This window comes from Dufourea novaeangliae, unplaced genomic scaffold, assembly GCF_001272555.1.
Source record: "Dufourea novaeangliae isolate 0120121106 unplaced genomic scaffold, ASM127255v1 scaffold118, whole genome shotgun sequence".
In the NCBI taxonomy this organism is placed as follows: domain Eukaryota; kingdom Metazoa; phylum Arthropoda; class Insecta; order Hymenoptera; family Halictidae; genus Dufourea; species Dufourea novaeangliae.
This window is the reverse complement of record NW_015374006.1, coordinates 2,862,519-2,934,607: the sequence shown is the minus strand read 5'-3', so window position 1 is coordinate 2,934,607 and position 72,089 is coordinate 2,862,519. Positions and strand designations below refer to the sequence as shown.

The window sequence follows — 72,089 nt, the reverse complement described above, 5'->3', positions numbered from 1 at the left end:
ATGACACTAGTTGCTGCTACTTCCGCAAAGTTCCCCCCGTTTGTCCATTAATTCTCGAATAAAGTATAAAACACTTTTATGCAACAAGCATTTATAATCTATGAAAAATAAATCGAAATATGCACGTGAAACTAGAGATAGAGAAAATTGTGCCCAAATATGTATAAAACATAATAACGAAAACACAGGTAATTGAATAAAGAGGACAGAAAGTGACAGAAACTACCAACGTAATAATTACAATAAAACCTTTAGCCTAGGCTTACGTTGTAAAACAACTTTTTGGTAAATGAAAGTGTTACATTGCTAAGTGTACTACATTTTCAGAACCTACACTTCTATCCATTAAGAGAACATATAATATACGGATAATAAAAGAAAAGAACTTTTTTTATGTAATAAAATAAACCGAAAGTATCTAGTAAAAGATTTGCATATAAAGATTCACTTTCGAAATGAAATCAAATTGGAAAATTCATCGAACACGCACGGCAGCTGAATACGTCTGGCTACTATGTCTGTCTATTACTCACCGTTTCTACTTGCTATAAACGTATGGTACGGCAGTACCCATTAACTTTCTTCCATCGATCTTATTATTTTCTATCTACCAATATACGTCAAATTACATAGAAAAATAGATAGTACAAGACCACTGTTAGCGTTCATAAACATTGACACAAGTAGAAATAGTCAGTAATCCACAGACACGTGAGCTAAATGGTACTCAAGTGCACACGTGCAAAGACTAATTCTTATTCATTCAATTATTTAGAAAGCTAAGAACCACAGAAAAAAAGTATATTGTCTAGGAGGACAGAGAGTACTTTTGACTTGTTTTTCTACGTCGAACCATCTCCATTATCTCGAGTATAATAGTCATTAAGGACTATGCATAGAATATTATACTAATCATATAATGCAAATTCTAGGGTATATATAGAGCATCTTTCCGGCCGGAGGTCGTCTTATCGACTTGAGATATCAGACCGATTAAAAGCCGATCGAACCATTCGACACACCTGGAATTACTGTACATATGTGGATCCCCAGAACGTAACTTCTGGTCTACCGTGAATGGCTAGTCGAAATCTGCTAGCGTTTCTATAATTATCGCCACTCGAGCTGGCAACGAACGAAACAAACTGAAAGCAATTATCAAGGTTACTGATACACGATACAGCGTTGTTGGTACGCTGACGAGAACGACCGCTTCCACCATGTGACAGTGTGCATAGACGCTGGAGATAATTAATGACACGACACGGTTTCCACGAGACGAAGGTACGTTCCGTCAACGACGCACAAAACGTTGCAAGGCGTTGCTAAAAATGGTACACCGAGTTTGGATGAAACTTTTCTTTTTTTTCGTGAAACTAATAACGACACTGTCTACGTGGATTTTGATATTTTACAGGAAATGAAATCGAGTTGAAAAATGTTCACCCTGTCGAGACTTCTATACAGGTACAAGCAAAATAAAGTTTTCACCAAACTAGGCATTTCTACCAGGTAGACAGACAATGTATGTTATAAATGTGTCTTATCTGCACTCTGATGATAATTAAATGTACCAGTGACATGAAAGTAAGTTCTGTTAAAAATCTAGGAAAATTATGTGTAACGCGTTTTTTTTTTCTTTTAATACTAATAAAGCGATATTGGAACTGTTGTGGTCAGCCTCAATGATGATTCGAATACCTAACCTCACTTTTACGAAGTACGCGCCTTAATTTGACCGCTTTCTTGTATTAGGAATTTGTTATAAATATTTATTATTCTAAAAGAAAAGACGTGTGGAAGAATAAGTCAACACCACAATTAGTCTCAATTGCGTTTCAGTGGAAAAAGTATTTTTCCAATCTGCACCATCGGTCTGACAATATATCTCCTCGTTAATTGACTCAACCGACAATGCGTTCATCGCATGCACACTGCTCCGAAAATATCTTAGAAAAAAAAAAACAAGGAAATTCCTCAAATTTAAACGAGTTCACGTGTACCTAATTAAAACATAACGCACAGAATTCGTTACAATCGATCACTGACTGACAATCGATTCTTAAAAATAACCGAACCACTCGATTCAATTTCCGGAAACCTATTTCTCGAGAATATAAATTTCAATCGATCTCAGAAAAAAAACTGTTTCACGAGGATTTACAAAAAAAACCTAATCTCCGGTTCGCACCAAACATTTCCGCCCACCCTGTACATCACTCCGACTATTAGCCAAGAATTTCGCTCGTGGATCGTCGGGAAGAATACCTGGCCAGTGTGTGCACCACGTCTCCGCGTCTTCGAGCAATTAGTATACAAACGGAATGAACTTTCAGCCGGTTACACGCACAACTGAAACGTGGAGCACAACGACGACAATCGACGCATAATAAACTCGCGTTGGCGGCGCGCGAAACTGTTACATTACCGTAGATAGGTTAAGCTGTCAGTAGAAATAATACCTGGTCCGTTGCTGTTCTCGCGTCTCACGGGGATGCGTCTTTAATCCACGTTTATTTGGGCACTGCGCGATAAAATGAACCGAACACAAAAACCCGATCTCGCACTATTCACAAAACACTATTTTCATTCCCCTTTCGTTTTACAATAGAGGTTCTGATGGACGAAGGAGAGAAACGCGTGCACGGTCACACATATACGTAATATACATTCGAACGGTACGAGGTAACGCAGTCGGATCGCGCGGTGAAGTGGATGACGGGAAACGTGTGAACGCCGCTTGCCGCTGCGGCGAACACCAATGAGCGGCCACCAACACCATCCACCGCGGCGACGACACCGACACACCAATAAGAGGACACGAATGTACACAGGGACCCCGGAGTCGTCGGTCTCGTTCTATCGTATCGCCCTCTGTCCTCCTTCGACTCGTTTCTCAATTCGTCGAGTCAAGGGCGTCGACCGACAGGGGCGATTTCGTTGTGTTTCCTTATATCACGGGGAAACCAATAATGGTTAATTCCGTAATGTTTATGAAGTTACAAGTCCTACCCCTCTTCCCCCCTCAGCTCACCGCCACACCGATGAAAGATACGTATCGATCGGAGAATTCGTCTTAACCTAGGTGCCCTCCCACGAGAAACGACTCGACGCGGTTTCCTATCGGAAATTTTAATGGCTATTTAACTTAGCAACGCCGTGCTGTCAATGTCCACCCCCCCCCCCTTCCACCCGCGCTTTTGCCCAACTTTTTAATGAAGTCTGGTCACGAGTTTCTTTCTACTTACGCTAAGGAATGAAAACAACGCCGAGAATTTATATATTCCAAATGAAATACCGTCAGGGGGGAAGGTTAATTTGATTTCATCTCGCCTGTCAATGGCGCAAACGTACTTGCGTTCCAAAGAATACGTCGATGATCTTTACGGCACTAACTCTAATTAACACTCGAGTTATAGCGACAATAGGGGATACAAGTTCTGTGTTTAAAAAGAAAAGAAAGAAAGAAATCTTTATCGACACCCCTGCGTTCGGTTGTTCCTCACAGTCGCCTCCTAACATCCTCCCACTTGCTGTCTTCTTCACGCTCGTGCGGGTAGATGCGACATATCACGCGATCTTTCTCCCGCCATAGCATTTCTTGATCTTCCGCCTCGTCTCATCGTTCGTCTCTCTTCTCCCTTCCACACCTTGGCGCTCCGACTTCGTCTTACAGGTGCACAGCATCATCGCCTATCGTTGTTTCGCTCTCGCTCATTCTCTGTCGTGCATATGTCCTCTCGTTCTCCGTCTCTATCCGTCTTCTTCAACCCTCTCCCACGGGCTCTATCTTTCTCCCTCTCTCTCTCTCTCTGAACCGCCTATCCTACGATACTCTCGTCTGCGTCTTTCTTAGGACGAACGAGCAACGAAGACAACCCTCTGTGCCATCTCCTTTTTGCACTCGTGTAGCAACGAGGCACAAGAGGAGGAGTATACCGGAACCAAGTGCCCCGAGCGTTGCTTGTGTGTCGCGTGCATGGGAGCGCGTGGTGTGTCGGTGCGTGGGGGAGAAAGAGGGAACGAGTCAAAGTGCTAGAGCCGGACAACACGAGTCAACCGGCAATGTAAGAAGAGAGAGAGCCCCCTCCCTTGCGTGGGTGCACCCCTAGCGATGGTGTTAGTGATATTCCAGGGGTGTTGAGCGCGCGCTCGCGTGCGTGCTTGTGTTCATCATATTACACACTGCTCATACATCGTGTCTGCCGCGCTTTGAGGGCGCTAGAAGATGAATCCTCGATTCGGTTAAACGCCCACCGACTGGGGTTAGAGGGGAGGGGGAAGAGATGCTCTAAATCAGACTGTCTATCCGCGACGTGGCTTTCTGAAATTCCAATATACACGCGTATTTCTCCGTGCACGCCAGGGAAAATACAAAACGGATTGCAAGGCAAACCGTACAATCACTCGAATTATCCGAATTAACGAAACACGAAGGGGTAGAGAGTTGGGAGGGGCGATGTTCAAAGCAAGGTAACACATTTTTATTACTCCGGCCAGGTGGGGGGAGCGGGCGTAATGATAACGCATCAATGACAATATGGAAATACATTTAGCGAGCCTCTGTAGCGTTATTCTGTTTATTGACACGTCAATTTTCAAGAACGCAATAAGCGTAAAACATTTAGCGTCGGTAATACCCACCGGATAAATGAAATATCGCGTGATTAAACGCCGAACGGGGAATTGCTGTTACTTCGCCCTTTTGAAATCTGCTGCGTTTATTGTTGTATCGATTCTCTGGGCCACTTCGAGCAGGAAAATTATGTTATATCCATCGGATAGAAGTTATAAACCGGCGCGAACGAGTGCCGGGAAAGGGGTCGGCGGTACCGGAGGGAGTGAGTAAACAACCGAAGAAAAGTTTGTGGGCGGATTAGCATGGTAGGTGTCGGTGGGATATCATAAAACTAGTTTGTAAAGTAGAGGGGGGACGCACCTTCGCCCGTTGTACCGAAGGATTTCATTCTAGTCCACATCGGAACGCGGCCGGCCAGCAGTTCCGAACGGAAGTCTGACAAAGCGGTCTGAAAGGATGGATTAAGGGAAAGAAAAGTTTCGCGTCACTTCGATTTTCTTTTATCCGACTTCGTTCGCCCGTGGCTCCGGCGGGGCTGAAACTTATTCAATTAAAATCGATAAACGATTATTATTTGGACCGGGCCGTTTGATCACTCGGAATCCACGGGGGCAGCACGTAATAAAGCATCCTAACGTTCCACCTGACTCGGTTTTGCAATTCTATTTCGCTTCCTTTAACGTTTAAACCGCGGTTACCATATTCTCATTGACTTCTGGTGAAACGACTCGTAATCACATCGCACCGTTGCTACAAACGTGACACAGCTCGAAAACATGGAAAAGGAGTGCCACAAATCACAGTTTCACTTTGACCAGTAAAAGTAACATAACTCCACTCTGCCAGTTAATTTACGAAGCTAAAAGATTACACTTTTGATAACTGGTCGAACAGTGTTTCTGCAACCTTCTCACAGTGATAGCTCGAGAAACACGTTTTTCCAGTTCTGTCACGTTTGTCACAAGAATGCGATATCTGAAGATAAACGTATTATTAACTGGAATTCATTTAGAATGATATTGTCACGATAACTTGCGAAGGAACAACGTATCATGTTCACGCATCACTCGAACCAAATGAATCCTTAAATTAAATACAAAAAAAAAAAAAAATGTTGAACCCAATAAGACACTTAAGAGGAAAACTAAATTCCTACACTTGCTCCTGTCTTTAGAAATTACTTTAGAAAATTTGATTTCGCATAAAAATCCGCAGTCTACTCATTACACATAAATTATACTCTGCCTTAAAAGTCCTACAAAAGAACCAACTGTATCAACACTAGAACAACCGACGATAATCGTGAAAAACTTTTGAAAATTTTGAAATTGCTTAATTTCTTCACTTTCCTATCGTAATAAAAGGTGCACAAGATCTCAGAAAATTTATCGTCATAACATTTTAATCGACGTCGCGAGAGTGTATCGACAAGTCATTTTGACTTATTTGGTAGTTCTAGTACGAATTCGCGCGCTGTTCAGTACACTGCCATCTGCCCGTTTCACCCGTGGAACTTGCTGAACAATCCACGCACGAAGTCAACACGATGTACGCTCATTTACTTATTCCTATTCGACCGTCGGTGTCGTCGCCGTCGCAGAAATATGCAGGAGTGTGTTACGCGGGTTGGGCGCCGTGTAAACGCAAATGTACGTATTCGGTCGTTCTGTCTCCCTCCCTCTCACTAATTCCCTCTTGGTCGGTATTGTGCTTCGGTTCTCGATCCCTCTTCCCAAACCCTTACCGCAAGCCGCAGCAGCCCCACTGTACACTTTTGCACGAACACGAGCGCGTTCATTACCAACGTTGCAACGTCGTATAACCATATTTACGTAGCCCCGGTGGTCACCCACACGTATGTACTCTCGCGCGCGCGCGCGCACGCTTCGTCCAATGAGGTCTCAAAGAAACGACTCCTCGTAGCAGAAACGAAACGTTATTTGTCGTTGTGTGTACACACAAGAGAAGAAGCTTGGATGGCTGAAACGAAACAGCGAGTGAGCCATAAATGCAATTGGAAACCTTTAGCTGATATATTCGTACAATTTCCTGCGGCCTGTCGCGTAGACGAAACCGGAAGTCGTCCGTTATACGGGAAACCATAAGAAGTCACTCCAGCTAACCCCCCCCCACCCTTTTACGATTTCATTTCAAGGCGAACGAAAATTACGAGAACGGTTCCTTCTCGACTATGGTCTCACCATCCCCCACCGTTCACTGCTACCCACTCCTTATAATTGCCCCGGTCCCCCGTGATTAATCGTTTATTTAAAACAGCTACGCCAAAGGCTGCCTTTCCTCCAGCGGTTCGAACTATGCGTTCGCGTCGGACATCTACATAATTTCCTCGTAAATCACGCGACAAGGAAAATACCCGGGGAGTGTTTAAAACCGACGTTTGCGTACGCACGCGAAATTACTCGGGTTTCTTATCGCGTGACTAATAAACAGAACCAATGACGGATCCGTAGTCATCCGCCCCGGTTAATCATTTTCTACGGGGTAATCGGAGCAAATACGATGGTATTCAACGAATAGAAATTCGTAGGGGGAGAGGGATTGGAGATCGATATTGCTTTTTTGACTCTGATGGGACATGTGTGGAAGCGTGCTTGTAACGATGCATCGAGGTAGAACGTCGACGTAGGAACAAGATATTAACCCTTGATGGGAGAAGGGTAGAACAATGAGGCGTGCCTTTAGGATACTTTAAATATAAAACTCTGTATTTGCTGGAAGGCTCGTCAGCGTGACGCGAGTTAAGTTGCTTCCTTAAGGGTACTATACCATTCTTAAGGTATACCTCGGTGGAATCATCTACTCGCTGCGGTCGTAAAACGACTATATATCTAACTTGCACCATCCCAGCGGAACACGAACCACCTCTCCACCCACCTGAAAACCTGTAAAACACGCGAACCGTCCGGATAATCATTCTTCCGACGGAACGACTAGTTCCTGAGTTACGTCTCGTCAACGATAAAAAAAAAAAAGAAGGAACTGGTTAATGGGATAGGACGGCCTTATCTCGAGCCCTTGAAACGTTCCCTGATATCCCGTATTTTCGCAGTACGACAATACTCGTTCGGAATCCTTACGGTAATTAGTGGGTCGAGGAATCCCTTCGTTGATACTTGTTGATGTCTCTAATGTTTTCTACGATTATTTTCATCTAGTCACACGGACAACCAGAATTTCACTATATTTTTAACACTTGCTTCTTTAGGGAGTACCATAATGTGCATGCGAATGTGTTTAGAATTATATTAGAGAAATTTTTTAAACACATCGTAGTTTAAAAAATTTCTTTACATACGAAGCAAATGTATCTTTATGGTGTGATTTACGGATGAATATTTTGTAATAAAGTTATTTGTAGATTGCGGATTTTATGCATTTATAGCATACAGATCGATGTGAAATATATCAAAGGATAAAAATTCGATAGAGTTTGATTCTTTGATTTTATTTGTATCCCAATAGAATCCCTGAGAAGAGAAAGAACTTTTTATTTTCACTCCTCTCTTTGTAAATCACTTCATAAAATGATATTTTGCATAAAAATCCGTGGTCTAGTTATTTGTCGGTGCGTCAAAGTTAAAAATTATTCGTGTGGTTTATGTTAAGTGTTTATACATAAAGATCGATGTTTTCAGTAGGATTTTAATGGTACTGTATTTTTCCACACATGTGTACGCCGTCGCGTGACCCCTTTTTAATAAGGATAAAAGGAAAACTTCCTTTTCCATCGAATCCGAGCCATAAAAGCCGAAAGCAGTTCGAGGCGAGGAGTACCGCATTTATGGCACACGTTTAAAATCGTGTCGTTATTTCTACCTATGACAGATTTACTGCCGCTCCATATTTTAACATTTCGTGCAGGCATCAATTATACGAGAGGCGTCCGTACTGCAGCCGACAACGTTACAACTTTGTATCCGAAGTGTACGGGTATAATTAGGATACACAAGTCAAGTCGCCTTCCATTCGTCGTAGCAAGAAATTTATGCTTTTCAAATAACCGTTCGTGCCCCTTTTATTCCCGGCAAGACGTCGTCGCGAAGAATGCAATGGGGGGGGGGGGGGTCTGTCTTCAAAGGAAATCACAAAGTAGTTTTCTGCCAAGTTACGAGATAATGAAGTTTAAAGGCAAACGTCTTTTCCGCGGGCTTCCCATTATATTATATTTAACCGTCATTGCAATGAGGGAGTATAGAGAAACCGAGTAACGACGTCATTTCACTTTGGTTCTAATAAGGAGGTATCGGAACTAACGATCGCTGAAACAATATTTTACATCAAAGCATCGACCGCGCTTGCATCGAGTGGACGCAATTTTATCGTTAACTTCAACGACGAGGTTGAAGTGAAAATTTTCAACTTCCGCCGGCCATAAATGTTTTCTAGGATTGTTCTTTGCTTATGGCCCGAACTTTCGGCGTAAAGTCCTGCAAGATCTACGACCCAAGAGACTTTTATAATTTTCAAGCAGTCCCCCTTGGACGCAACCGAGGCTGCGAGTCCGCCTTCCTTATTCTTCAAACTCGCCTCGTAACCGAAAACGCTGTTCCGTCTTAGAAAGAGCCGCTCGTTCCACGACTCTGTTTTTCATTCCTCCGCCGCCAGTGCCACGCCGTGACAGCCGCCCGAGCTAGCATTGTGTGCACCTTTTTTTCCGGCTGTTTCTTTCTTTCACGTATACGGGCTCCTCACACGCTCGCAATACTTTTTCCATCTATCAGCCATCTCATTCTGCCTCTGACCCATCCACCACCCACGCGACCTTTTCTCTACTCATTTTTACACCGAGCCATCCGCCCGTTGTATGAACCGGGAACGCGCGCAGTCCCAGGGAAACGAAAAGAAAGCAACAAGACCGAGAACACAGTGCCGCCTTCTCGTTTAGCTTCTCTCCATTTCGATAATTGAGAAACGTTTGGTGCCGCGCCGCGACTTTTCGCGATCCCCTGAGTTATGGAGGATGGGGTGGGCAATCGTACGATTCGTGGACAGATGTAAGTTAATCCCTCTAGTGCTACTCGCGATATTAACTGGATTCGAACCAGTCACGAAACCTTTCCGTCTTGTAGTATTTCGTGAAGCTAAATCGTTCGGGGTAATATAGAATCGGCGTTCCTACGGTTTTTGGGATCTAATGCTGCTAAAGAAATAAATTTTAGGAAAAATTTCACTACAAGTACACTTTAATTTACTTTCAGACTACAGGATTTCACCAGTAGTGCAATAACTAAATAATTGGAGACGTTGAAGGTCTACTGAAACTAGAACATGGCGGACTGCAACTCAAGTATATTTCCGATGACTATATTAAGTTCCTTATAATTTTGAAAAACTTCTTTTATTTCCTTGTTAATTTCTTTTTCGAGTAATATTAGATTAATAAGTGTCTTTGATTGCAAGTTCGAAGTGTGTATCGTTCTGCACTCTATCGAGAACTGATCGAACCTGGTGCAAAGACGAATGATAACATGACGTATATGGTCAGTATAGTAGACGCAGGATAATTGCTGGTTCGTTAATTGATCACTGGAAATGCCCCTTTCTCACACCCTACAACCCCGAGATATTCAATTATCAAACGTTTATTGGACATATTTGTCAAAATATAATAACAGTTTCATTTAAGAATAAAAACAGCTAAAGTAAAATATAATACCCCACTGTAAGTATACAAGACTGTATATAACGGTATATACTACATATATAAATATAATAACGTATGTTCTTAATCTCAATAATTTAAAATTTAAAAGAAGTTAGGCTATATTAAATACCAAGGATAAGGTGATAGATTTGCAGAAACAAAAATTATAATGTAACAACTGAATGCGATATTTTTTTTCTGACGTGTGATTTCTTTTTAGATAATTTTCATTATTTTCGTGTAAAACGTTTTTCTTGATACAAAGTATAATTTTATTAATGTGAACAGAATTTGCTACTGTTTTACGATCTTTTGAAGTGTTTAAAGGTGTCATATTGTAACTCAAGGTATGTATGTATGTGCATGTGATTAATCGGTTGAATTTACTTGTGCGATACTTTATTTTACGTAATTTATATTTTAATCGAAAATAGGATAATTTTCAACTAGAAATTTTACATACAAATCTTCAAATTTAAAGAACCTTATATAACCCCATCGCGTAATCAGGTTATATGTGACCGATTATAATAAAAGTTAATTATCTTTACGTGAAACAGAAGGCCAATACGTTACAAGTTCACACTTTAAGAGCCTAATTTATAAAAATGAAAAGTAAATATACCTAGTCCGTTATCCCATAAATCTCAATTTTTTTAGACAGTAAAACTTCGAATATTCAGAGCAAAGTATTAAACTCATAACCCAGTACATGTATGCAACACACAAATAAGCACACGAATAGAAATTCACTTATAAACAATCCAATCGTGTATCTTAAATTCTCATGCAATTAGAAACATAAAAATCGTTAAATACCTCCAATGCTTCATAAAGTTTCTCGAAATTCCGTCCGCCGTTCGATGAGTTAAAACAGTTTGCTTTTTCCGCCACAAGTGATATTCAACGTACACAAATATTCCTCGAGTTCGTATTGTGTTGCCCTCTGACGGGGAATCAGAGAACTCGCCGCGAAGATACACGGATGAGCAACCCGACCCTCGGTAGTCTGTCTATGTGTGCAGGCGCGTAAGTGCGACGAGGACAATAGAATCCTGTCATTCTTGAGAACCTATCATCGGCTATAACAGACGTCAACATACACCAAGAAACCGAGAGTGTGAGCGTTCGAACGGGGCAATCAATTGTTGGCGCGATCGAGATAAGACGGAATTAAGAGGACGCCAGTAGGCGAGAGGGAGAGAGAGGAAACGTGTGAACAGCTGGACACTAACACGATTGCTCCGAGCGTAGTTTTGAAGCGCGAGCTCAGTTGTTGATGGGCCGTCGAGCCGAAAGTACAGGTATCGCCATCTGATGACCCGACGGGACGTGCGTTCGCAAAACGCATCGAAACGGAACGCTCGTGAAGAGAAGAAGGAAAATAATCGGTCTGTCGGTGCACTTGTGGTTGAGTACGCGCCCGCGTGTCCGTATCTAACTGTAAAACCGTTCCGCGGAGGGAAGTGAGAAAACATTAACGGTAACGGTTCCTCTTTCGGACCTTTTTTCGGCCGACCCCCTAACATCCGCCCCGCGCGAGTGACGACTCTTCGTCGTTGCCGCCGCTCGCAACAGTGATAAAGAAGTCGCGCGTGAAAGAACGAGGGAAGACCCCGACTGCCGTTCGTCTCGATTTTCCGAACAAAGGGGTACGCCAGTCGTGAATCTGGAGAACCTGCAACACACCAGGCTCGGATAGTATCGTTGTGTTCTACGTGATGGTAGCATGTGAAAATGGTTAAGGACCAGGTGTACAACGCTGCGAGGGACGGCAACATCAAGCTGTTGAAGGTGAGTTTTTACGAAGTTTCTTGAACTCTATCTTGACAGTGTAACCGGTCGTATTTTATACTACGAGAATTGTTTCCTCTGTTTATGGATTTCTTTATAATTAGACTGCGGATTTTTGTACAAACAGAGTTTCGTGGAATGATTTTCTGAAATCGGAGTGAACGAGAAGTTTGTTTACCCTATTGAGGGGGGTCTATCAGGATTCGAATAAAATTGTGGAACCTCATTGAACTTTATGGAGCTTTTTACTGTACTGTGTCTGAGATAATCGTAGATGTTGTAAATGTGTGAAATCTGCAGTCTAATATTAATACAGTTTATCGTCTGACGATGTGATTCTTGAACTGTGACATGGGCATGTGAATGCACGCTGGGAAAATAACCAACAAAAAACATTCACCGGTTATCGACTTATCAGTAATTATTGCGGTCAAATATTGAATGTTTGCGACGGTATAACTATGATTAATGTCATGTCTGTGTTTACGTGGACGTATTTAATCGAAATCTCAGCGTAAAAAAAGAAATACTTGTATCCGGGAGGTTAGTATTTGAGTATGCTACATCCTTCGATATTAGTATGTCATTCGATAAATTTTTATTTTTTCGATGTTTGCGAATTTCATTTCTGAAATGTTTTATTCGTGTTTCTATGGATATCGTAGTGTTGGTCATAAGAAATAGTAATTAATACTGAAAGGTTACGAAATATTCAGTAAAAATTTTCATCTTTCGATTAAGAATAGCTTAAAATTTTTTTCATTTCTTAACCTGTCACTAAAAGCATGAAACTTAAATTCCGTGCAAGTATACATTATCTGTAACCTTCTATTTAGCATACTACGTGAAATTTTGAGATAGAATGTAGGTGAATTTGTCAACATAGTTTATCTCAACGTAGAAACGTCCCGATGCGTTCAGGCAAGATAGTTTACAATCTTCATTCTTCATAAACATAGAATTGCATCTTAACATATCTTAATACGCAACAAACATCGTTATTGAACAGAACACCTGGTTTTATTAATAACCGTCACCTACGCAGCAGTCTAATGCACCCGGTGACTCCAAAAAAATTCATCTTGTTAGTGGTTGATCAGGTGACTCGTAGATTCGATAAACTGGGATTCCCAGGGTGACTCAACACCGGGTGACCAAAATCCACGTGTTGAAAGTTGGGAGTTTTCGTTATCCCTCGCTCCGAAAATAAATCACCATGTCGAAACGTTTTTTTCGCTTTCATGCTCGGCCGTCAGGGTTAAACTTTTAAAGGAGTACCCCCCTAACGCCAAAAACTTAAACTTTCTACGATAAAAATGTTCGTATAATTCTGACATCTTTATGAATGTCAAACGAAAAGTAAAATCAAAATATAATTAGTAATTATCTTTTGCTTATGTTAAATCATTTTTACACTTTGGTTATAAGTTTTGCGGTCAAACAAGTTATGATTTATCCCGGACACAGTGTATATCTGACAATATTATGAAATCTCACTTCTGTTAGATATATAGGATGTGTAAAAACACGTCGGTGTTAGATGCCAAAATATCTTCAGAACTGTGCATTTTACATTTCTCCGTTTTCTATTCGAATAGTTTCTTAAGTTTTCCTAATTTATGTTTCGATACCATTTTTTTTAGTTTGTTTAAGCCACCATAACCTATAGTTAACCCTATTGGACACTCCTTGTGTTTGAATAGCGTCTTTAGTACGGTATACAACAATTCAAACAAAAAAACAGCAAATTCTAAGTGAAAGGAAGATAAATATCGGGATACCAGATCAGAAAAACATGTCCGGCCTTGCGAGAGAGGTCATTGGCCGACCGTAGGGATCTATCTACATAATTTATTCGTATAAGATGTCGAAGGAACTCAAAACCTATTAACATTTTGACACGCGAAACTGATAACTATTTATCGACAAAAAAAACGTAATCTTAATGATATAGCAAAAGAACAAAAAAAAAAATGAGTCATTCCAAACCTTTGTGCGACGCGTCTGTTCGGCTCGTAAAAATACTTGTCCACTCTTTTGGAAGTCTGATTAACACATTGAGCATTGTATGTTAGTCACGTATTGTTTATATGTTCACGTTTTTTTTTTATATAAGTTTTTTACGATGCTTCGATATCAAAGGTCATTAGCAACACTGTACAGTGACTCGTATGTTACTATTTCATTGGCATTCTGTTTGGTGGCTTAAATTTTTTGATATAATTTAGTTGAGTTTATAAAATGGGTGAGTTTCATTAGGTATGACCTATCTTAATTCCACTAATTGTTGCTTGTATATTGCGGTTTGTATTGTAAGGAAATTTTTGCCATTTGATATAATTTCCTAATGTTGGGTATTTTTGGAAATACTGTTCAGTTAATGTTCGCAGTACCTGCTTCTTGTGCGTATATTTTATATGCTTTTTTATATCGTTATGTATGACGTTTGGGAAAATGGTTATATTGTTATCAGTTGAGTTGGCTGCTGTCTTCGCTGCTTTATCGGCTCCTTCGTTTCTGTTGATACCTGAGTGGGACGGATGTTCACGTTTCTCAATTGTATTACGAACGTAACAGTCGATTTTAAATTTGGAGCAACAAATTCTAACGTTTATCTAGAGCCAAAGGGTAGTTACCTTTATTGGAAAAACATAATTTATATATTGTTATTCGAATAAGTAATTATTAAACCGTGGAAAATTACATAAATTTACAATTTTTTATACCAATATCTAAAAATTTCAATGGAGCGGAATTTTCACTTCTAAACTAGAAGCTTTACTACATTAATAATAATACATAAATAGTATTAAATTTGATTAAAAACCTTTATTTTATTGTATTTTTCAAGTTAATCACCAGTACAATATATCGTTTGCTTATCAACTCGAGGAAGAATGATAAACTGAAACATTTGCAAGGAGTAACAATTTATTCGAATATAATGAAGTTTTGACGGTTCCGTTACATGCCCTTTTGACAATGCAATAGTAAATCCACAGATTTAGACGATGTCCCACGCTTGTCCGTGTTATGAAACTTCCTTCGAACGTGTGCACGACCTTCCAACGTGTGCAATCGGTTCTCGTCTCACCTGAGTCGGCTGGCCTGTTCCCCTCGATCCCGTGCCGCGATAAAACGCGTAAAAATTCGTTCGGCTAGTCTTTTTCGAACTTATTGCGGCAGAATGGAGACGAGTTTCTGCTCCCTTGGCTCTCGTTTATCTCGAGTAGGAAATAGCCACGGCAAACAGCAGTTATATTTAGCGGTCGGGACGTCCGTCCATAGACGCTAATGGAAAGTCTGCTTGGTTAGCTTTCCGTACGTATGTGCATTTATACCGTCGTATCTATATCTGCTCCACCATGATGCGTGAAATATAAGAAAACGATGGGGTCCGGAGTGCGATGACAGTGGTGGGGGTGGGGGGTGTGTGATAGGTCAACCACAATTCGGAAACATTTACATGAAATGTGAGCTGTCCACAGTAGTCAAAGTGGACTCCATTTTTTTTTTTTTTATGAATTTTTTCAAATTTCAGCGCCAGAGCTTTTTTTGATCGATGCCTAACTTTTTGTCTCTGCTGTGATCTCAGAATCCGTAGAATCTTTTAAACTTCTTTGTATCATGACAAAATATTCGAGTTTTTTATCATTCGGTCTACCCGAAATCGGACACTTTTTGGAGCAACATTTCGGATTTCGTTGAAACTTGGATACGTTGTAGTCTTCAGTGATACATAAATGTATCTCGAAGGATTTTAGAAAATTTGAAAATTTGTTGATTTTACAGCTGTTTGAAATATAGTGTGAACCTATTTTCGATAAATCATAACTGTTGAATTAACAAACTGATTAAAATGAGCTTTGCAGGTGCTCACAGTGGAGACATAAGAGTGCACTTGTTTTAAGGAAATGCAATTTTATAATAGCAGGGCAGTATTGAAAAATTTGAAAAAAAGAATAAGGATACAATTAGGAACCTTTTGTTATAAGGATACAAAAAGTGTCCGATTTCGCTTGGAATGATCCAATTGAAATCAATGGTGATGGTTCATTTACGTGAACTATAGGTAATCAAAACATCACAGATTATATTATTTTCGTTCAGAGGGAGAATCCTCGTTGTACTACAGATATATTTTTAAATCGTTTCAATTAGCGTCGAAATATAGTGATTACCGAATGACTGCCCCGATTACATGCATTGTTTCACAATGGTAATCGGTCGAACGAGGTCAATGTCGGTCGGTATTGATTAGCCTGATAGTTCAAGTACTATTCGGCGTATAATCCGCCACAGTGAGTATGGTAGTTGGCATACACGCGGGCCTGTTATAGCGCAAGCGTTAACACGACACGGAACCATTGTTGTTAGGCTCACGGTGACAAACTCATTCGATCCGGCTTCGAGCTCGCGATCAATATTATGTACCGGATAATAATGCCCGGTTCTCGATACGTTAATGGTTTCTGGTATCAATTTCACAGTTAAGGCCAACAGAATTAAATTTAACTTCGCTCCAATTTTATATGAAAAATTCATTTATGGATATACGAACTTTTACCTTATATACATTATTGAGTTATTCAGAAATTTCGTAGAGTTTCAGTGTCTTCGTTACGAAAAATCATTTGATCTTGTGAACAGGTATTATGTATCTATATTCCAGGTGTGAATTGAATGGACATATTTGCAGTACAAGTTACTTGTCGTTTTTGTTTCTGGTTTCCGTGACATAACGATTAGAGGTATGCACAAGTGTAAAGTCCATTTTTATTACGGTCTATCAAACTTGTAAAATATTGCACTACGTCGACAAGAAAATTTTATAGTTTTTAAGCAATTAATAACACTTTGCCACGTCAAATGATCACTCCTTTACGTCGTTAGAATATGCTGATCAAGAGAAAAACGTCGAAAGGAAAATGAATCTAGAAGTAGGTTGAAGAGCTTTTTTACTCAAAGCAATTGAAAGTTGTACATAATTGGTACCATGAAATTAATATAAAGAATAGAAAGGAAATTGTAAGGAAAAGTAGTAAATACGGATATGATAAAAATGGAAAAATATAGATTGTAATTCTGTTTTTTAAAAATGCTTTGCACTTGCAGAACAACCGAATAGAATTAACGTGTCTGAACCGAATTTTCAGGGGGGATTTCTCAACATAGAAGTTGAATGTGTGCAATGAGAAAACTGTTTTACATGGTCTGTAAACGATGTTTACATGGTGTTCCGATGTCCGTTGCCGCTCGGTAACATTCTGCTCGTTTCGCTCTACTAATTCGTTCTCGGTAATGTAGAATTAGCCTGGTAGAATTTAATGCATTCATCAGAATATAGATATACGAAACACGATACAAAGAAAAACTTGAATACGATCGAAAAAGGTTCCATCCCGAATCCAATTAAAACCTGAACGTAATCACATCTCTATTTAATTTGCTCCTGTTTGTTACTCAGTTTCAAGAAACATGATACTCCAGTAGTAGTCTGTAATGACTAGGAAAACGTTCGTGAAACGTTCGATTCACGCAATCCCATGAATTTTGTTTGTGTCTCATAAACCGATCTTCCGGCTATTAGGAAAACTCCATTGACGCCTAACCAACTACGGTAACAGTTGATAGAACGGTGACGTAACACGCGTAAGTATACAGCTGTCTGTTTACTACTTTTCGTACCCTGTCATTTTTTTTTCCTCTCTATCTTTTTATCGACATGCTCGACATCGAACGATTTACGCCGGTATCGAATCGATGAATCATAGACGTGCAAATAAACGAGACACATACAGACAATGCACTTCACGTTCAGTATATCCTCGATTAAATGGAGAGACATTCTAAGCTAAATTGGACACTTTTTTGAGTAACATTTCGGACACTCTGATATGTTGTGTTTAATTACATTTAAAATTACTATTACATTGTAATTAAAAATTACATTTAAATTTACAATGTAATTGTACTTATCTTGCAATTACATTGCAATTACATTGTAACTGAGTCTTGGATTTTGTAATTAGATTACAATTTGACCCACTCTGGCTCAACAGTTATGATTTATTGCAAAAATGTCACTATATTTCAAACACTTGTAAAATCGACATTTTTTGTAAATTTAAAAAAATCTAAAATGTACAACAAATCGAAGTGTCAAGAAAATCCGAAATGTTACTCCAAAAAGACTTTTAATTTCGCGTGGAATGACCCTGAAGCTTCTTTTATCTACGAAATCGATTGTTTTGGCAGTCGGTTTAAGGCTCGAGAGAATCGAAAAACTTGCTAAAAACCGATAAATCTTGAAGATTTCCAAATGCTTGTCGTGTTGGCGTCCTATGATGGCGACTCTTGTTTTGCACACTCGAGAGGCAGTTTCACCAGACAGGAACAAATTGCGTGAAACAAAAAAAGGGAAACCACGGATTATGGGAAGGTTCGTCGGCTGAACCCGATCGTGCCTAGCTTCGAGACAATCGAGCCGCGTGGGTTGACGCTGTCGCGAAAAATTCACAGCCGACCGCCTGGCCTGCGATAAGTCGGTCGTGCTCGAATGCAGGGGAAACTATTAGTTATAAAATAACTTGATTCTCACGAAAACGGTAATTTTTTTTTTGTTACGTAAATGGAAAAGTCACGCTTTGAACGAATTAGTCTTTTTGTCTTATTAAATTCAACATTCGTCGTACCACTGGTAAAAATTGCAAAACTGCAATTTTCGCGAATTTGAACTGAATGTGTGATTTTATTTGTGTTCTTTCCATGTTTGGTGATTTCTTACACAACTGTAGTTTAATGTAATTTTGTCATCGCTGTGTATTCGGTGTTTGTTTGACTTATTTATAACGCCTCGTAACGTTGACATGCGACTCAATTATGCAATTAAATTTTAACCACAACTAAGGATTATTAAGTCTGCAATTGTAACATGAACTCGTAAACAATTTATTCTTTCTTAGGTTTCCTCGTACCATTATGCGTTCTCAGCGGGTTATCAGTATTCGATCTAATTTTCATGAAGTTCTACTGTCTTGAAAGAAATATCGGTCACGTTCCTCGAATCAGCATGGAACTTTAATATCCATTTCATTTAAAGTAGAATTTTATACCCCATTCGTTTACACAGCCTAAAAAATAAATCTAAGTACCACACAGTTGGATAAAATCAAGGGAAAAAGGATTTTCTTGTCTCCTGAAAAAAATGAAATATTCAAATTTTCTTTTTACCATTTTAACTACGACATTCAGCACAGAGAAACCGTCGGATACATTTCGATTCCGCGTATCGCACGATTCTACGCGAACCGAATGATTGAAAGGGGTAGATTAAAATTGCTGTGTGCAAGAGATTTTGTTTTCGCAGCAGTTAGCTTTGAGAGTGTCCGCGTTATATAGTCTACGGGAACAGACAAAAAGTGTGTCGAGTCATCGTCTTTGTCCGTCTGGCAAATTGGTCTATCGATCAGACTGCAACGTTATCAGCTTGGCGAATCGATATTCCGGCAGGCTCGCGAAAGAATGCGTTCACAATAATTCGCGTGGTCGACGAAGTGTTTTCCTTTCGGTCAGGTCTCTCGGGCGCTTTTCCGCTAGATTTCTCCATCGGGATGTTGGACACTGTGAAGTACATCGTTAAGATCATATTGTCGGCGGTTTGTTCGCTGACCGTCGCAGAACGTGAGTACAAAAATAAAACAAGGCATTAGAAGCCCAATAACGAAGGAAAACGCATTTCATTAGTGCCGTCGATCATTTCGGGGACTTGCGTCGATTCCGACAAACAAAACGTTTTCGAATTCGCTCGACGGTAATTCTGACGGTGCTATCGATGTTTGGATAATGAAGTGCGTATGTACATTAATACACGAAATTGACGGAATTTATGTAAAAATTGGGAATTTCGTGGATTTTTACTACATACAGTCTGTTTTAGTGGTTGAATTCTTATAATCGATTATTATTGACCGAACGAGGTGTCATTTTTCTCGAGTTTACGGTGTAATTACACAAGTTCGAGGATGTTTATCCACACCTGTGTGCGATTTTAGAGAACGACGAACATTTTTACGGATTTTATGAAAGGGTTGACACGGATACGTTTCGAACATTGTTACGCGATTGTGCAATGTTCTGTGCCTTGGGAATAACCCTCGAAAAGATCGATGATTGGAAATATAAAGATTTATTATATACTTTGTTTACGTTGTTGTCTACTTCTTGATAACAACGCGTCTAGAAAATCATATTTGCAGGGGTTTTGTCGTGAAAACACAGATGAAGTGTACATGTTGGGACCATTTTTCAGTCAATTGATCACGAGGAATAATTTTTCCCCCAGGCGAGATATTCTGGCGTTAAAGGGTTAAAATAAATACAAAAAAAATTCAAAAATAGATTCGTTTAATATCGATATTTTCGACTTCAAAATAACAAGACACAACATATCAGTCTTATAACGTACAGCGTTTTTCATTGTGGCAGTCAATGTGTTAATATTTTTGCTTCCCCCTAACTGATAATCCGGCTATACCCATGTCGAAACATCTGGTATACCGCCAGCCGAGCACGGAGAAATGTAAGCGTGGGTGGTGAGACAGCGAGTGCAGCTACGTTCTCAAACAAGTTCATCGATTATCCGCAGCCCGAGCTTTTTTGCATGAATTAAACAAGCGGCGTGCACAGACCTAGAATGCCAAAAATAATTTAATCAAGCCGCTGCACCGAACTCGAGGATCGTTACAGTAAATCCTTAATGAGTGTTCGAAGGTACCTCGGTATTGACAAGGAGAGGCCCTCAGGTGTAACGGTAACTTTTTAATGAGGTCTAGCACAGTGATAGAGCTTGAAACTCTGAAGTCAATGATATTTGTTTCAGCCATATATGGTCATTAGTTTATGAAATATTTAATGTTCAGTGCTGAAAAGCCTTCGAACACTCATCGAGGATTTCCTGTATACGGTTTTATCATCGCTGCATGCCAACGCGAGAAGAAAGTTTCCGTCTTCCGCTTGTCTGTGGCTCGTCGATCTTATCGCGACGGTAATTAATTAAATTCGACGAATTAAGCCGCCCAAGACGTCGCGAGATAAGATCGGTAAAGTCATCGGCGCCCGGCGTTCTTGGTTGCTCATCCTGCGTGTGTCTTCGCCCGGCAATCACGTACCATTGGCGGATCGGAATTATCGCCTGTGCTTGTTTGAATAGAAATTCCAATCTGGAATCAATTAACGAGTATCGAATTAAAGCGTTCGTGTGCGCACAGAACAACGAGACGTTTCATTTGGTATATATTGGATCGGTGTGAAAGTTTCGGTGGATTTTCGGCGAATGATATGATCATCGCCACGATTTCGTGGAAACGGTAAACAATGATTGTCAATGATGCTAATATATTATCTGTCAATGTCAATGGGACACAGTGAATTGTTGGGTAGAAAATAAACTGACGCATTTAAGTTTGATTGTTTAACATAAAATTGAAATTGTGTTCCTGGAAAGAAGTTGAAAAATGACAAGAGTAAGCGTTATCAAGCGTCAAATAAAATACCATTTGTGATCTATCTGAAATTTTACAAACCAGAAATTACAAGTTACCAATAAAAACCAAGTACTTTAATAAAAAACGTAGAATTCTACAAGGAAATACTCCAAATTACAAATCAACTGATTGTTCTATTTTCAAGTTATGCGCACCTTGATAAAAGTGAGTTACCGATTAATATATCTAAGTGTGTTTTCCTTAATTAAAAATCGATAAGCATGAAGGTCAACGGAAACTAAACTTGTGCGTGCTAACGACATCTTAAAGAACACAAAAGTCTATTATATGGACAATCTAGCACAAAATAACAAATATAGGAAAATTATCAGTCAGAAATGATCAATTTTCCAAGATTCGTAAAAGTCTCACAAGTATATTCGTATTCATTGTGCAACAAACACTTGTAAAATGCACGAATAATATTATCAATTCCACCTGTAACTGATAAACTTGTAAAACCTGTTTATGCAACAGATATCCACGAGTTATAACATACCACCTCTAAATTTTCTAATATCATTAATTGCAGGTAAATTATTGTACAATGGCCTCCACAGACCCTGCTAATTGTTCCATAATGAATAAAACCCTTTTGTCGTGGCTATGTGAATGCACCAATAATGAACATTCCGACCATTTAATGAGGTTATCGATGAACTCATTCCCGTCTTCCATATATCTCAGAAGCAGTATTAGTCGTCGACGTTTATTAGCGTTATCGTATGAAATAAATGCGTTTAACAAGTCGCTCGATCGCGATAAATCGCTCGGAATCGTTTCCACGTAATTCCGTGGAACAGGCTTTGGACGAGTCCACGTGTTTCATCAAATTTTCCGTGCAAAGAAGTCTGTATACAGGGTGAACCATGAATCGTGATCAGTAAAGATTACTCTGTTATTGGCATTCCGATCGAAAATGTTTTTATCCAGTCTAGCATGGTTTCAAGAGAGCTTTAACATGATTATAGCAAATTTTTGTCAACTCTTTTTTTTTTCATGATTTTTCAAGGTCACCTTCAATTTTCTTTCAAAAATTCAATTTAAAAAAAAAAGTAACACATGTTATGTTACGATACTTACCGAATTCGTCTTGAAATCCTCTAACAGATAGGCGTAAAACAATTATAGGTGACCTTGAAAAATCATGAAAAAAAAATTGACAAAAAATTTGCTATAATCACGTTAAAGCTCTCTTGAAACCATGCTGTACCTGATAAAAACATTTTCGATCGGACTGCTAATAACAGAATAATCTCTATTGATCACGAGTCGTGGTTCACCCTGTATATTTTTTTTTCTTTGTTGATCTCTTGATTTTCCGCGTAATCGGTCACGTGTGATTTGCAGGCACGTTTATTAACATGGAAATTCGAAATCGGCGCCGACCCCGGCGGATCGGTTACACGACTGTGGGGCGTGATGTAAGAGGCGTTTTGATATTATGCAATCGTGCCAGAGTTGTCGAACTGGCGTGTTCGACTCGGTGTTTCCCGCGTGTACGATGCAATTACATAACTTCAATTCTTACGATTCAAGGTTGACACCGATTTACTCTCCGCACCGTAGCGGTCTTGATTTCACGGAGACCTTTTGACCGAACGCCCAGGGTACACCGATGTATGTCTGGCTCCACAATCGCGATCGTGAACGTAGTGTGCATTCGACGTATCAATTTCAGTACATGTACGTACAAGGTGTTTCGTTTAATAATCCATTTCAAAATCAAGTGTTTTCGTAACAGGACGATAAAATGGATTTCAAATTACCATAGATCCGACGATAAAATTCTTTTTATATTGGGTCGGTGATGAAGTTTCGATAGATTGTATATGATCATATAGAGATTATATATGATCGTTATGGTTTTGTGGGGAAAACAATTGTTTAATGTATTATGAATTGTTGCTGGGAAGACCTATTGACACCATTTGACAAAATTTGAAAACGAAAGGAATACACATTGCAAACATCTTGAAAAATATTCGTAGTTTGTTCGGGGTAATTGAATATAATTTAATTGTATAGATTCAATGAATAATAATTTTCCCGAAGATATTTTTATTAAAATACAAATTTTTATTGGAAATGCATATATTATGAAAGAATCCTTAGGTATTTCATTATATTATCGTTAAATTATAATTAAAATTAGTAGCATGCAAATATTCTGAATTTTGCTTATGATTAGATTCTAAATATAGTATAGAATTATTATTAGTAATTGATGTGACTGGTACTTTTCTTGCATACTGTGAAAATATATGAAAAAGTTATTGATATTGATATCAATGTTAATGTTATTCCACATTTTCCGTGATGTTCACGATAAACGAAACATCCTGTACACGATGTACTGATAATATATGTAATTACGGAAACGAAGATTCCATGCGTAAAGAAATCATTTGAAATAGAAAACAGCAATTTGAATTTAATGCTGCTATTTTGTTGAAGTTAAACATGTATGAGAGGTTACTTGAAATGACAAAATTAAATAGCGTTACTTTGCGATATTTTAAATCGAAGAATCATTACTGTATAATGATAATGAAACAAATATATAGATGAGAGAAGTCATATATTTTTTGAGACAAAACTGTGCACTGTCGATAAATAGATTAAGGTCACACGAGTGATGGAAAACACTGATTCGACGTATCCTGGTCGCTAGGTTTTGTTCTTTGCATGTACAACGCCGCTTTCGAAAGATATTCGTTTCGTGCACACAGACACACAACACACATTTGCCCACGGAGGCGATCAAGAGGTGTGAAATCTGGGTTAGGATTGTGCACACGTGTGACACATTACGTTCCATTTACCGAAATAACTTCGAGAACGGCGCAAAATCCTTTTCTTTTTTTCCTTCCATCTCCTCGTCGTTACTTTGTTTCGAAGAACTTTCCATCATACGTGAGTACTGTGCAAACGTATGAAATGGTTCTTCTCGGCAGAAGTGATTCAACGTACAGAAATTATGTAAAACGTTCGTGACGTACATTTTTGTCCTACATATAGGTTGCACACGTACGTACCACCTGTACTTTCTAAGCAGTCTGTTTGTGCGTTTCCCTACTGAATATAAAATAATCGTGCGATACTGAACAGTATCAATGACTTTTTTTCTCGTATAATTTTTATAGAATAACACGCGAAGAGAAGAATGTAACAGATACAGATTAATTAAAGTGATGCATAAAATACATAGAACTTACCAAATAGAGAGTAAAGATTCTAACGAAGGTACAGTTCTCAACAAAATTAGGGGATTGCTAATGTGGGTGGTGGTCACCAAACGAACGAAACAGAACAGGTGCTATAAGCTTCGTAATTGATATCTTTTCTGCAAAATATTAACACCTAGTTATATTTGCATAAAAAAACTGTTCGTAGATTATAGGACATATTGACGAGCAGATCGACCACGACACATGATCCTCTAATTCTTTTGACCAGTGTACTTACAATCAAGGGATGTTTCTAAGCCCCAGACTTAATCTTTGATGCGTTTTAGGTTCCTTAGTAGTCTCTTACTAATGTTTCCTGCTATCTGTACACGTTCAAAAACGGTTAGATCCTACAGTGTATCGATTCGGGTCTATTCTTGGAGCATAAACATTTGATATTCAAGACCTCTGTCATTTGGACAACCTGGATTCAACCTGAACTGATCCTTTTCGAGTTCCAATGTTTGGATTCGGCTGTTCTGGGCAAGCAGACCAAATCCACGAATTGTAGAAAACTATTATACTATATTCGATGACATTTATTAAAACAGAATCTTGTTTAAAACAGATCGCTGAAGTGGGTCTCATTGTCAAAGAACAAGTTAATTAATAACTGATTTAAATTGTTCAGGACCTTCGATCTTAAATGTAGTTCAGAATTCTATCAAATTTTGTCACCTATCGAAAACCTTTCTCTGTGACTTTTCTCGTCTGATCTAAGTAATGTTATTAATTCGCCTCATTCTCGATCCACTTGAAGCTTTATCTAATCAAGCAGACGCGAGCAATCAGGTCTGGTCAACTTTTTCGAGTAAATGTTATCGCCCAGGGCTGTGCGTAACAACCGAAACGCAGACACATGAATTTATTATCCGAACAAAAGACCTCTTCACAAAGAGGATTTCACCAGTAATCCTGCTTTAACGTCGTTTTAATGGTTTCCCATCCGATACCTTGATCCCCGCATCCAACTTCGCACCTGACAGTAGTCTACGATTGCGTCCATTAAATCCTCTAACACCTCGTTCTCAATCTTCCCGTCTATTCATCCTGATTACTGGAGCAAGACTATTGCTTCTGAATTTCTGTGCCGTATATAATTAACCCGTGTAGTTAACATTTCATTAACAAAAAAAACCCCCACGGTATATCAACGTTTCCTTTAGCTGTATAAATCACGTCTGTCCCGCGATTATATTCTGAATTTTGCCGTTTCATATTCATCGGGAGAAAAAGATATTAATCTCCCGTTAATTAACCGGAAGCAAGCGTTACTCGTGAAAGTAAGAAAAATTGTAAACACGCGCGGTAAATTTCTCTTCGTATTTCTAAGGCGAGGTACACCATCGGTCATAAGAAAATGTGATGTCTCATAAAATCGGTACATATTCCAGGCCGTTTTGGTTACTTTTTAGTAGCTTAAGCGTTGTCCATCTAGCTTCAACACTAGAACTACCGACGATAAACGCATATTTCCTTCGATCGCTGGATAAACGTGGAAAACTTTTGAAAATTTAGTAATTTAGAAATTGACTAATTTCTTCGCTCTCGTATCGTATTAAAAGGTGCAGAAGATCTCAGAAAATTTATTGTCATAACATTTTAATCGTCGTTGTGAGAGTGTATTGACCAGTAGTTCTAGTGTTAATATATCCGATAACACTATTTATTTCTATTTTTCAATATTATTCCCAGTTATTTACATTTACTGCATACCTATTCGATAAGTGATCCTGATACCGGATACTCGTTGGAATATTATCGCGTGGGTTAATCAGTTCCCAAACAGACATCGGTTGGAGTGGTATTACAAGTAGTAGCGCTTCGTCTTTCGAGCTTTTAAATTTCAACGGGTTGTGTTACATAAAGTCTCTGCCATCTCCCGATGCTGCCTGGAAATCGATAAGGCTCCTGCTGTCTCGCCGTTCCACGCCTCTTGTTCCCTTCTACAGCATAAACAAGAACTGAACCACCATAATAATCGACTTGGCGGAAAGCTTCACTTGGTATCCTCACGCTGGATCGAGCTTATCTGTCCCTGATGTCTTGCTCGTGCCCATATACTGTCAATGTAGCATGGAAATTTACATTTTCATAATGATTTTTGGTTTCGAGAATATACAGGGGTGAAAGATTACAGAGGAAAAATTATGGATGTCTACTTACTATTGTTTTGGAATGAAACGAACTGTAAGCATTGACGATGTCTAAATATGATTGTTCAAATGGCGATAACTTGGAACATTCGTTTCTCTTTCCATTTCTAAATACAAAACTCAATTCTACGATCAAAAAAATACGTCCATATGTATTCAAATGTCATAATAGGCATAAAATGGACCCTCGTCCTTTTTCTCTCTGTTTTTTTTTTATTATAGTTCTTGTTCTCTTGTGTCTACTTTGCAATTCATAAGAACAAGAATTTTGATTTCGTTTAAGGAAAAAATAAATGTGACGCCGTTGACAAGTACTTTGAATAGTTGAATAAGGTAAATGAATGATTAATAAGGAAAATATTCTCGGAAAGTAGCAATCTATAAACTAATGGGTGAATCAGATTTGAAAATGATTCTATAGGAAATTCAACGGCACTGTAAGTCTCTTCTATTGCAGTTTGTAGTATGCACAGGATTGGACAGTCTGGTTTGAGCTTCGAAGAACTCAATGTCTGACTAATTTCTAAACTTGCATACCACAGATAACCGAACGTTGAATCGCGAGGCAACCTGGGCTCCGTCAACCAGCATGAATCACTTCGTACATTTTTCTAGATAAAGAAAAACTGTATATTGTACCTGAATGCTCGATAGTGGTCCCATTAACTCAATTTTTCACCCCTTTTAATACTCGTCTGCTAACTCGATTTGGGTTAAAATTTATGGGTAAAATTAATGGGTAAAAATTTCAATTTTTATAATAAAATAATACTTCTTTATGAATGAATCGACATTTGTCGAACAATTATTTAATTTCATTAACTGTTCAAAGCTCAGAACGACACCCTTAGATACTGCAGCTTTTCACTATGTATTATTCGAATAAAATTCTGCCGAACTCTGACTCAGAGCCTACCCCCTCGTTTCGTCTAAAATTTTCCTTCTCGTTTCGCCTTTGTCACGAACGGAATTGTCCTTGTTTCGCGCGATTTTCGCCACGATGTTTCTTTGTTCATCCCCTCCGCTCCCCATTCTTCCTCCGTTTGCAATTAATCCGTCGCACGACACAGGAGAAAAAAAGGAACGGAAACCAGGGACTGACCCCGCGAGTCAACTCTCTTTTTCTCTCTTTCTCTGTCATCGCGTGTTCTAATATTACTTGAGACAGCCTCGTGAGTCAGGGACATGGCCGGGGAACACCACCACGTTAGCCCCGCGACGAGAAAAGACGGTGAAAAAGAGAGCGGATTGCTCGTCTCGCAACGCCGCCTTTTAATATGTCTCGCCGTTTTTGTTCGTCCTTATTCCATACGGGAAATCAAACATCGCAACTGTTCGTCCCCTTACGCCCAAGAAAATTCTTTTTCCGAAATTTTCTTTCCATGATTTGTAGCCTGAAAACTGCTAGGATCTACAGTAAATCCTCGATGAGTGTTCGAAGGCTACTCGACACTGACAGAGATCCTCAATTGTAACGCTGACTTTTTAATTAGGTTCAGCACAGTGATACAACTTGAAATTCCGAAGTCAATGATAATAAATATTTCATGTTCAGTGCCGAGGAGCCTTCGAACATTCATCGAAGAGTTACTGTAGATCTTAGCAGTTCTCAGGCTACCAATCATGGAAAGAAAATTTCCACCGATACATGACGCTTATATTAGTGGGATTTTTTAGTAGTTTGATCTCACCACTGTCCTTCGGGTATAGATCTCTGCGATTTTTTAGTCATTCACACAGAGAACCAATTTACGTATTATTAATGCGAATTCACGAATCGAAGGTATTAACCAGCCGTCTCATTAATTCATACGGATGACCGAAGCGTGATTTGGCCCAAGGTTCGGAGGTTTACGATCGCACCAATAGACACGATTGGACAGTTGCCGAATAATATACTTTTAATCGTGTTCCTTAATAATAATTCTTTGATTACCATCAGTATTCTTTGACGCCATCGCCAGATCAATCATTCGGCGTCTTTAAAATTCGAGATTTTAACAGCGTTAAATTAAAAGCGTATTTGATTTCACTGAAATCAGAGAGCTTTCACCTTTGGACGAACCATAGTAACACGCACAATTTTTCGCTTAACCCCTTGACTTATGATTTTCTTCACGACTGTACTTTCAAACATTACTTTATCGTTAATAATTTCCCAGATACAAAAGGAATTTTATCTTTAGGGCAAGTGTAACGTTTACTCTAAATCTTAAATATTAATACCAGTGAAACAGAATTTCACTTCGACTCAAAGAAAATGAATAGTATACATGTTTATTAAATCCAGTTTGAAATCGTCATCACATTTCTGACTCGATGTTACAAGGCAAGGGGTTAATTATCATACAAAATGAAAGATATAGAACCACCGAGTCCAAGTTTGTATAATTGTGTTTAATGGAAAGTTTTTGCATCTTTTATGGAATGTCACTGTAATCGTCCAATCTCGTAATTGGATTTGCAACGTTAATAAATGTACATAGTTAACGTAGAACGTTATAATTTTGTTGACAAAGAGAGTCTGGTTTGCACGAAGATTAACATGGGAGTGTATAAGCTTGTACTTTAATGTATTGAACGTAGCTTGCGAAGCTGATTGGCCAGTGAAGTCAGCGTAAAGGACGATCCTTTCTGACCTTCGGTTACATGCGTTGGTGGTGATAATCTGTCTTTGCTCACCAACCGTGTGCTAATTTCTGAAATATTCTCGAATCATCGCGCGAGAATGCCTCCGACTGCACTTCGCGTCTCTTTCCATTAAGCTTTGAGCTAGTAGGTACTTAACGCGACGACGTGAATGTCATTAGATGTTTCTGGCCGCTAATAACTAAGATTCTTTCATTTGATTTTATATGTTTCATATTTTTTGAATACAAAAATTTGCTCGTTTTATACGTTACTGTTCGATATTTTTCGTAAAAAAAAATCGTCAACTGTCTTGTAAACTTTTTTTCTTTACTTTACAATTGTTCTTACTCGATAAATGTCTACAATTATAATAATGGAATTCCATCGAGCTTTTGTCATTTGTTCGTTTCGAAGAACGCAAGAATATTACCAAACATTCGCCACTTAATGCTATCAGGTCATTTCCTAATTACTGTGACCCGGTGTATTGTGAGCGTTTCTCGGCGACGACCTCTCCGATTGCATATTCATTCGATCGCAAACGATACGTAAGGTCAGAGAAAATTCGTCCAACACGGGCTGGACTTGTTCGCACGCACACGGTGATTAATTTAAATTTCGAATTGGTCACTCGCCACCAGCCAAAAACTTGGCATCGGTGATTAGCCGATCGATCGATTAATTGTGATACCCCCGAAATCCTTCCTGTTTGCGAAGTCAGCGTCCGGGAATGACGTCAGGAGATATTATAAAGTACAATATACAAGGTGAACCAGAATTTATGATACGATCGAACAGGTCTGGTGACTCTATATACTTATATAAAAAGAAACCGAAAGTATACAATAAAATTCTCTAATTTCAGATACAGAAATGAGCAAACTCGAATATTTGTCTGTTCACTGATGTTATTCGCAGTAAACTATCGTATTTACATGCATTAACATACAAAGCAAATAATGTCGCGTTAGTTTCGACACTTCATAACTACACTGCCGATTTTTTATTGCGAATTCAAACTTTCACGAATTAATTTACCGAACTGAAGTTATGTCAAAGATTTGTCTCCTGCATTATCCGTTTTCTTAAATGCAAAATAACGTAAAATTTATGCTGATCTTTACAAAAATGTTTACTATATCGCGTTTTACGCTTTCATATTTACGATCGATCCATAAAATCCGCAATCTAGTTTTATAACAGATAGAATTAATCAATGACGTAAAAACACTCAAAGCGACAAATATGAAAAAAAAAACATTTTGTCTCATTTTTAACATAGAATTCCTAATAAAAAGCGGAAGATTCTCTTGTAATTTCCATGTCGATGACTGTAAAACCGTGAATTGGTAGTAAATATTAGCGTAATAATCTCAAAATAATACTAGTTAATTCCTTAACATAATTCAAATTAAATTAAGATTACACGTTAACACGTTGAGTGCCACAGTGAAAAAGGCCGTACGTAGCCAGACACACGTTAGTTTGCTTTTTTAAGTCATAAATCGTCGAAAATATATGCGTTCAGTTAATAGAAGTTCGTGGTCTTGTTTTACATTATACTGCGATATTAATTTTGCGCCAAAATTTTGTAATGATATTTAAATAATTTAACCTCTTTGCAATCTACCTGTCACCTATATTTGTGTGACGGGCAATCAAAGTGTTAAATTCATAAGTTCAATTGTATGAGATGTGTAAAATGAAGTTGTATAATAAGTCCAAGTAAATAATTGATTCTGAAATAGACTAATTGTAGGAAGATTTAACAAAAAAAAATATTAATTTATAAATGTGTAGATTTTGGTTTCGCTGCAATGCATATTGAGCCTGTCATGATGAAACTCGTTAAATGAAGTCGCAGGGTTCACCTGTATTAGCATAAATCGTTGCGCTCGATATATTGGTCTCTGCCCCATGGCATTTCCTGTCTGGCTGCGAAATCGAACAATTGTTTACGCATCGGACATGCACGGCAGAATGTGGCCAGGAAGTCCGTGAAAAGCAGGTCGTAAGAAATACAGGCATTCGTTGCGCGAACAAAGAGCCGAACGATTGCGCGCCTGTTCGATCCACTTTCACGTTTTTTGCACGCTACATCAGACGGCGATCAATGAACGGGACCTCCCGTTTCTATGTTGAACGTTCTGCGTGAATCGATGCCTCCGATCGTGAATTTGCATTTCTAATTTCGTGAACTGAATCGCACGCGACTATTCTAACGAGCCGCAGGTCGGTTTCGACCGATTTAATACGCAGCTGGGAATCGATTGTTTTCTGTTGCTTAACTCCGTTTTTGGATTTTCATTCTTATTCGAGATCGTATTGGAAAAATTTTTTTCTTTAATTTCAAACTGAATTAAAGATGAATAGACATGAAATCCCTGTACATTTTACCTGGAAGTTATATTTAGATGTTAGACATTATAATTAGACTGCCTAGGTGTTTATGCGTTTACGGCGGAATAGAAATTTACAGTAACGGTCATTCACTCTTTTGTTTCGTCGTTAATGTAACGAGAGTTTCGATGGAAGAAAGAAATCTTACAGAAGTTAAGAAAAAAGCATGTCGTCAGGGACCCATTATGACGATTTCACAATACCAACTATGCTGGGAGAACCCACAGTTTGCTGAACATTGTTTGAAATTACACAAAGAGTGGGGAAACGGTTCTTGTTTGTACAATGTACTTAAAATCTACAGAGCATTAGGAAACTCCTGACAACGTATTTACTGGTGAATCATCGACAGTAAATCATAGCTTTACTAGGCTTCGATGACTCTTAATAGACATCGACACGTCAGAGGAACTTCCCTAACACCGCGTATAGGGTCAGAAACCTTGGGAGACGGGTTTTTTACTCAAGGAAATTCTGCAAGATTCCGTAGAAAAAAACAATGTAGCCCAAAAATGTAGATAATAGCTTTGCCATTTGTCGACTTCACAGGTCGGCAGTTGCAACTTTTGGTGCATAGATGACTGCGCACAAATGCTACTTTAATTGTGATAATGAACACTAATAACAAGAGAATGTAAGTACGTACATTACATCTGATTAAGCTACATAATACAAAATCATAGGCGTAGCCAATGGAAAAAGAAATAAGTGGCTTTTGCCCCACCCTACAAGAAAAAAATTGGATTCCCCCCCCCCCTCCTTCCCAGAGTTACAAAATTTTTGCGTAATACTTAATATTGCAGTATAATTTGAAACACGACCAACAGCCTCAATTACCAAACGCATACATTTTCTACGATTTATGACTTTAAAAAAAAAAAAGTGTGTCTGGCTACGTACAGCCTTTTTCACTGTGGCAGTCGATGTGTTAATATTTTTGCCCCCCCCCCTATCACGACGTTTTTTAATGTACAATAGATATTTACAGTTACAAATATCTAATGGTAAGTTAAACTAAATAATATCTTAATGTCTCCCTAGTAGCTCACGACACAGAACCAAAGACGAGCGTTTAGAGAATCATCGTCACCTCACTGATACCTAGTTTCTTAGAACCATTCGATGCTGAATTCTCTGGAACTCAGTAATATAAGTATCAAGCAATTTGAATGTGTGGTCTGGTACAGGCATGTTATTGCATAATGTAAAGCAACACTTCGACAAACTTTTATAGTATTACCTGAAAACAAATTCAATGTGTGCAATGACTGGACAAGTAGTGCATAATGTCTTAAGTCAGACTTTCAAGACGTCTGAACGGATCTCGAAATAGACGTATTTTTATGTATATCATGCGTTATCGTCATGTTTTCCCGTAACGATTTAAATAGCAGCCAGTCGTGGATGAGAACAAGGAAAACAAAACGTCACGTGGATTCGATGGAAGGATATTTTCTTTGCAATCGCGTGTATCTTGGGTTTTCTCATGTAAAGTGCTAGGGAACAAAGAGTTTTCACGTGCACCCATTGTATTGTTCAGATCATTCCATCTCAATGTCGTACGTCTGATGAAACACTTAGCGAAATGTCATCACGATCTCGAGACAAACAAGTCAGAATTTTATAACGTAATTCAAGTATTTTTTTTTTTTTTTTTTTTTTAATATTTGATTCCTCTACCTTCCGTGTATGCTCATTTCCCCGATGACCGTACGAATCCGCTAGGTAGCATCTCGGGGAATACCAGGCCGGTTGTGTTATCGTAAAAAGAATACAAATCTTGACGTAACATTTCTAATGATTCACTGGCCTTTGTGTAGTCGCGATTTATCCGCGGTTAATGAAGTTGATTGAAACTTCCTAAGCGGATCGAATGTTTGTTTTGCACGTATCCCAAGGACACTTCTGACATCGATTATGTATGCACGGTTTCAGGGAACTTGTTGCAAGAATTTCCCTTCGTAGCAATGCAATTATCATCGATTCACGACGTAAACAATGGACAAGACCTACGAGACCTCTTTCCGTTTACCGGCCTAGAAGTGTAAATTTTTCGAATTTTTCAACTCTACAAAAATGCTCCCGTCACGAACGCTCTAAAGTTATCTCTAACGGAATACAGTTGAAAATGAAAAATTCATTTTTATTCATGCGTCGCACAAAGCGGAGCTTATATACCTTCTATTCAAGTTGTAATTAGAATACAAAGACGTTCACCGTCGACATATTAATTTTCATAAAGGACGACGACTCTGTACGCGTGTGCGTACCTACTGAACACGTGCGTGTGCGCAACGAAACGGGAACGGAACTGTTGTGTAAATATTGAGTAAAAGAAAACACAAAAAAAAACGGGGCTCGTTACACACGTCATTTTAGGATTGCTCTTCGGTCCTCCACGGTTTGTTTGTTAATTAACATCGGAGACACGTCATCCAGTGTGTCCCCGGGTTCAATTAAATTTGTGTACATGTCGTTGCGTTACGCGGATGCACGCTCGTTAAAGGTCTGACGATAGCCGGATATAGACACACGAAACACGCCGCTCCACCGAAGACTTGTGTCCAATTAGAACGATGGTCGGAGGGGAAGCAATTAACGGAGTACGTAGTTCGCGACGAATACGTTCGATCGGTCGACGGAAGAGTTGCCGAGGTATTTGCGAACGGTGAAGACGAGTACATAACCCCAATTTGATAGATCGAAGGGAAATGGGAATAGATACGATTACGGATGAATTGAACCGAATAGATTTTATAATATCACGGCCATTTTATCACGTTCAACGCACACAGAATCCTTTCTCTCGAATTTTTCGCGTTCACCGGTGTTTCTTCTCTGGAGCCATTGGAAATTTAGAATTGTTCGCTTCTCGTTTTCTCCTCTTTCCTCAGCTATGCGATTAAGTGTGATTAATTCTTCGTGCGTCTTTTCTCTTGTTTCCCTTTCCGATTCGTAATGCATCGGTGACTCTCTAATACACCGGTCGTAATTATAAGCGTCATTCATGGATCATCGTGCCGATCAACTTCCTAGAAAATTTTATCGCGATTACATAAAATGTTTAATGGTGCACGCGGCGATGCACACGTGTCGTCCGACATCAGATCGTTCTTATACAATCCCTCGTGTTGAACTACGTCGATACGCTAGCACCGCTTGTAATCTCCGTCGTAATACTTTTCTTGGGACCACGTAACACACTCGGTTGGAAAGCAACTTGTGCTGTAATTTCAGGTAACTAGTCGTCGAACTCTATTCTCAAGCGTCTAATCTCGCCGTTTCGTTAATTACCGATTCGCAATCGTTTGACATCTACATCGAACCTTTAGTTGACAATTTACAAGATCTGATTCTCGCGCTTTGATTGGTCGGGGTTTTTCATTAATATCTCGTTAACAAAGCCTCGTATAACATTTTTGCTCAGGAAAAACTTGTTCCAAATCATCTCACGAGTCTCCAATTTCCAGGTCCTCGACCATTTTTGTTACACCCCGTATAACCTATAACCCTAATACTCGCCTCTTTTCATCACCATCTCTAGATTCGCTCGAATCCCCAGCACGTTCCTCGATTACCAGAACAAGAATCACATTTACGTGAGATTCAGTGGAATTCCAAAAAGCGTGTATCGTTCTATCCAGACATCCGCTCGTGATAACGCGCAGTCTTCATCGTGAAGACCTTGCAACTTCCTTGTTGTAACTTTCCACTTTTCAGTATGTAATTGTTAATCCCGCTGCTTGTTCGACGCGCCTCTTCGATTACGGTTAATTGGACCCATCAAGGGGTATTCCCGAGATTTGCCGATGTTCCATCACGAGAATCGTGCTTCCGCCATTGTACCGGCGAGAACAGACGTTTAATTTTACGTAACTTTGCACGGCGATATGACGTTTTCCGCATCAGAGAAATTTGCATCGGTGGAAACGTTACACGTAACGTCGACGCGGCCGAGCGGTGCCACTGCGGTAGGTACCTGTTGCACACCTATGGCGAACCGCCGCCACGTTACGCAAAAGATGGGTGCACGCGTCGCGGCCGATCGCGTAAGTGAACGTAACACACAATTGCACGTTTTTTCCATCGTGACCAACTGTGTGACGCTCCCCCCTCCCCCCCCCCCCTTTCCTCGCCTGTGACGTTCGAACCGTGGACTTGTCCAGCTATGACGTGGATCCTTGTTGTTGATCGCGTGTATCAATGATCGTGGACTCTGTTTCTGGTAAATCGAAGGTCTGTATACATGTTTTTCTCTCGTTCGATACGTTCCCTGTCACGTGCGGTGGCGATAGGTGCTTTTGAGAATTGCATAGGAACGCACGAAACATTGTGTGAACGGTCGTAATATGTTTGGTGGAGTATGATCGAGCTTTTATTTTTAGATTGCTTGGAAATATTCGTTGGAGAAGATATATAAATTGCTGTTCGTTAGTTTTGTCTATTCGCAGGCTAGTAATGATCCGTATGTGCGTACCGGCTAGAAATAAATGTTCTAATTAACGATGACGTAAATAGGAGAATCGGGTTTTTAGTACCTTGGAGCTGATATATCGACTTTGTGGGGATTTCCGAAAAATAGGTACCTTCAGTCGATATATCGGCTTTCTATTTTTAATATAATTTAAACAGATGGTAGGGACACTTTATATTTATGGAATAAATTTGTATAGCGGGATATACGTTTATTGGATAGGAGTAATATAACGAAACTTGACATATATTTAGGTTTTAAGGGGGCAGAACACTGCAATGGACCCAAAAGTGCAGGTATTTTTGGGATCTTTTTCCGAAGAAACTACAAAATGGATTTCTTCGAAACTGTTGAAATATTTTACTTAACATATTACGAACAAAAAATTAAAGTTTCGGACGACACCCGAAAAACTTATAAGACACCATAAGAGTCAATATAACGTTTCTACATAGCGTACTATAATATCTATTATGGGTCACGTGCGACTCGGCCACAGGCTTCCCCGTCCGAGCACGAAATGATCCTACCATAAATCGACCTCAGCGTCCAGTAAAAATTTCAACAAGTATCTTAGTCGGTGGACAACCCAAGGTCAAAAAGCTCGTCGCTCCAGAACGGTGATGCATTTCCGGTATCGCGTCGAATTATGGGTTGCACTGGGATCGCTCGATTTGCACCGTGTCGGTTACGCAATAACCGGTAACAGCCGAACAGGAAGAACAATTAGAAAGTTAGGAGAGGTGGGGTGTGTCGAATAGAAATAGAAAGAGAAAGAGGTTCGTCAGGTTCTGTGGCGCATGAACACTCATGCGATCGAGGTGGTTCGTTGTTGGCGGAGTGTTGCATAAATATCGTTTGGGGGCACATGAGGGGCAAACTTTCTCGATAAGAGGAGCGTGCCTGGGTATCTTCTCGCTGGTTGACCACCGCCTCGATGATTACTCTCTCTCACTCTTTATTCTCCCTTCCTCTGAGCCTCTTTCACCGCGTCCTCTTTCTCTTTCGGCGGAGCTCTTTCTCTCCTACTCCCTTCGCCCGCCCGTCGACCTGTGCTAGAATCTTGCGCACAGTTCGGGGAACCACATCGCGAGCAGAGTACACAGAGCAGGCGAAACCACGGGACTGTGTTGGGTGTTCTGGTTTCTTTTTCTTTTTTCCACTTTCATCGGACCCAGTCGTTTCTCCATTTACGACAACCGGGGATACCCATCAGTGCCATTCTTCCTCGATCCGCTGTCGGACGTTGCGTCGAATCCGTTTAACGACGCGCGCCTCCTACGGTCCCATATACAGACACATTCGCAGCAACGCAATCGCGCGCGTGTGCAATGTAATTTCGATCGTTACGACGAACGACGTTGCCCGGGGAACTACACACTTGGTTTCGTGAATGGTGCAAGTGGACATAATCGCCGGGGATCAGAATAGCAGGAAGCTTTCATTCTGTCCTTTTTTGAGAAGTGAAAATTACAGTTTATACAATATTTCAAATATTCTTGTAGTCCGTGGAACATGTGATTCTCTTGTCGCTGTGTGATTTGTGTGTTACGAACACCGACATCTAAACAAAAACATTATTTATCGCAAAAATAAACGGTAATCGCATCGAGTGAAGGGGGAGCCGAGAAAATGGATTACGAGGCGAACATCGAATTTCGCTTCACGCGGGTGAGTTTCGTATCGAATCAATTGTTAGCATAAATTATGAACCGAGTGAAAATGTTCTGTCAATTATAATCTACATTAGCAACATGAAATTATTGTCTGCCCATCGTCCAGCTAATGACACAAAATCATTTACCTAATTATTCGATGGCTTTCTCGTGACTACTTTTACATAATAAGAGAATTATCATGTTGAAAATAATTGAAAAACTTTGTCAAGACTTTCATTATATTTTTTATAACTATAGATGTTGCAGATGAATAATATACACTATCTACACTTAAAAAAAATCGAGTATTTAATAATTCTATAAAACAACCAAAAATTTCAAACCGATTTCTTGAAAAATTCACTTTCCTCGTGTCATTCTTCTACCATACTGACAATACGAATACATAACGTTGAAACCTTATTCAGACGAAAGTTGTGTTCAAGTAACAAACAAAAGTTCCAAGACCAAAAAAAACGGTCACGTTTGATTGCTCAGCCCGGACCGGACGTTTTCACTTGCCCAAATAATTCGTTTAACAGCCACGGTGTTGTTCCCACCACGCCGACGAAAAGCACTCGCAGGATAGTTCACACAGCCATAAAAAGCATTCGCAAGAAGTCGGCGCTCGGTTGACCGTGATCGTGACGGAACAATTCATTCCTTCACATGTAATTAAATCCTATTTTTAAAATTTACCGATCAGGATATCCGTGAGTTTTTCAGCAAACCAAAGAACAAAAACCACTATTTGTTTCATCTCATTTTTTTCGGAAACTTAATAACAGCCAGTTTGCAGCGATAAGTATCACCAGAGGCATAAGCAACACGGTCATCGGTGGAATAAACTATGAATTTATTTTTTCATTTAACCGTACCACATTAAAAACCATCGAACTTGTCTCGCGAGCATTACAATACTGCGTGCACACTGTCGTTTCGAAACGCTCGATTGCACAGTTGTGACGCAGAACGGATTATTTTTAACGTGAAAAAAAAAAAAAAGAGTCCTCTTAACGGAGCAATAAACGATTCTTTTTTAGAGTGTACAGACGGCTCGCTTTCAACCGGTCGAACGTTCTGTTAGCTGGACTAATAAATAATTCACTATTTTTTTGTTGTAAATTCTGTAATTTTTTCGAAAGAACTTTTAAGACACTTTAACCGAAAAAAAGATCGACCAAGTGATCTGAATTTTGATCACAACCTTATTGCGAACATAGTGGATTTCTTATTGGTACACCTAATACCATCTAACAGCGATCTGAAGGATCAGTACATACCTGATCAATTGCGATTTACAGTTTCGGAATGTAAAATTGAGAGAATTGATAATATATGTACTTCTTTATAAGTAGCTTAAAGTATATGAATATATATATACACTTCGATGAATTGAACTGTAATTGAATCGAAATGGGAAGATGCAAAATGAAATGGGACACAGTTTGATGCAAACGTATTTTTATTATTTTTCATTGCTAAACGTTATACTGAAATACGTTTCACGTTTATCGGATTCCGTGTTCAGAAGGGATAATTGCATAAATATCTGCTGTTTTACACGAACACATTATAACTGATACGTACTCCAGATACATTTATTGGAGAGTCGTGAAGTCAGTCAGGCGTGAAGGAGTTATATTACGCGAAAGAAAAGAAGTAGAATAGACAAATAAGATTATTGTCAGCTGAAGAAATACAACTCGCTTAGAGAGAATTTATTTCACGTATGAACTATAAATCACCATGATAATTTTTTCGTTACTATTATTTTCGAATGGAGTAGCAGATCATGTGTAGCAGTGTGAACACGATAAACAATGTTTCAGCGTAGAATAGCAAGCTTTGACGAAACTATCGCACTTAAATCAGAAATTATCGTAACAGGCAGTTGTGCAACCAAAGAAACAGATACGAAATAATTTCATTAACAGCTAAGAAAAGAAGTGATGCAAGAACCGGTCGTTTTGTTAAATTTAGCGTGCTGTTATCTTATATATATATATATATAATAATTTCTTTTGTTCCTTTCGCTTCACTGACATAATAACACTTCACGTGGTATAAATACTCTATTTAACTTCGAGCAGTATACGTTATCTGAAACAGATCTTCGAAACAATTATATGATCAGTTACCTGAATAACTACAAGCAACGCCCTTCTCTTACGTGTACACTGACGTAGGCGAAGGGCCTCGTACCATTTACTTTTGGGAATAACTGAAATTTATGTCAAATTAATATTCGATTTAACATTTGTTTCAGTACTTGAAATAAATTTACCAAGTGGTACGAGACTTTTCTTCTACGCCACTTTTCCCTCTACCGGAAGTCGAGTTTACTCGCGAGGGTACACTAACGTACGCGAAGGGCCTCGTACCATTCAGTTTTGGGAATAAATGAAATTTATGCCAAATTAATATTCGATTTAACGTTTGTTTCAGTACTTAAGATAAATTTACCAAGTGGTAGGAGGCCTCTTACGCCACTTTTTCCCTTAATGGAGTTTGCTCGCAAGGGTACCCACTTGCTGACGTTCAAATCCCGTTCCTGAAATAGAATTCCCCGTGTCGTAGGTACTTTACGGCGCATTTGAATTCAAATGTTGTGCGTCCTCAGCGTTCGTTGCCTGCGGAAAAATAAGCCCTTCCCCTCGATCCCTCCGCCGTCCCCTTTGGTCTCTTCTTTCCCTCCCGTTTGTCTTATTCATTGAATTTATTTTTCGCCCGTTTCTGCACAAACCGCCGCCGCGTACATCATGTACTTCCCCGCAAAAACAAACCGTCCCATGTTTATTTATGATGCGTACATAACCACGGCTCCGATCAGGAAGACCGCGGATAGATTATTCGCGATTCCATATTCCCCGGCGATCGTCGCTAATTACCATGCTAATAGATCGGATCGAGGCGTCTCTGTCTCTCTTTCTCTATCATTCTCGGGGTGAACGTACTCTCGAGAAGACAGTCGCGAACATGGTGACTAATCGGCCGTTAACGATATTTATTAATACGCGACACGTTGAACGATCCACACCGAGGTAATAATAATAACAATAATAATAAGGCCTTTATCACATCGGTATTGTGTACGTGTAATAAGTAGTGTACATACAGGGTGTCCCACTTAATGTGAGCACCTTAAATATCTCACTTCGCTTTTATTCTTTAACACTAGAATTACCAAACCCGTCAAAATGACAGATTACAGATTTATTATTTTACTATTACTGGAATTATAATGGTGCTTTTGCTAGAATTTATGTTGGTTGAAATTAATGTACGAATTTCCATTGGAATACCCTATTTGTTCACTGAAATTTTCATGTCATTTTTAGGAATATCAATTCGAGATTTGTCCATTTATATTCTGCAACGATTTACGTTCTTGGTTTCACGCGAAGAAACGAAAAGAATAGAATAAATAACAAAGTTTGGAACAAGATCTTAAAATATAGCAGGCAGTTACAGCATAGAACAATGATAACTGACGGCAGAAACGTATGCTCACACTATCAAATAAATTAGCGTGAAAATATTCTGATAACTTGTTTCTTCGGTTACATGGTAGGAAAAAGGCTGAAGCGTAAAAATTTGTTTCAACAGGAGACAAAACAAAAGGAGCGGTTTACGTTCAGAGTCAATGAAATGCGTAAAAAACGAGTATGCAAATTGGAAACCGGTATATTACGAAGATATTTTCGGAAGGGTACCGAGTGAATTAATTGACCCTCGACCACCGAATGAATACAAGTAGCAACATGATTGTTCGCGAATGCAGGCACATTTCGAATTCGTGGCGAATTGCACGCAATTTTGGAGAAGAAAACATGTCGGCTGTCGACAATACAGTGGTTCTGCTGTGACTAAATCCGACACCTTAATTTATAAAAGTATTTCATATTCCATTTCCAAAAAGACTCGAGTACCTGTGCTCTTTCAATATTCACTTCTCTTTGTGAAAAAAAAACGCAATAAAAGATAAACGTAATGATCATAACGATAATTCAACATGATTATTTTTAATTTACGATTACATTACTTTATTTTTTTTTGTTCATTTCAGTAATATTTATTTCAAAAAAGGCTCGAGTACCTGTGCTCTTTCAATATTCACTTCTCTTTGTCCAAAAAGAACGCAATAAAAAATAAACATAATGATCACAATGATAATTCAACATGATTATTTTTAATTTACGATTACATTACTTTATTTTTTTTTTTTTTCATTCCAGTAATATTCATTTCCAAAAAGACTCGAGTACCTGTGCTCTTTCAACACCAATCATCTCTGTCTTAAAACAAAAGATAAACATCATGATTATAATGATAATTCACCATGATTATAACCGATGTCATTGACTCGAAATGGCGCCGTGTCCGCCGGAAGAGTTTCAATAACTGCGACAACCAAAAGAAAAAACCGTTCGAACGAATTAAAAGTTTCTTCGCCTACGTCGACGTTGACGTAACGAATCATCCTCGGCCGACTAATTTCGACCTCGAGAGGTATTGTAAGCAAGGAACGACGTATAAAGAAAGCAACGACGATACGGGCATACGGTGTGGGCCCATGGGTCCGCTTTCCTGTGAATTTATTCTCAGGTCGCGTCCCCGCGATCCGTATGCATGAACTTCGTGGACGTCTTATTATTCGCGAGAGCTACCCGCGAAAACGTATCTTTTATTTCTCTTCTCGTTTTTTTTTTTTTGCTTTGCGTCGCACGTCGACGGAAATATGTTCGCCAATGCAAATGTTTGTTTTGCGGATCGGGAGCGGTACGACACAATGAAGATTCCGATTGACCGCAGGACTCCTTTTTATCGTGAAACTTTTTAATGGAACCCCCTTTTTTTTAATGGTATTTACCCTACTGGCTATGGAATATTCCAAGTTATCGATGTTCAGTGTTGAAATACACGATATTTCGGTGTTGTATTTGTCATTGTATTCTATGAATATTTTTAGGTAATTGGGGGTAACATTCTTCCGTGTGAATAATATTTCATGTAGAAATGAACATGTTCAGAATGAGAGGAGTAGGTACGTGTTATTTATTATCCAGATCTCTTGAAAACGACAACGGTTCTTGTCCAGTATTCTTAAAACGTCCCACAGATAAACTGATGTAACAATCACCATATTTCTGTTTTTTTTATTCAAGAATCAACGAAAATTATTTAACGGAATCAGCTCGTGTTTTACGTAATACTATTCTGTTTGCATACAGTTACTTCTTAGATACCAGAACAACAGGAGAAATAAAACAAAACAAACGAAAAAAAATTATTCACAAATAGAAATAAGTACACTGCGCGTAATTTACATAAAATTGTTCCATTATCAATTGATCTTTACGCAAGAACGACCATTACCATTACATTATTTTTACCACTCACAATAAAAATTCAAAAAAGAAAAAATTTTTAGAAAACATTATCACCATTCGAAAGGATTCTACGGTAACAATAAAACCATTCTTCTCCCGTAACGTTCGTCCGTAATGGTGACCGCGCAGATAATAACCATGGACCTCGATTGTACTTTCTAAATCATCGCGCGCACCAATTCACCCTCGGGGGCCTCCGCGATCGCAGATATTATCGGGCGCAATTTACAATCATTCCGACGTTGATTTCGCTCCGCGGTGACGGGAGTGCGCCGAGTGTAATGAGCCACGAGCGCCAATTACAAACGGCATAATTTTCCATGGCTATAATTGTCGCGTCGTCGCAGCGATTGTTTCTCGAATTTCTTTTCTCGCGGCCGTAACACCGTTGTTACACTTTCCGGTCGCGGAACCGCGTCAGCGAGTTGCGAATGTAATGGCGCAATCGTTCGAGATCGAGTTGTTTGATAAAAATTTCAGACCTCTCCCCAGGTCGATAATAACCGGCGTTGCGATTAGAACGGAAGCAACGTGTCAGATGTGGTATGATCGTTTTTTTGTTTCGAAACTGGTGTGTAACTAGGTACGAGAAAATCGATCGTACGGTTGCACTAGCTACAAAATTTTCTTAACCCTTTCATTTCAAAATTATATAAAAAATACCAAAGAAATGTTTTGTTGTATTCTTATGTATATTACGTGGCTGCACGTGTGGGATTTGAATTAACGAGAATCTTAATCGTTTAGGACCTACATTACTTCTTTCGTACGAAAAAAATATTTGTTTCCATATAGTTATTTCTTAGTTACCAGAAAAACAGAACTAAAAGAAATAAACAAAAAAGATTATAACTATAGAACCATCCTAAAATTCTTATGCATTGTGGTTAAAATAAAAAGGAACCAAGTATGCCGCAGTGGTAACAATGGGAACGAAAGGGTTAAAGTAGAAAGAAATTCTTAAGAAGTAAAGAATAGTGTCGACAACGGAACGTCATAGATCGAGAAATTATTCACCAGAAAATTTCACCTGAAACATATGTAAATTACCCCTATTCCTATTATTTCTACGCTCCTCAAGAGAGAACTCGGTTTCGAGGTCAACGGTCACAAGAACAAACTGACTCCCCGGTGAACGCAGCATAAAAGCTCTCTCGTTCGCTCCATGTGGAACAAACAGCTTGGGCTACTAGGTAGTGGCTTCTTTCGCGTGAATTTCAACTTTCATAAAACGTCTAAACGATACCATTGGTCCGCTTCAAATGTCATATCGCAGAGTTGGGCGAAATTTTTACCTGAATAAAAAGGTGAAATAACGAATAAAAATAAAGTATCTTTTCTTCGAGTCGTTATTTAAATAATTTTCTATGTTAACAGTGCCCAACTCTGTAATATCGTAACGTTTTCCGGCTGAACTGGACCGCCATGTTGTGGCTACCGGTTCCGCGAATCGCAGGGAAAGGTCGTTAAAATTTTATTGCGACGAGCCTTTAAATTACGCACCGAATAATGTATCCTGATTAATGAACGAGACCAGGAGACGGAATATGCGTTCTGTTCTTTTCCACACAACGGAAAAGTTTGTTTTTTTTTTTTTTTTTTTTTTTTTTTTTTTTTCGTCGAGGATAGCTTTCCAGTAAAATTGCGCGAAACCAATAGCCGCGGGGTACGCAAGCAAAAAAGTAGGTCCCGCATACATTCTGAACGAGAGTGCGGCCGAGATAAGGAACTTTACTAGTTGTTGGTTTCTTTTCAAGGACACACTTTGATAATCACCGACTGTAGAAACTTTTCACTGAGGACAAACAAACGCCACTACGGGTGTGTTTAACGATTTTTTAATACTTGTTTTAATATTGTTATTTTAATTGGCATACGCCTAAATGGCGTAAAACCACCCTAAAATTTGCAATTATTATGTATTGTGGTTAAAATAAAAACGAACCATGTATCCCATGTCTGAAATCGTGTTGAGAAATAATACTTCTCCGGAAAAGAATAAATTATATTCCCCAGAAACAAAAAGTGGTTCGTTTTTATTTTGACCACAATACTTAAATTTTAGGATGTTTTCGTAATTATGCCACTCAGTGTATTGGAGACGAACGAAGGCAATTAGTAGTAATTACTTTAATTGAGTCAAATGGTTCATTTCGTGAACGAGACGTAAACACGTCGTAAAGCTTCCGATACGCTGATGAAAACCAGTTATTTAAGATAATGGGCTTAGGTACGTTTTATTACTGGTTAATTGAATGTTGATGCGGTTTCCATAAAATTGATTGATTCGAATGTGCATTGGAATTTCCTTAAACATTTTGTCTTATGTCGATATTGTTAAGTCGGTCCATAAGTTCGTGCGTATCTTTGAGGAAATCTTCGAAGCGAATAAACCACGATTTAGTCGTTAAATCGGTAATATATCTATCTTGATCGTCAACAACTTGTTACCGTCTTACTGACAATGTTTTAATTCCGTTTATGTAGAATGAACTGAAAATTATAGACTAATCCGATAATGTAATAGTATAATATTAATTACGACTTTTATATGTTTGTACTGAATGAAACTGTATAAAAGTACGGTGAAATGTAGAACAATCAATAGGAAATATGAATTTTTTCTGGTTGGTATGTACAAATTGGAAAATTCAAATTATTGGGAAAAAGTAAATACTCGATCGATCCGTGACAAAATGGCCTCTCAGACTCGATCAAGGGGGCCACTATAAATCCACGGCGCCAGATTAGTATGGATCACGAGCAAAGAAATCGAATTACACATCGTTCACCGTTAAGAGAAAGAAAACGTCTGTTCGATCGTTCACGAGTAGCGACCTGCGATCTTTCGACTATCTTCGTTCCCGTTACCTACATTTCTCGTTGGCTTGGCTCCGAAAAGTCTGTGGGCTGACCCACGAAACAGAAAATCGGTCAGTCGACTAACGGAATGTGCTGTCCATTTCGAAGAAAGATAGCTCGCCGCTACTAAACACAGTGTAACTATGTTCACAAAAAGAGCCAAATGGTTCCCCATAAAACTTTACGACTCGTAAATTAATTCAACGATTCTAGAGAACCGAACGACAGCGATTCTGAGAGTGGTCATTCAACACCGATTTATGAATATCGATTACACAAAGAAGAATAGGTTTGAAATAAATATTTATGTAAAGAATATGTGTACACAAACTGCGATCAGCATAACATGTTTATTGGGGATATAGCCTGCAATATAATTCATTGGTTGTATGTATGTCTTGGTGACCCAGATATGTACAAATTTGATAGGTTTGCAGAAAAGAGCTTAGCTTATACACAGAGATATAGCATAATCAAAGGGAGTGTGTGGTAAAAGTTTGAAATGATTCAGTAGCAGTTTTTAGCCTAGCAGATCAGATGGCTTACAAGGGTCCATTGACTGTTAACCCAACTACAATGCATCCGAAAACATAACCTAGGGTTTATCTGTCCTTATGGAACTGGGATGCTGCTATTCAATGAATTGCCCCCGACCCTAAAGCATATAATCTTATTCATTCACCACAGTTGTAAATGCACCGTCTGTCACCATCCTAGCGGTGCTCCAGAGGCACACTTTCTCGATCGCCTGAAAAATCTAATTTCAAACATCGACATTCCCACATCGTCGAACGACACAAATTGTGAACAAAAGAGAAAGCTCATTTCCTGCGAAATAAAAATGTTAGTCTAGGATCAATAGTTTCGTTAACCCATTCAGACTCATCGAGAGCCAGCACTCGTAGCACAGAAACTGAACGAAAGCACACATTCGTTACATGAAAGTACATAATAAATATAGGGCAAATGGACAAAAGACAGTTCTATAGCTTACACGAGTCCACTTTAGGATCATAAATGGTCAAATCTGGGCGTATTTGGGCCCAACCTGAACAGAACACATTCGACAATGATTCGTTTCACGACCATGGTACATCGTGTCTTCCAAATAATAAATTAAAAAGGCTGAGTAGTCCACTCGAATCACCTCCAGAATCCAAAGAGGAAATATATCGTACAAGGTCAGATCTGGGCGTATTTGGGCCCAACCAGAACAGAACACATTCGACAATGATTCGTTTCACAACCCTGGTATATTGTTTCCTCAAAATAATAAATTAAAAAAGCTGAGTAGTCCACTCGAATCACCTCCAGAATCCAAAGAGGAAATATATCGTACAAGGTCAGATCTGGGCGTATTTGGGCCCAACCAGAACAAAACACATTCGCCAATAATTCGTTTCACGGCCACAGTACATAATCTCTGCAAAATCATGGCTGAAAAAAATCGACTACTCTACCCGAATCGTCTTCAGGATCCACAGAAAAATATAACGTGAATGGTGAAATCTAGGCGTATTTGGGCCCAACCAGAATAGAACGCGTTCCTCAATGCTCCGTTTTACGACCCCGGCTAATATCGTAGTGTATATACGTACACAGATCTCTTCTAGCAGGAGGCTGAGCAAAGACCCATATACCGAACGGGGACGAAAAGGGAGTGGACAAAGGCTAGAAGATGGGAGAGGGAAGGTGATAAACGGGGACCGTCGAAAATATATAGAAGAAACGACCGGTCTCTCCCTGTCCTTCCCCACCATAGTCGAAGGCAGAACGATGTTTCGTCCATTCACCGTCTTTCCCAACCGGGCCGACCGGGCCCCCCAATGTCACCGATTATTCGTTTAACGGGACCCGTCCGCGTCGCGTCCACCGGTGGTGTGGTGAACGATGGGTCTTTACGGGAGCAGCCAATCATCGGTTAGGGGGTTCCCGTGAGTCTCCTCGGTCAGTTGACGCGGGGGCACAGTATTGAGCGCGCGAGGATTCAGTTGTGGTCCCAGACTTTTTCGTCGTCGACACCCGAAGTTTTTCCTCGAACCGTGACAAATCGATACACGGCGTAACATTGCAGCCATTGGGCCCGATCGAACGTATTGCGATTTCACGCGATCGCATCGATCCTGATAGATCTCGACACGAATCGATAATTTTTTTACGAGGTCCATATAGACACGGTATAGTCTGTTGCTTGTACGACACACTTTGTGACTCGATCGTGAATTTACCGGAGTGTGACGCAACCGTCTCCAGGAGCAACGTGTGTACTCGTTGTCGTGCAACCACCACGTGGTCCGAGGCGGACGGAAAGCTACTTTTCCTGTAACTCTGAACGAAGACAAAATTTCTTGTACGAAAAACACGGTCGAATAAATCGTCTGACACGTTAGATTACATACTAAATACTACAGCGTACTGCTAAAAATTTGAAGAAACGATACAGATTGCTAGTGGAAGAGGACCAGGTCCAGCAGGAAGGATCTTCTGTTTCTTCTAGTTACCTGATACTGATTGCAGGTCTTGTTATAAAAAGGTTATACAGAGAGTATATAGAAATGAGACGTTAGTCGTGGACGTTGTTCGGTCGATTTTAATTGGAGCAAGATTGAGCAACAGTCATCGATGTGTCGTGGTGAATGCTCGTCGTACGGTTTTCGGTGTCTTCGAATTTATAATCGTCCAGTGAATGGAAGTGGTACGGGCGCGTGAAATCGGTTGGACGGAATGGAAAGGTGAGACGAAGAGTGCGGGAAATCGATCTGTATCGGGGATTTTAACGTGAAAAAGACGATCGAGTTGTAGAAGTGTACGCAAGTGGGTGGGAGAGAGGGAGAGAGTGTACGAGTGGAACAAAAGCGTTTCTCGAGTACACGTAAGAGAAGAACAGAGCAGTTTTGGGAAGAGCCTGGTCGAGTGCCGCGTGTACATGCGTATGTGTCTGTGCGGCTACATAAAGTGAGGACCCGACGTATTTTACATATTTATTATTCGCCGAAGGAAGGATCCGTCGGTGACGAGTGTTTCGTGGTACTTCGTCTAAACGTTCTCTGCCGTGGATCTCTACCGGAGCGGAGATTTCATTTTGTCGACGATACGAGAGTGAATTTACCCCCACGAAAATTCTGTTTCTTGCGCCGGAAGTGAATCCATCGAACGGTTCAAAACGGGTGCCGTAGTGTCGAACGTAAGTTTACAGTGCCAGAGTATTTAAGTCGCTTCGAAATCATTTCTGGCGTGTCCGATTGAAGTTTCACTGGTTTAGATTGTATAATCGATGCGCATATGTAGATTCAGATAATGTTTCAGACAGTGTTTGAAGTGGGAAAAGTTTAGATCAAGCGTTGTTTATATTATTGAATCGATATGAGATTTAAAATGAGCGAGTAAGATAGGAGGGGATTTAATTTAATTGTTATCTGCGGATGAAGTAGTGACCCTCTCTGGATGTTGTAATGGATTGATATTTATTGTTCGACAATCGTGGTTCTAGCGTTTTAGACACTGAATGGTTGAATTACGATCTAGCGTTTCTTGAATTGGACTTTATTAAATTGTTCACGTCGTGTTTTATATACAAGAACGTTTTTTGTTTCTATAATCGAGAATATATTTTTATTGTCGAGTTGCATTTAAAATGAAAATTTCGAAGGTAAAAATGTATTTTCTTCCGAAGCGACTTTATTAAGTTACGAACGAAACAAAAACAATATTAAAACCCGAGCTTTTACTTCGTTCCCGTTTTACGTAATCGTAAACGCTATAAATGCATAATATCCGCAGTCCTGTTATGTCATTAGAAACCTTAACGATTAGATAACGTAACCCGATTAAATATGAACGAGCATCAAACCGTGATACCCGCGGTTATCTACATATTATCGTTCTGTCCTATAAATCATTTCTCAATTAACATTATTACACAGATAACGATCACACATTAATTATAACTTTCCTGTGTCTAAACTCCTACTATTTTTCATTGAAAACAGGTACAGAAGGGAAACAAAATGATCACATTACAATATAAACGACGAAAAGTTTTCGAACGTTAAGGTGCATCTCCACTGGTGTTCGTAAACAGTTCGTGAACAGTACCTACCTAATACGAATTATTCTTTCTAAGAATCTAGAAACATCAGATGTACAAATTAATTGCTGACCTTTTCATAAATTTGTTGTTTATTTACAAAAAAGAAGCTAAAAGATAGTCCAGTCTTGAAACTACTCCCCATCACTCCCTACACATTTACTCCATTTCTCGAGAAGTTGGCCAATCCTCTCTCGAAAAGAAATGGTACGTTTAGTTTTTCTTTCATTCAAACATCATTCCGAAACTGTAATTAACACTAGAACTACCAAGCAAGTCAAAATGACTTGTCAATACTCTCTTACAACAACGATTAAAATGTTATGACAATACATTTTCGCAGATCTTTTGCACCTTTTATTAGAATACGGATGTAAAGAAATTCTATCTAAATCAATTTCTAAATTTTCATAAGTTTTTCACGTTTTTCCACCGATTTTTATCGTCAGTAGTTCTACTGTTAATATTCACTGGGAGATTCCCCAACAAAAAACGATATTCTACCAATTGATTGCTGGTCTCTGTCACCCGAAGAATAAAAACATTCTTTCCGATCTTAATAAATTCGTCCCTGAAGAGCTTAATTTGTACACCTGGCACGTACATATGTTTTTGTTTTTCGGTGCCACTGTTCTCACGTGTCGCGTGTTCTCGTCTCGTTTCAGGTGTTCTTGCATCAACGCGAGAAGGATGAGGTAGATATATTAGTCGACGCCAAGACAAACGGCGCGACGCCGCTGGTGATGGCCTGTCGGAACGGACATTACGACGTGGCCGAATACCTAATCGAAAAATGTGGCGCGAATATCGAGCAATCCGGGTCAGGTAATGTCTTCCCCCTCGCTGATCACCTGTCTGTCTCTTTCTCTCAAAATCCTCGGTGACTCGAAACGTTTTTTGTGCTACGTCATCGGAGTTACGGAGCAACGAATTGCAAAATTGCGGAACTTCCGGCAGACGGGAGGCACAGGTATAGTCGACGGTAACGATATTAGAATGAGGTAATAAACTCAACGGGGGCAATAAACAAGGAAGCTTCATTCGCTGTCTCGAAGGATTTTCAAGTTGTAACATTTTCAAAATTTTCCAAATTGGTGCACCATCGGGGAGAATTAATTTAGAAAAGGGTAGTTCGTTTACAAACTTTAGTGACATCTCAGTCAATTGTCATTTACTGCCTACAAGATGGAAAATATTAATTGAGCGCCTTTGAGGTTTCTACCTCGCTATATCGTTAGCGTTCATTATACAGAAATATATTCGAACGGTGGTTATAGTCATACGGATTGCATGATTTAATGACATTGTTCAACGAATTTTTACTTTTTTCTTATATAGGGTGGATGCACCAGTAAATGAACACATACCAGTGAAAAGGTATAGATATTAAAAAATTTAATATTTATGTGCGGAACATATATTAATATTATTATCAGTTAAAAGTCGACTTTAATAGTTACAAAATCTCTTAAGTGTTCATTCATTGGTGCATTTACCCTAAATACAACACACCTACAAAGTGAAAATTTTCATATTTAAAAAAAATTGATTTTTTCAAAAGCTGTACCTGCTGGGAAAAAAGATCCGTAAATGTTTTATTTTCAAGATGCAGCGTTTCAAAATGAGGGCAAAGTAGAGGAATTACGGATAATAGAGTAGAGGAAGTACCATAAATATTACATTACTCTTCTTTGTAACGAAATTATGGATATTACATTTTTAAAATCATTATGTAATCGTGCGATTTTTATTCACTTAAATTCGAAATATACCACCGTTCGAATACTGTCGCGCCCTTGTGTGTTTCGGAAATTCTGCAATTCTTAAAGGTATCGATTGATTAACGTTCTTTCGTACGTTTCCACTCGAAGCGGTCCTTACAAAAGAACGAACGTTCGAAATCCTGGAAAACAATGGTCATTCAGAATGTATTTTCGTCATAATGGAATCCGCCGGTGATCCAACAAACAATATTATTGCGGTCCTGAATCGTTCACCGAAAAAGGTGAAATCCAAATCATAAAATATCCGGTTCTGTTATAAATACAGTTCATTTGAAACAATGGATTCTTGGAAAGGATTTTAATTGTAAATCCTACGGATTTAAGTCACCCGGTGATGTACCTTCAAAAACATTTCTGCCAGTGATGGCGATACAGAAAAACGAAAACGTTTGAAAAGGAAAAACATTTAATTCGAAGCAACGAATAGTAGTACACTTTGATCGATTTTCTATCGATTTCAATGTTCGGTATTATATTAGTAGCACATTCACCGACGCGAGTATTTCAGCTGGCTTTCTATTCCCGGCGTTTGCATTGTTTTACATTCAAATGGCGGTTGTTAACACTGGAAATCAGAACTACACGTATCAGTAACAACTCTTACTTCTCCTTCGCGTTTAGAGAAATTTTTCGAGAAACAAGAACAGAGTTAGATTTGACTAAACTGGAGGACCATAGTAGAGTTGAACAGATATTAAAACGATGAACGACGAAAGATAAGAAGGATAAAAAAAAACGTTACTGGCAAAGGAACTTCGGTACACCGAGAATTTTGATTTTTTTCTTTAAACCCCACAGGTTTGTAAGGTTTTTAATAAAAGCATCGAGCAATTTTTCATTCTTGCTGATATTCAATTCTTCGGGGTTAAACAACCCCCTATTTTCCTTGTATATCTTGAAAACTATACAACATATAAAAATAAATATCAGAATAAAAATTTATTCATTTAATTAAAAACTAGAAGTTTTTAAATATCTGTCATAGTTTTTAAGATATAAAAATAAGAAAACCCATATTAACTTGTAAGCTGGCTGGTTTCACTCTGGAGAGCCAAATATCAGGAAAAATTAAAAATTCCCCAATACTTCTATTCAGGTGCCACTTACAATCCTGGCGGTTGTTAACAAAAAATCGGAATTTTCGAGATACTCGAATCATAGAAAGATTACACAAAAACAGAAACTTCCAGTATCTAATGCAACGTTGTTTCCCCATGACAGTAGTCTTCGACGGCGAAACGATAGAAGACGCGCGACCCCTGTGGTGCGCAGCGGCTGCTGGTCACTTCGCTCTGGTAAGGTTGCTGGTGAAAAAAGGCGCGGAAGTGAACGCAACCACCAAAACAGGATCGACGCCCCTGCGCGCGGCTTGTTTCGACGGCTACTTCGAAATCGTCAAATTTCTAGTCAATTACGGTGCAGGTGCGTATCAACGTCGTGGATATACAGGGTGTAAAAAAAATGTTGCAGGTCCTTGGAATGAGACACTCGTGAGACGATTTTCAACAAGTTTTTTCTTAGCAACAATGTTATCGGAGGCTTTGTTAACGAGATATTAACGAAAAACACCGACCAATCAGAGCGCAAATCTGCCGACGTACGCGCTGTGATTGGTAGCCAACGTTACCGCGAGAACTCGGTCGGCAGATTCGCGCTCTGATTGGTCGAGGTTAATATTTTTGCTAAAAAAAAATTTGTTCTAAATTGTCTCATGAGGGACCTGCAACATTTTTGTTACACCCTGTATACATAGTTTTGAAGCGGTCGATTGACAAGATCTCGTGGGCTCGGCTGTATATCGCTGATTGGCCAATGGTGGCGGAAGGACAGAAAGGGATGGGGATGGGGGAGGGTTCTATGGCTATCTATTTTATCCAGGGGTTGAAATGGTTCCGAAAATAACTGTTTGAAACTCTTATACATCGATTCTGACGGAAACAGTCATGAGATTATATCTATAGTTGTGAGATATTATATCGGTCCTATATTGATTCTATAACTGTTATTTTTCGGTTTTATATCGGTTTCAAAACGGTTTTGGAATCGATACTTATGTTATATTGATCGTTAAATATATTACTTACCTAGTATAATGAAATAGTTTTTCTTTAATTTTTGGATAAACCAATTAGAAAACAGATTACTTTAAATTAGGAAAAACAAAAATATTAGTATTGTGAAATTGTAAAATTATAACGTTGCAAACTTAAACATAATCTGTAACAGTAATATTTAATGTTTTTCGTAACTGCAAAGTCGTAACAGTTATAACTAGACTGCAAACTTACTCATTTATAGCCTAAGTGAATGTGTAGACCTGAATAAAATAGAAATTTCAATAATATTTAGTATATGTATTAATTTATTTGCAAAGTTATAGAACCATTGACGAAGAAAGTCAGTGTCTTCTTATGTCTGGTTTTCCAAAATTTATCTTGGAAAGTTCGAATTAGCATAAACATCCGTAGTCTAGTTATATAACATTGTCTCGGTTCTCATAACAGTTTCAGGACCGAGACCGATCTCATAACTGCTTTCAATCCCTGGTGTTGTCTTTCCGTGGTCGAGTATTCACACGTTGTCTGTCATACACTGGCCTCAACACAACCATTCCGCGGTGAAATAAGACAGAAGCACAATCAAAGGTTAAAACCTAGATATCTCTTGATTGCAGACATTGAGATGGCGAACCGTCATGGTCACACGAGTCTGATGATCGCCTGTTACAAAAGCCACAACAACATCGTCAGGTACCTACTCGCCCTGAAAGCGGACGTGAATCGTAAATCGTTGAAAGGCAACACGGCGCTCCACGACTGTGCCGAGAATGGTTCCCTCGAGATCGTGAAGATGCTGATGAAACATGGCGCACGAATCGACGCAGACTACTGCGGGATGACGCCGTTGCTTGTCGCAGCAGTAACAGGTTATTATAGCTGAATGTTCCGTGTGCGACCTACCTCGCAAAGGTTCTCTTAAGCCGTGTGTGGACAACCAAAATGTTCACAGTTAGTGAGCAATCGGAGTACCCCAAACATCCTATTCTGACAGATTAGATAAACATAGATAATTGTACTTTCATACTTCTCCGAACCTCTTACATTTCCCTTTCTATACCAAGTGGTGTTTTAAAAAAAGAACATAAAAAATTGTGAAAGAAAATCTAGAAATAGATACCTGGATATTGAGTTGCCCATACAAGGGTTAAAACAGATTACACAAGGAACGCATATCCGAGGTGTTTTCGTTATGTCGGGCAAAGAAAACGTCCTTGGAGGGAAGACACGACATTAACGGTGACAATTGTTTCACGTAGGTCAAAAACATATCGTTGAGTACTTCATCGATATGCCGCATCTGGTCAGCCGGAAGGAACGCATCGACGCGTTGGAACTATTGGGCGCCACTTATGTGGATAAAAAGACGGACATGACGGGCGCGTTTGAACTTTGGAAACGGGCGATGGACGAAAGGTTTGCGATATTCTCCTGCTGATAAATGGGAAGTGGGGTATGCAGGGTCGTTCATGGGTTGTTGGCCGTCCGAGTGCAAAAACAATTTCGCCGCCCTTATTAATGTAATATTATTTAATTAAGAATTTGATATGCAGTGTTTACGTTTACATCTATATATATATACATACTTTTTTAACAAACATTATGCAAAAGGGTTATTTTGAAAAATTTTTATTTGCATAAAATGAAACAATGATCCTTAAAAAATAAATGGTTTTATTTAAAGTGACTATTTTATTGCATATATGAGTACAAAACTAATGTGTAATCTTTGTAATAATGATGTTATGGTTGATAAATAGCGACCATTAATTACCTATACGAATTTAATCAAGTAAATGTGGTTAAACGCATGATTTTTTTCAGATACCGACCGGATCTTCCAGCGATACCGAAACCATCCCCACCACCAGCTGTAGCTGCGTACAATTTCGCGGAAGAAATCTCCGATCCAGACGCGTTGGGCGACTTGAACGATCCGGATGAAATGCGGATGCAAGCCCTTGTAATTCGCGAACGAATATTAGGTCCAGCCCATCCTGACACTCACTATTACATTCGCTACAGAGGAGCAGTTTACGCGGACGGCGGACAGTTCAGTCGTTGCATTGAACTGTGGAATTACGTCTTGGACATACAGCAAAGTATGTTGGACCCGCTGGATCCTACGACTCAGGGTTCGTTGACCAGTTTCGCCGAGCTTTTCAGAATTATGATGAACAGACAGACAGTCGCGGAACGAAAAGTGCCACCGGTCCAGAGAGAAGAGGTTCTCAGAGTGTTCAAAAAAGCTGTAAGTCCTGACTCTAAATCACACACGCGGAATGATTCTGTCACCGTGTTGTAACACCTTCGAGAATACAATAGATCGACTTGTTGTTGCAGGTCTTGGAAGTGAAATTAGGAAAGCAAATATTGAACAAAGTCTATCAGGGCGACCTAACCTATTTGAATAAACTTCTAGTAATCACTCTACAGCTGGCGTGTCTATTGACACGTGAACTTCCAGAAGAGGGTACCGATGAGTATGTCGCTCTGCATAAAGCGATTTACGAATTAGTTCGAATAAATGCCAAAGGCAGACATGTGAGTACAATTGATAAATTACAGTTAACGATATCTCCAATTTACCTAAACGAAACTCTGTGCCCTAAACGGCCGATTAAATTAACGTCGTTGAACTTCTATTATTGGTACAACACAAGCTTAAGCTTGGCAACAGTTTCTGACAACATAACCTTAGTCGATTCATGTACGCGAGCTGTTATTTACATATTCCAATTGACTGAATCATTTATAACTACCGACACGGGTTCGTAACGAATAGAGCTCTATTGTATCTCATAAGACTGTAAACGGGAGATCTACATAGAGTACCTAACACTCTTTGGTTTTTTTGTTCTTCAGGGTCGTGATGTGTTGCATTTGATTCATAGCGGGATGGGCACTGTACTCGGCAAGTATTCGTTCTACGAATTCCCGTCCCCGCATTTGGCAGCGGCTCTCGTAAAAGTTGGCGCCGATGTTAATACAAGGGACAACGACGGTAACACGCCATTGCATCTTGCCGCTATATCGCACATGTGGCGGCGGGACCTCGCTGTCATTCTACTCGAGGCCGGCGCGCACATCGATACCGTTAATAACGAGGGTAAAACCTTCGAGACGCTGGTACGCGACAAACCCCTTTACAATTCTGTGAACCCGATAAAATACACCACTCTCTCCTGCCTCGCGGCTAGAATAGTTAAAAGAACGCATAAGGTAGACGAAATCCCAAAACATCTCCGATCCTTCGTTCAGATGCACTAATCGCGAGAATACACACATACACATACACACATCGACGGAGATGTTGCACGGTATTGTTCACGATGCCACGAGAGTGAATTGAATTTGTTTACTAAAGACGAAAGTGTCGACGACGAAGTTTTGCATCTTTTCGAATAGTAAACCAATGCTAGAATATGTTTCTAAGTGGGAAAGTATAAAAGCTACCCTAAGAGACCTGCCATTATTATTCATGTGATAATACTGTTACCGCGGTACGCACACGACCTAGCCCGACGTGGGATTTTCTAATCGAATCAATATAGAAAAGCAAAATTAATATTCCTTATTCTTGAATAACACACACACGGGTCCGTACGACAGGCTGTCAGATCTCGTGAACAACTGTTTTCTCGTTGCCTCTCAACAACCGACAGCCGCGCATCTTTATTCTTTATTTATACAGTGAGCTAATGATTTCTATGTACATGATGTTACATATTCATTATCTTGTATCAATAACGATTAAAAACAGTGCACTCAATGTAGATCGCGCTCCTAAAGACCATCGCCTCAGATACGGATTTCAATATCTCTAAATCGCCAACATTCGCCAATTACTCGAGACTATTTCTCAATACTTTGAATACTATTTCATGTTGGTTCGCGGAGACAGAAGTATCGGACTGGTGTACAGTCAGGGAATGATTCTTTATGAAGAAATTCGTCGAAAGTATAGAATAACATTTTTTTCTGTAAGTAGGACTGTTTCCGATAAGTGTGATTGAAAATTTCTTGGTGAAATGTCCCACAGAATGGGATTTGGTTAAAGCGTTTGTTTATTACTAGTCGTTTCTACCTATTGTATGAACGAATGTATGCATGCTGGTGCAATCTTCAGATTCGATAGTTTCGGGAACAATACCTTGGACAAAATTATTTGTTATTTTAAACGTTCGTACATATTTTTTCATGAGGAATCGTGCCGGCCCGATTGTACCATATATTTAACCTCGCCCTGTATAAGTACGATAAGATAAATTCGAGGGAATCATTGCAGCAGCTTATTGTATAGCGCAAACTCATTCTATCGCGATTTCGTACATGAAATATCTCGTCTATTGGTGTGGAACTTCATAAGGAATTGAAATCTTCGGAAACAGAGAACCTAGGAGAGTATTTACTGGCATCGATTATAATGGCTTAGAAATATTGATCAATGTGATTTTACTATTGTATACTTGGCGAATAGCCGTTCCCTTATACATAAACCCCATACGAGCCATAATATACACATCGCGTTGAATGATATTTAGTCATAACATGAATGTATGTTAAATTGGAAAACGTTGTGTAATCGTAGAAGAAACGGTTTTACTTTCAACGCTGTATAAACGAATAAAACAGGGATAAGATTGTGTAATACACAAATTCTTGTCGTTTAGAGTGAATAAGCAATTCGTAAGACGATAAAGCATGCACTCCTGTGTTGAAATATTGAAGAAATATAGATTGCGATTAAATATTTTCTTTTGGAACTCCGTAAAGTTTTCATTTGTTGTATAAACGTACGTGTTCTGGGTTTTCTTTTTGAGCATCGTCAGAATTTCATACAAGTTATTTTACTCAAAGCTGTTTATTATTTCGATAGATTCAGAGTTATATGTGCATATTATGATTCATATGTAAAGATTATTTGTAAACGATTCATTTACATCGATTTAATTTTATTTAAAATGTGATAAACATACATATAGATTATACGTATTATACAGAATTATATATATATATATATATATATATATATATATATATATACACACATAAGAATCATGATACGCGAGGTGTTTAAGTAAGGTGCTTTTTTTGAAAACAGTTCTATATTTGCACTCGAGAATTAATAGCACTATTGTAGAATAAATCCGTATAAGTCAGAAAGAATAAACAACTTTATTCATAATTTTTGCGTCGTTTAGTAGTTTTGTACCGTTTAAATGCGTTTCTGTTTTCATAATCACATTAATTTATCACTGTAGTTTTACATGAACATTAATAATTTTGTACAAAAAAAGTATCTTACGTTCAGAGCCACCCACTTTAACTGTTTTATAATGTAAAGACTGTGAAAATACAGGTGTGATTAATAATAATGGACGGTTTATTTATTTTTATTTAGTAATACAATGCATTTCCTCCTATAGCATCTAATAATTATATTTTCTCTGAAAAATAAAACGTGTATACGTATAAATTCCTAGCTGAAACTTAATGTTGCTAACACGTTAGATATTAGATATTACTGTTTTCCAATAAGTTGTCCGAAATTTATTAACAAATTAGACTTTGTATAATCATATATCGATGGCGACATCAACGGCAAAGCATCCAAGCTATTAATAAATTAGTACCATATTTTTGCCCCTAGATGACACGACATACTCTTTTGGTACCAATTTTAATATCACATTTAATTTTAATTACACATATAATAGATAGTAGTTGTTAATGACTGCTAAAAATTTGACACTAATGAAGCACATTTTCATTTATTTGTTAGATACATATACAATACTCGTAAGATGATAACTCGATTTTTATCATACATACATATCTCGTCTGTGCTTAGTACTTTGGACATTTCGACGTACAGGGTGTTGTAGGTATTTTGTATCACGTCGTTAGGTAAGAAAAAATGAAATATTATTAATTAAAACCGTTATTACCGACAATGTTAATAAACACTAGTAATTCAAAAAATTATCTTATACTATTAGAAAAAAATATTTGAAATACATGAAATATATTTTGTGCCATTAAATATCATGGTACACGACAGATGTCGGTGCATGAAAGGAAACAAACCTATAGTCTGAACTTACTATACATATATATTCTATTTATATTTATAAACACAAACACGATTCACGATTATAAACTATCATAACAGGAACGATATAAATATTTAGGCTTTCCGAAGATACCATTTTCATACTTTCATTTATAATTTGTTTTCCGACTGGAACTTATTATTGAATATAGTAGTTTCCGGTACGATTTACTACTTCCGTGGACGGCCATTTTATAAGACGCTTCGTGGTCGCGTATGTTTGGATGCAGGGTGTCTTTTACTCTTTTCAACTGCGAATTTTAGTACGAATTCTTCGCATAAGTTAAATTGTTTGAATAGTGAAAGAAGCCTCGAAGATGCTAAAGCAGGACGAGTAAGTATGAAAGTAATATTTTGTACAATTCATCGAACGTTCCTTTCGGCGTGCGGGATCACGTACAAGCAACATAAACCGACGCAATACGTAGGAATTAACGACAACATGAATCGCATAAAGAAAATACGTTTAATTGCGTATTACCAATCACTATTTGTATATATTCCACAATGAAAAACGTAGCGCGTTTCATTGACGCTCTCTGAGACAATCGCCGAACGCTTCGCCGAGCACGTTATTTTTACGCGCCTTTATGAACTTCAGGAATCAAGTGCAAAATAATGACGAACGAGATCGAAGTAGGGAACGAGATCGCAATCGCAGATCAGACAGACAAACACGCATAAACTCGACGAGTCATGATCGAAGCAGAGACCGAAACGATCGTGGCGGCAGGAAAGCTTCGGATCGCCGGATTTACGTATCAAACATTCCCTATGATTTTCGTTGGCAAGATCTTAAGGATCTTTTTCGGACCGAGGTCGGAAAAGTTGCACACGTGGAGCTTTTCACCGATGAAAATGACAAACCGAGAGGCTGCGGAATTGTCGAGTTCGAAGATTCGGACTCTGTAAAAGTTGCCGTCGAAAAGATGCATAGATACGACATTAAAGGAAGAAAGCTTGTGGTGAAGGAGGTAGTTAGTATATTATTATTTTCTCAGATACTGTTTATAAAGTTTCGTTTATATTGGGACGGGCCGAGCACGCAATGGCTTGAGATTCTTAGATTTGTTTTAAATCAAACAATGTATACTAGGTCGTGCTACGAACGATGCTCAAAGGAGCATCGTCGATGATTCACTGACAACGATTTTCTAACGAGTTTGTTCAATTCTCATGTTATTCAAATGAGCTCGTGGTAGGCCCATTGACCTCATGTTGCATGTGTATCGACAGTGCAGTCGTCTTGCGGTAGACCCGTCTTAGTATAAATGGACCTTAATGTGAACTTACAATGTGATTAGGAACACATGTTCTAATATCTGTACTTTTTAGGATTTTGACATCGAACGTGATAAATATGGTCGGTTAGCCACAGCTCGTAACAATGATAGAGTACGTGATGATAGATTTAGAGAGCCACCGAGACCACAAGGTGGTGGACGACAAAATATGAATGTACCAAGTGGTGGAGGCGGAGGCGGAGGTGGCGGTGGTGGTGGTGGCGGCGGCGGTGGCGGCGGTGGTGGTGGTGGAGGAGGAGGAGGCGGCGGTGGTGATAATAAATTTGGAAATACCTACGGTTTAAGTACTCAGTTTTTAGAATCCTTAGGTATTAATGGACCTTTAGTTACTAGAGTATTTGTTGCAAATGTAAGTTTACATTTATATAAGAACAATAGAAATTACATTCGGTTACATAACTACAAAGAATTTATCTAAATCTTATATAATTTGTGTATTTAGCTTGATTATAAAGTGGACGAAAAGAAATTATTAGAGGTATTCAAACTAGCTGGTAAAGTATTGCATGTTGAGTTAGGCAAGGATAAAGATGGAAAGTCTCGAGGTTTTGGAGTTGTAGAATATGATCATCCGGTAGAATCAGTGCAAGCCATATCAATGCTTCACAATCAACAACTTTATGACAGGCGTATGACTGTCCGACTTGATAGAGCAAATGAACCAGATATGCCACCAAAGTTACCAGAAGGTATATATTTATCTCATTTAAGTACATTATTTTTCAATTTCAATTAAAGAACAAAAATTAATCATTAATTGTATAATAGGTTTGAAAGGACTTGGAATGGGACTTGGAGCTGGTGGTAATAGATTAATGGATGTAGCTAGAAACATTCCTAATGTTCAGGCAAATAATCCTCCCGTTGTAAATCCTATTTCTGCTCCTGTGTTGGCTGCTGGAGCCTTTGGAGCTGGTTTAAACAATGTTGTCCCAGCACAATTAGGTAATTTTATATACTTACTATAAATTCAACGTTTTACAGTTGCACAGCGAGGAATTAATAAGAAAAAAATTATTTTTATCCCAGCATCTGCATTGACAAATACAAATGCTGCAGCTCTTCAAGCAAGTCTGGCTGGAGGTTTAAGTGCAAACTTGACCACCAGTTCTCTGCTAAATTCATCTTTGACAAATGAATTGGCTTCTAACTTAAATAGCTTCGGCGGAGGAGTCGGAGGTTTGTCTAGTTTACAAGCCTCTTTATCTGGTGGCCAAGGCAACAATTCCTTTGCGCCGCGAGGTTTATCTAAAATGGACAATGATGTAGGCTTCGGTGGAAACAATTCATTTGGTGGTTCTAACTTCGGTGGCGGTAGAGATTTTGACGGTGGATTCAATAGAGGAGACAACGACCGCGGTCCTGGTGGGGGCGGTGGCTTTAGTGGAAATCAGGGACAGGGAGGAGGCGGCAACAGGCAAAATGCTAATGGTTCACGACCAATGTCTGACACTATTCTTATAGGAAACGTATGTACAAATTCTTTCCCTTGTAATACGTGGACATAACTGTCGGAATGAATTATTATTGATTGTTATGACAAGAAATTTAATGCATTTAACTTAGGATCAATTTATTTTTTTGCATTATCTCTGGATATGTAATTAAACGTATAAATATGTTTCTATGTATATTCATATCTTGCATAAAGTTCGCTGAAAAATTGGGTACATATAAACTCATGTGACTATTATAGCTACCACCAAATACCACATGGCAAATGTTACGAGATAAGTTCCAAGATGTTGGAGAAGTCAAATTCGCTGAAATGCGGGGAACCGACATGGGAATGGTACGATTCGCGTCCGACTGGGATGCTGAACGTGCTGTGTGTATCCTTTTACAAACACATTTGCATCAATCATAAATCTGCTGTCTGTTACGTAATATACAACATATGGAAGTTCCCTGGGGATATTTAGACTTTCTAGTTCTATTTACCCACGCCACTTATGTTGCGTATTACGTAATAAACATGATTTTTATATGATCTTGCACTGAGATTTATCCTGACCACTGTGCACAATTGCACGTTTGAAAGATTTTCCTTAATGATGTATGTATAGCTATGATGAATCGGTCGCGTATTGACGGCAGAACGATCGAAGTTCGCCTTTACTAAATCTTGGGGGGAACACACTCAAGGTAACAGTAATAGAGAACCTCTGCATAGGTTGATGCTTAACCATAACTTATTGATGCAGCGAGAGGAGACTGGGTGTTCGTATGTGGTCTGCAGGATTGTTCCGCTCCTGATGACAATACTTGAAATTCATCCTAGTTGTGTGGCAGAACTTAGGACAGTGGGTGAGAAGTATCTGTCGTTGGAAGATCAACAATCGTGTTTTAAATGCCTACTTCAACGTCGAAAAGAATGCTTATTGGCTGCCGGTGATCACCCTTCCTTGCTACGGCTGTTTCAGTTGAAAAAAAAAATTCTTTACTAGAATTATCGTTCCTTTTTGCAGTGGAAGTCCTACTAAACAGTTCGTTCCCGATATCGGATACTTTTCGTGTGATCGATACATAGTTTAATTGTTAGGCTTAGGTTCATAATGTTCAACGTAATCCGTAGGTTTTTTCAGTACATAGGTTATACGCTATTTACAGTAATTATCAAAACGTAGCTTGTATGTTTATTTTCTTAGTTTTTGTGACGAGAGATCAATCGGTTTTTCCACATTCCGGTCGGAGAACGCGAGACGCTTCTTGGTCGTGTTCGCGGTGTGGTCAATCGATCCAGGTTAGACAGATTAATCTTTCAAGCATAAATACTAACGCGATATAGCTGTTACGGGCTTTACAAGTTTAAAGTTTATCCATGTATGATAGATAATTTCATGCACAATCCTACGCAGATCGTGGACGTGTGTCGGTTTTTCTGTGGTATCGGTCGCACTCTATTCTTGTATCTAACACATAACGAGATACATGATGGCTCAACAGGGGACTGTGTATTGTTTCCATTTGTAGTTCTGCGGTCTGATCTTTTACTTGTCGCGCCACATCGTTCTTAGTAAACTTGGAGATTCAAGTAGTGCATACAAAATTTTAGTTGTCATTAGGAAAGGCCCCTTTCTTATAGTTCACTCACTTCGAGACTTTGGCGACCGAAGATTGGATGACTTTGTACCCCCTGAAATTTGGCAGAATTGTCTTACGTATTGTGCATTAGAATATGTTTACCAAAAAGTAGGTGAATGTTTAATCTAGAGAACAAGGAAACAATTTTTAATCATCTTTCAGCGTTGAAAGAAAGTGCACATAACACAGAGGCTCTCCAGCTAATTTTATAGATTTCCATTTTTTGGTAAACATATTTCCTCTCGCCACGTAGATTTCGAGGAACATTCTGCGAATTGTGTAACACTCTTGTATAACCACGACATCATGACAGTGATTGAATAAAATCCAAATCCGTTTTGACTACAAAAAAAAAACATACTGGTCGTTGTGTTTTATTTCTGTGTTGTTGTGATTCTTTAATACTTTAAGCAGGTCAAGTGCTGTGGATTATGCATTGGCAAGGAAATTTATCGTTTCTGCAACGTATAGTCTGCAGATATATTTATGCAGAGTCGAAGTTCCAAATGCATTGCACTTTAAAAGGAAATCTCTGCTTAAAGGTTTTTTTACCATTCTATCTCTAGATGTAGAAATCCCTGTTTACTTTTGAGACATTGAAGTTCCACGATCCTTGAGGTGAATATTTGCTTACATCGCAGGTGAGAAACTTTTCAAAGTGATTGTGGTTTCCTGTTTCCTCTATGACGGACAATTTTGAAGAATGAATAATTTGTTTGAAATCTTTTATCAAAGATCTGTGTTCCTGTTATGCTGGAACGTCGTTAGAAGAATATTTGGGTTCGTCAAGTTACATCTGGTACTCTTTCTCTGAAGATTGTTAATTCAGAGTTATACTATGAATGAAAATGGTGGATTAACAGGTTTTTCGGGGGAAGTTAAGATTGGCTGGTAATGTGGCATTTCGTCTCTAACATTGTGGTTGATTCTTATTTATTGTAGTATTCTGAGTGCATTTTCCACATTTATTGATATTTGCGTCTGGTCCAAAAAATTGTGGAATTCTGTATGTTCGAACTGTATTGATGTAACATGAAAAACAAGGAACCCCTTTGTGGTAATTATGACTTCTATGGTAAGTGGTGGCAAATCTTTTTTTAATCTTTTCTCTGCTGACTTCGCCAACGAAACAATTAATTCGTGTTATCACTATACGTATGGAACCGTTTTAATGACCATCGTCGATTTCCGTTTGTGGTTACCAAATTTGTTTCTTAATATTTCAAGGACGTTGTATCTTTTTTTCTTAATATTATCATTGATGTCAGATAGGGTCTTACTTTATAACGCATGAGATCGTGTGCAATGGCTTTGTGCCGTACATTTCCATCGTAAGTGATCGCACATTCGTATTTTTGTTATTCCACCAGAAATATTAGTGGAAGGATTTAACTGTTTCGATGATTGATTGAAAATAGGGACAGCAGAATTTCCTCATTGGTGTTATTCAAATTTATGTATACTATAGGTGTCTAAATATTCATTGTTAATGGAAGAATATGTTTATGGAATGAAATTTTCAGTATATCCGGAGCGCATTAAATATTCGATGTCTACAGAAGTTTTGCCAATTGTTAATGATGTAACCATTATTGTCAATATTTTCATATATTATTTTTTTATACAACAAAACTTTTGCAATTATGTATTTTAGATATATTACTAATTTTTCTAATGGCCGCTACTGTTTGCTTGGAAGATGAGGTAAGTTCAAAAAATTTGAAAAAAGATTTATATGTACACCTGTTCTTCCAGGACATCTATTTCATCTGACTACATGGTTATTAAGTGGTAAGTCCTGTAGGAGTGATACCCAGTGCTATAATAAGAAATGAAGGTAAATGAACGTGATTATACTTGTAAGTGTTTATGTCATAAAGTAATTAAATTGGATGGTGCAGCGTTCTATCTCCTTTTTTTTTTGCCGAAATTACAGTGTTAGTGAAAACCTGTAGAAGTGAGTGTATTTAATTGCTTTAAGGAAAACTTGTTTAAAAGGTATAAAAAACTGTTTTATATCAATATTAGCTACAAGTATAGCTCTATGCACTTTATTCACAACCTCGACATAATCGTGATATTTAGTGTTCAGTGCCATTACTAGCTTACTGTTTAAATGGATATTATAATACTAATGTATACACTGTAAAAACATACAGCTTATTTGTATATGTATTCAATTTTAAATAAAGTTACCACCTGCTACAGAATATAATCTGAATCATAATACACATCTATCACCGGAAAGTATCAGACGAAAAAATGATTAAATAGTCAAAGTAACAAATATCAACGTTTGTGCAAATAATAATGGTCTTAGGAATAATTTTATTGCGTAGAAATAGTTTTATCCAATCATTCTAATCTATTTAGTTAAAGAATTGCAAGATAGTCTGTTCATTTTTAACACTATTTGACAAATGTTTTTTCTGCTCTCCATCCCCATACATTGCAATTAGTAAAAAAAACTTTATATACCTACGAATAGTAACTTTGGAAAAACTAAAAGCTCGATTTGCGACCAATCAAAATTTGCATAATGTGCCTTTTTCAAACGTCTAAAAAACGTTTATATAACCCCAACGAAGTCAGTATCACGCGATCTGACTTTTTAAATTTACTTACAGAAAACCCCCAGAAATGAAAAAGGGCATTTATAACATAAAATATATTTTTTATTTTCGATTCTTTTCGTATAAATAAAAATATCAGTGGATGTGGAGCCACTCGTCTCCTTCTATATGTCGATTGCTACCTTCCGGTTTCCGAATAGCAGAAGACATCGTCTCGCGGGAACCAATCGCAACCGAAGCCTGTTCTTCTCCCCTCGTTTTTTGGTATCGCATCGCTTCTGACGTGCGCAACATCTTTGGGTGGTGGAGGTTCATTTTTTTCCAGAAAGTATTTCTTAAGAGAATGGCAGCGCAGTGGATACGAAACGCAGTAAGTATCTACGTGTGTACCGATCAGAAATGCTCGAACAAACCAGTGTCTTCCAAGTAACTACTTCATTCCAAATGGAAAGGTTAGAATTCACCGATTGGTTATATATCTGTCTGCTTGACTGTATAATCTCTTGGCAGTCTTCTATTCTTATATCATTCATCCCTTTTTATCTGTCTCTTCCACGATATCAATGTTTCATCTTGTTCCTATCATCCTGTTTTACGAAATTCAATACGATTTGCGGCGTGTCCTTTTTCGATAACCATGAATTACATCAATATTTTCTTAACAGGTTCCAAAAATTGGCGGTGTTCGCCTTTATAGCAGTAAAGTCCACAAATGCACGCTGATTCCTGGAGACGGTATCGGGCCGGAGATTTCTGTCGCCGTTCAAAAAATTTTTGACGCCGCCAAGGTGAATTCTTCTTACACGAAATTATAATTTAGCAGTTGATGTAGTTGCACGACATTTTTATATAATCTGCATGTTAGTTGAACAGTCTATATATTCATGCATAATTACTTTGACACTTTTGTTAGATTTTTGCATAGTAGTGACCATGTCAAGAGTATTTGTACATTTTGAATTATGGAATACTTGTTGTTTGAACCTTACAAGGTGACCCTGTTTGTCCTACTACTAACCTTAAGGAGTTTATTTTAATCTTACTCTTATACAGGTTGATCCAATTTTAGGCTAATTCAGTCTGCTCTTATTGTAGCTAAGGTATGTTTTTTTAATTTGTATATTTCTTTCTACTTATGTAAACATGTTAATGTGTTTGTATGAAATCCTGTTTAATTGATTGCATGTCTCTTAGTCTATCTCTGTTTGTACACAATGGTAATCTGTCAGTTGTTTTAATGTATTTAAGAAAGATAAACAATAGTAATCATATGTCTTGTATTGCATAACACTATTACTCAACTGTTAGTGTTTACAATTGGGCATCTATATATTGTATTCCTGTATATGATAATATTAATCAAAGTGAATTTGTCTATTCTTTGACATGATTTTAGCAAAATATTGTTGTTTCATTTGTACATATTTTCATTTATAAAGTTCTCTTGTATACCAGGTGCCGATAGAATGGGAATCTGTCGATGTAACACCAGTAAAAGGTCCAGATGGCAGGTTCGGTATCCCACAAGCTGCCATTGACTCAGTTAACAGGAATAAGATTGGTTTGAAGGGTCCTTTAATGACACCTATTGGAAAAGGACACAGATCTCTGAATCTTGCATTGAGAAAGTAAGCTTGTATTTATCTTTCTGTGATTAAGACCAATCCGATTCAATTGTCACATGTATGTAGAGTATTGTGTCAGCCTTAATGCAGCTATCTTGAATTGTTTGCGTTACATAATCACAAGTACTACTGCGAATATGTACTGTTTTAATTATTTGAATGTGTTTAAACTGTTTTTCAATTGAACTGAATATAACACGTAATTCATACTATTCAGTTAGTAATTACTATTTATCTTTTATTCAGAGAATTTAACTTATATGCCAATGTTCGACCCTGTCGCTCCCTAGAAGGTTATAAAACATTGTATGACAATGTGGACGTTGTTACAATAAGAGAAAACACAGAGGGAGAATATTCTGGTATAGAACACGAGATTGTTGAGGGAGTTGTACAGTCTATTAAATTGATCACAGAAGAAGCCTCTAGTAGAGTAGCCGAATTTGCTTTCCAATATGCTCAGGATAACAATAGGAAAAAAGTATGAAATTTGCCTATAAACATTTCACAAAAATTAAAATCTGTTATTGTTATTACAAGATAATAATATTTATTTTGGGAAATGTCAGTTTATTGTATAACCATTGATTTCTTTTACAGGTTACCGCTGTACATAAAGCAAACATTATGAGAATGTCTGACGGTTTGTTCTTGAGATGCTGTCGCGACGCGGCCCAGAAATATCCCTCTATTAAATTTGAAGAAAGATACCTGGACACAGTTTGTTTAAACATGGTCCAAGATCCCAGTCAATACGATGTGCTTGTAATGCCTAACTTGTATGGTGATATTCTGTCTGATATGTGTGCCGGTCTTGTAGGAGGACTTGGTCTCACACCAAGTGGAAATATTGGCTTGAATGGTGCCTTGTTTGAATCTGTGCGTAATTAAAGATTCATACTAGTTATCATCTGTTCTGGTATAAGGACCAGAAATAATATTTTTATTGAAATGCAGGTGCACGGAACTGCTCCGGACATTGCGGGCCAAGACAAAGCAAATCCTACCGCGTTGTTGCTCTCTGCTGTAATGATGCTTAAACATATGGGATTGAACAAACCTGCAGCAATCATTGAAAACGCCGCATACGACACCATTAAAGAAGGCAAATCTCTAACGGGAGATCTTGGAGGGACGGCAAAGTGCAGCGAGTACACTAATGAAATTTGCAAAAAGGTTTTAGCACAGACGAAGTAAAATGATCCGAGGTTTATGGAAATAAACTGCCAAATACTCGTAGAAATCATACGCGTGAGATAACATGCTGTATTCGAACGTCTCTGTAATTATTGTTTTCAAATTATCGTCATTGTACATGTCCGGGATCACTCTGCAACTTGATTGTCCAGGTTGCAGCGATTTTACGAGTTGTAGAAATATGTTCTTAATCATATGATCACACAGATTTAGATAATTTTTTTGCCGAGTACTTGTTTAAATAGTTTACCGTGAAACGTAATGTTACTTGACTTCGTGGAGTTTGCTAACAGTGTAATAGCATTTAATATTGTTTTATTGTGATCGTAAGCACGCAGTCTAACCGCGTGTACGGACTGAATATACCTCTGTGCATGTTTGTCACGGAAGATTCTAGTAGAATCTGTAAAAAAAAAAAAGGAAACTGAAGATTAGGCGTGTAAATTGTTCTAGGAGCAGTGTATGATACTTTTAAATGATATTGTTACGGAGCAAGCGTGACCCCGAAGAAGAGTTTCAAGAATCAACCTTGCGCAGTATTACACATCAATAAAATATTATAAACCCAACACGAAGCTTTTTACTTCACCTCGACGAATTCACAGCAGAGTGTGCTTGTAAGTTAGCCGAGACTTGTATCGCCAACGAGGTATGTTTGTACAGCTGGATTACATAACCTTTCACGAATAAATAAAACCGAAGATATCTATCATATATATGGTATGATTGGTTCTTTCGCAAAACCATGTCATACGTTGCTACATAAGTCATCGCGATTCTTGTATGAGCGATAGCACGTTAATCAAGAGTGATAAGAAGAAAAGTTCGTTTACACGACTATCAAGATAAATAAGTAAGAATGTCTCCAATATCAGTTGCCGTATAGAGAAAAAAGGAAGACAGGATAATCGATGAAGAGAGAATATTATAGAAAAATAAGTCCACGAGCATCAATTCTATCCCTTATAGTGTTACATTATAAGAACTCATCCCTAACCACTTTGTAACTCCTCCCCCCGTTTCCCCTTTCACTGTGGTTACAATATGCTTCTCAGGAAAACTCTCTCAAGTATGAGAAAAGTTGTCGGCTATATATCACCGGCGGGGACAGGGGAAGGGATGAAGGAAGACCCGGTGTCATCTTCGCTGCTCGTTAATTCTTTTCGTGATTTATCGAGATTCTCCGGCCGAATAACGACTGACTCTTTGTAAATTTTTCATATTAGACATCCCTTTCGCCTGTGATATATAGAGACATGAATAGTGGTATGCATTGAAATTTGGAGTTTTTAGTCTTTCGAAATTCTCGGTCTAATAAAATTACTATTTTAGTGCACATCCACGCCATATGCCGCTAACAGCTTCTCAGCGTTCTTCAATGGCTTCAAAGTACTGTCAAGTAAATCAAAGTATTATATATTATTATTGTATTTTCGAAGTATTATTCGGTGGTCTTATAAAGGTCACCGAACAATCTAAGAGTCATGGGAACACTGAGGATCTCCACTGACTGCAGGATCATCGAGACCCTAACGAGGGGTTGAGGGTAGTCGAATTTGACCGTGGAGCTGTACACCCCTCATGCTTAAATCTCCAATGATATTCACACTATTATTCCATCGAGAACAAATATTACAAATCAACTATAGCTAAAATAAATATCATTGCCCAGATAGTACATGAAGACGCCTATTTTACAGTTATTTTAGGTCTAAGGCGCCTTTAAGCCGTCTTCAAGGCGTCATTGGGCGCCATTTGCTATCTGGGTGACTTCCGAATTCCAAGCTCGATCGCAATGTTAAACTTCAGTAACAAGTCAACGTTACACCTGGGAACCTCTTCTTGTAAATCTTCTTTTAATTTCTTTACGGTTACA

At 38.6% G+C, this 72,089-nt stretch overlaps 4 protein-coding genes across 8 annotated transcripts in view; 3 read left to right on the top strand and 1 right to left on the bottom strand.

Moving 5' to 3' along the window:
- The window catches only part of LOC107188303 (protein groucho-like), a 105,838-nt gene extending 103,167 nt beyond the window's left edge, over positions 1-2,671 (bottom strand). Inside the window, exon 1 of the mRNA XM_015576577.1 lies at positions 2,463-2,671. The gene's annotated coding sequence lies outside the window, so the exon portion shown is untranslated. The remainder of the gene's footprint in view (positions 1-2,462) is intronic.
- An 8,882-nt stretch (positions 2,672-11,553) lies between these two features.
- LOC107188231 (protein fem-1 homolog CG6966) lies at positions 11,554-58,142 on the top strand. Of its 2 annotated transcripts, none has more exons than XM_015576488.1 (8): positions 11,554-12,038; positions 51,140-51,299; positions 53,480-53,680; positions 54,933-55,184; positions 55,575-55,731; positions 56,140-56,566; positions 56,659-56,859; positions 57,181-58,142. In XM_015576488.1, exons 1-8 carry the CDS (start codon positions 11,982-11,984, stop codon positions 57,583-57,585), a joined length of 1,860 nt encoding a protein of 619 aa, XP_015431974.1. In that variant the 5' UTR covers positions 11,554-11,981; the 3' UTR covers positions 57,586-58,142. The 2 variants fall into 2 exon arrangements, with proteins under 2 accessions (XP_015431974.1, XP_015431975.1); XM_015576489.1 differs by having other exon boundaries at positions 57,210-57,388.
- A 2,481-nt stretch (positions 58,143-60,623) lies between these two features.
- LOC107188233 (heterogeneous nuclear ribonucleoprotein M) lies at positions 60,624-65,161 on the top strand. 4 transcript variants are annotated; one of them, XM_015576495.1, is made up of 9 exons: positions 60,624-60,764; positions 61,032-61,407; positions 61,766-62,083; positions 62,177-62,423; positions 62,503-62,679; positions 62,764-62,913; positions 63,004-63,203; positions 63,431-63,566; positions 63,801-65,161. In XM_015576495.1, exons 1-9 carry the CDS (start codon positions 60,748-60,750, stop codon positions 63,854-63,856), a joined length of 1,677 nt encoding a protein of 558 aa, XP_015431981.1. In that variant the 5' UTR covers positions 60,624-60,747; the 3' UTR covers positions 63,857-65,161. The 4 variants fall into 4 exon arrangements, with proteins under 4 accessions (XP_015431981.1, XP_015431979.1, XP_015431980.1 ...); XM_015576493.1 differs by having other exon boundaries at positions 62,764-63,203; positions 63,801-63,879; positions 63,939-65,161; XM_015576494.1 differs by having other exon boundaries at positions 61,032-61,404; positions 62,764-63,203.
- Positions 65,162-67,639: 2,478 nt separating this feature from the next.
- LOC107188238 (probable isocitrate dehydrogenase [NAD] subunit alpha, mitochondrial) lies at positions 67,640-70,782 on the top strand. The gene is made up of 6 exons (XM_015576500.1): positions 67,640-67,761; positions 68,057-68,179; positions 68,847-69,019; positions 69,263-69,497; positions 69,617-69,895; positions 69,974-70,782. Exons 1-6 carry the CDS (start codon positions 67,735-67,737, stop codon positions 70,211-70,213), a joined length of 1,077 nt encoding a protein of 358 aa, XP_015431986.1. The 5' UTR covers positions 67,640-67,734; the 3' UTR covers positions 70,214-70,782.
- The last annotated feature ends 1,307 nt before the right edge of the window (positions 70,783-72,089 follow it).

Bases quoted from the DNA above. Each gene is read 5' to 3' on its own strand.
- LOC107188233 (XM_015576493.1), top strand. The intron at 62,084-62,176 runs GTAAGTTTACAT...TTGTGTATTTAG, and splicing joins CTAGAGTATTTGTTGCAAAT to CTTGATTATAAAGTGGACGA. The intron at 63,204-63,430 runs GTATGTACAAAT...TGACTATTATAG, and splicing joins ACACTATTCTTATAGGAAAC to CTACCACCAAATACCACATG.
- LOC107188231 (XM_015576488.1), top strand. From the start codon at position 11,982: ATGGTTAAGGACCAGGTGTACAACGCTGCGAGGGACGGCAACATCAAG. The intron at 51,300-53,479 runs GTAATGTCTTCC...TCCCCATGACAG, and splicing joins TATCGAGCAATCCGGGTCAG to TAGTCTTCGACGGCGAAACG. The intron at 56,567-56,658 runs GTAAGTCCTGAC...TTGTTGTTGCAG, and splicing joins TCAGAGTGTTCAAAAAAGCT to GTCTTGGAAGTGAAATTAGG.
- LOC107188238 (XM_015576500.1), top strand. From the start codon at position 67,735: ATGGCAGCGCAGTGGATACGAAACGCA. The intron at 67,762-68,056 runs GTAAGTATCTAC...TTTTCTTAACAG, and splicing joins CGCAGTGGATACGAAACGCA to GTTCCAAAAATTGGCGGTGT. The intron at 69,020-69,262 runs GTAAGCTTGTAT...TCTTTTATTCAG, and splicing joins CTGAATCTTGCATTGAGAAA to AGAATTTAACTTATATGCCA.